Below are 72,089 nucleotides of genomic sequence, written 5' to 3'. Positions count from 1 at the left end.
ATAATGATAAATAATAATCGAATGAATATCTTAAACAAGCCTTAACAAAGGACATGCAACTTTGCATTATATATCACTTGGATTTATTATTTAACAATCATTATAATAACTAATAAGCAACACTTTTCTAATATTGGAATGATATATAGAGTAGAGTGATAAAGACCACTACTAAACCAAATAATATTCATAAACGTTAAATATTTACAAAGACAATTTAAATAATTGTGTACATTAATTACGTGACTAATATTGGCAATATTGTTCGACTTTCGTTGGAAATTGAAACGCTCATCTATAGACCACGTATACAACTATAGTGTAAGTACGAATCACAAACCGTATCAAATTTTAATGATGGAATTTTAAATTGTACCTTTTAATATAATTGATAGATTTAATATTTAGGTAAAGATATACGTGAATAACATTGAAAGTTTTTCATTTCCTATTAATGAACGTTTCGTATAATATGTGACTTGGTACTAATATTTTTGTTTACTGTTGTCTGTTCATATAAATAACAATAATTAATCGTTACCTATTTTAGATACAGAGGTCAAATACACTGCTGATCGTATAAACCAGCTTTGAATGCGTAATGAAGTCATAAAACATATTTTATATATTTTTTTTCGACAGAATCAATCGAACACGTTTGTAAGCAGCACGCAAAACGATTATTATATATAATAAGTTCAGAAAGAGTTTTGAGATAAGACTTTTAAGATGCGCATTGCTCATCGGGACAGTATAAATTATCAATGTTCAATTAAATATAGATTACGCAACTACTGTTGAACGACTTGAACGTACTACGTGACGCCGCAATCACGTGAAAATCAGCAAATGTATGCCAAAATATTCACGTTCATTAACTTCTGCAACTCAACAGTGGGAGACGACAGTGTCTGTTTAATTATAAACAGTGCACTTATTTTATTATTTGAAAATAATAACAAATAAAAAGGTAGGCAAGTGAGTACCGCTCTGCTGTAAATAATGTGTTGAAAGTAAATCGCTACAATGGATTTTGTTACATTTATTTTGAATTAAATGATAACTTATTGCAAATGATGACAAACGATTCTAATAGTGAAGACTGTCTCAATTATAATAATAATAATATTGGGTTTGTATAAAAATTCCCGTTATTCCCTAATTTTTTGTTTGTTTTTTGTTTCGATTATAAAAACAAGTACTGAGAGTTTTTAATTTTGACCTCTTTGAAGTACAAACTAGATCTGATTTTCTATCCAAAACCACTCACAAAGTGAAAATTAAAGAATTTTATCGACTACTTGTCATGTACACAGATAAAAAAAAACACATTGTTAAATCAATATACAGTCGTCGTTCCACTTAGAATTTAAAATTTGAGTAGATAAAGACGTATATATTCATATCGTGAAAAATTAACCGACTTATAATACGGTAACGATGCTATTACATGACTTTTGGCTACATTACAGTGTTATATAGTGTATACGTACTCTGATTGAAATAAAATATGAATATCAATTTATTTTAAAGACTCGCTAATCCAGTGCTCCATAATCGGTATTACCTGTGTGAGTTTTACTCATTCTAATTTTCAGTATAATCCATAATGTCCATTTAAATTTATAAACACTATATACAGGCTAACCCTTTAATAAATACTGTAAATACTTACAATGAACAAATGACAAACTCTGTAGTGAATTTTCTACAACCTATAAAAATTATTATCTACGTTTAAATTTTAAATAGTTCTAACTACTATTGTAATTTCAGTATGTCACTATATCATATTGTCAATTAGCTTCTTTTCATAATTAAGTATTAATTAGTATTTATAGGCATTGTCTAAATAAATCTAAAAAAAATAGCGTCCCGACAATTGGTACCTATTATGACTGAAAAGAATAAGTCCACAGGCATGATGAGCTCTAAGTAAATTTATTTTTTATCTAACGTCAAAATTGGAATGACGCCCAAACATTTTACTGTCGGTTCTGAGACCCCCTAGTAGAAAAGTTTGATCGACCTAAAAATTTGGAAACCCTATTTTAAAACTGAAATGGCATCAACTCTGCTACTATGATGCTATTTAATTATAGTTTGTACTTCATATTATTACATACTATATTATTATCTACTACGTTATTATTATACTTTATACCAAGTCTATAATATCCATAACAATTATTGTTTAATATCTGTTGATGGTGTATGATGTATTACAATATTTATAACAATAATGTGTAGTATTAATTAATCCAACTTCTGATCACATTATTTATTGTCATTTCATATGCGACATAAACGATATTGAACAACAAAATAATACATAAAACAATATTTATTTTCTTCCCTAATGATAAATTGTGTACGGCTCAGTTGTATGTTAAAACTTAAACTATGTACCTATCTAATCACCTGCAGTTCTTTTTAGTTCTAAACGCTATGTTGAGTTACAGCTATAGTATGCGTGTACGTGATGATTTAAATAATAATGAAAAAAGACGATCCTACGAGGTAGATACGGCTCGTCAATAGTGCGCAATGCATACTGTGACTTATGACTTAATCCTGATGGTTTTCCGTCGTCACAATAAAAAATTAACTCGTTGAATATTAAAAAATGCCTGTGTGATGTACGTTTTACACGGTCATACCTCTCTCGCCCGTTGCTGCTGCCTGCGTGTACGATATAGTTCGTATACGCGTAATACAACGATAATAATTATGTATGATAAATAATAATTATAATAATATGATGATGACGGTGATTTGTACATATTCTACTACGAAATGAATTATATTTAAAACAACACGCGTATATTTCTTAAAATACGCGCACATGTTCATTTGTTCGTGTACATCATTGTGTTCATATCGTGCCAATTATTTTTACGTCATTTCGAAAAGAGATTATATGAGGATACTGTGATTTAAATAACAAGTACACAACTTGTATATACGGTAAATAAGGTCGAGTGCGCTCGTAAAACTCGCGTTAAGGTTCAATAAAAATAATATGTAATATTATATCATAAATTATAATGTATTGAACCGGCGATTAACGTTATTCTCTCGTATAAGAGCGTGCAATAGTTGTAATTTGTAAGCAATTAAATTTTATCGTCTGGCAAATAAAATAACATCGACGACGACATGCTCTCTCGTGAAAAATTATCCGGAATTCGACAATTACAGCTGCAGTGTTGAAAACAAAAAGGCAATTCAACGGCCGGAAACTGCAGCAGTGTTGAGGGCGCAGGCACGTCGTAGACTTAGATTTTTTAGGTCGGGGGAGGCACCTTCGTTGAAAACGATATTTCAATTTACTCGGTGATAGTTGTATTTTATTCGTTGTTTGGATTCTTTCCACTGAAAACATATTTTTCTATTCTCATCATGGTAGGTACATTTTAAGGGCATCGGCGTTAACAATACGTTTTGTATATTTTGTACAATTTTGTGCCAAAAATTTGTTGAGCTTGAAATTGACTTTTTTTTTTTTTTTGTCGTCGAATCGAATAGCATAATAATATATCTACAGTCTATAGGTACATAATATACGCAATTGATATCACACACCCACACACCTATTTCAACGCGACGTTGCTCATTACCGCGAGAGTACCTATTCCGTCAGCTCGCAGTGGTCCATGTTATACTATACACTTGGATTACGAACAAAACCAAGAGTAACGGGCGTTTTCGAAACGTTTCGCATCGTACTTGTGCGTGGATAATATCGTTTTTACTGATTTTAATATATTATATTGTATAATTTATGATATACTGCTACAAGTGAAACCCGAGTTATAAACTCATATTATCATAATCACTTCAATATAATTGAGTCAGCGACGGCAGTAGCGCGTATAGCTTTTCGCGTTAGGTGTGAAATATGATTGCCCCACCGACCCACCGAACGGACAGCTCCGCTGTGTACAATCGCTCGTATAGAACCGGCCGAATATCGCAATCGGGGCCCGACCGATTGGCTGGCAATTGACACAATTCTTATTATTTTTTTTTTTTCGTTTTGCATAATATATTATTTGTCAAACCGATCGGTTTTCGGATTATTCTATGGGTAGATTATTAAGGCAGTATACGTTCAACGACCGAAAAACCTTGTCGCGCGCACGCTTCGAACACAAGTTTTTGTGTGCGAGCGTGTGTAGGGGGGAGTGGACGTTCTCGTTTCTATAGTATTGAAACACGAGAATTCGGCTGTAAATAAAAAGCGGCGACGATCGTCCGCACTTAAATCTACCGAGCTCGCCGCGTGTCGCTTGTGTGGTTACGACGAATAATATATTTTAACGCCACAAATCGCAGCATCATCGCATAATATAATATAATATGATCATCGTTGAACGCGCGCGCGTGTATTATGACGACGACGACTAGACGCGGAAAAGCCTCGGGCGCACGATGCGATTAAAAAGTAATAGGGATAAAAAAAACCACTTTCCCCGGCGCAAGCGATCCGGTCCGTAACACGTATTGCGCAAGACGGCCGTTCACTGCTACTACTAAATTATATTAGGTATATAGGTACTACTTACTAGTATTACTATTTAGTATTTTACTGTATATCACTATATTGTATACTAATACCGTATCACTCCATACACGCACACTCACGCAATGATACCGGTCCGTACGCTATTATAAATATATATATATACATTACCGTGTACCTTTTATGCGTCTTGTATAATAACAATAACACGCGAATACTCACTTAGACGTTATAGCCGGCGTTTCCCCCCCCCGCTTCACGGAATCGAGTCTGCGTACTGTTTTTGCCTCGAAATCACTTCCTATTTGCCATAATAGATATATAAATACATCATCGTCATCATCGTCGTCGTCGTCGTCGTGAATTATTGGCGTACTATACACGGCACCGATCGTATAATAATTATAACAATAAAATTATACGTCGGTATACATACGATATAGGCTGCACACTGCAGGCGGAAAGGAACGGCGGCCAACTAGATAGTAATAAATCGTAATTGTGATGTTATACGCTATCCAATAATAAAGAAAAAAAAAAAAAAAAAAACGTATACAGAGGCGAGGTATACTCGCGCGGTTGTCACCGGTATATTCTTAAACCGCGATTTCGTTGCGTGGGTAGCCAGCGGAGACGAGCCAATATTTATATTTTTTTTTTGTTACGCCACAACAGCACCGCGTGACAACCGGACAGCAATACGACTTCGGTGCCTTATTTTTGGAAGGCGCTTGGTGGCCAGGACGAGATAGTATAATAGGAGGCAAACGGAATAAAACAATACAAACGAGGTTTTCATTTTTTTATCGATATATTTTTATTATTACTTTTTCGTTTTCACTATCAACCAAACACACGTTATGATATATTAATAATAATATAATAATAATTAAAATAAGAGTAATACAAAACGAGTTTGTCGAAATGACACTGAGATAATAATTAAGTACAATTTCGATAGAACACACATGATACATAAATTATGTGTACATAAATAGTTATTATTTTAAAAACATTACCAAAAGACATAGATGATTAATTTTTGTTTATGTTATACATCAAACAGAACAGTGTGAGAGTAACTGACGAGGGTTGGCTAAATACATAAATATAGAAAAAATAAATAAAAACTCAATATAATATAATCGATTTTTTAAAAAATATTAAAAGTACAAAAAGAACGACTGGGGAGGTACGTTCTGCCAAAATAATAAATTAATAAATTACGATTCTACAGTATAGTAAATACGAGCTTAACACACGAATACAAATAAAAAGATAAATAAGTCACACACGACGAGCACATGATACACAAATGAGTTTTAAGTCGAGTCGAGTTAATTCTGCGCAGTACACCGATATAGATTGGAAAATATTGCATAATTTTTATTTATTATTTTTTTTTTTCACTAACTTACGCGTGATCGGACATAAAAAAATTAATAATTTATAAATTAAATCGATTTGAGTTACAGCAAAACGGATTGATAATAATTATTTTTTATCGTAAAAAACATTACAAAAAAAAATAAAATAAAAACAAACGGCATGTACACACACACACACATCTGCTACTTAAGATTTACACGCGTTATTACTACATTGGATATAGAATGGATGACGCGCGTACGGTTGGTACATTGAAGCATGTATATATGTACATAATAAATAATATAATAATATTAAAGTTGTTATGAGTCGGTCAACGTGCGCGTGTAATAATATTAATGATAATAAATAAAAATAAATATACAGTTTTTTCTTATTTTTTTTTTTCATTTTTTTCATATTTTTTTTTAGTTAAGTTATTCGAATAATAGTTATAAAAGGGGATTAATAGTAAAAATAATAAAAATCATAACATTGAAGTCAGTTTTATGTACGAGTAGGTATAATAATAATAATAATAATAATAATAATAATAATGGTTCGCCGGACGCGTTCGAACGCAAATACGCTGCACGTCGCACGGACGACACGATCGTCGGCGTGGGCACAGTATACCGCCCTAAAGGACAAATTCTGTGGAAAACGCGAGCGGCGTCGAGCGCGGCGGTCTGACGTCGCGTACACCCCGGTACAGATCCGGAAAAACGCGACTTCCGGCCAGTTTCCGGGCGCGCGATCAGGTGCTGCGGCGCTCGGCGTCCGCCCGGTTTTTTTTTTTTTTTTATCCCATTCAGAAATTTTCCTCGTACGACGCTAAAGGAGCCCCGCCGACGACGACGGTCGTCACGCTGACGACATCGTACCACGCGTTCGCATACGCGAGCGGTCAAAATAATATTAATAATAATAATAAAAAAAATAACGGCACCCCGCGTGGTAATCCGACGACGGGGTGCACCGGTTAACGCGGACCAAAACTAAACGCTAAATAACATAATAATAATAATAATAATTAATAAGTAATGATAATAAAGTTAATAAAAAATAAATCCAAGTAAAATAATAATAATAATCGTTACAGGCGTATAATAATAATAATAATAATCATTTAAATCATCGTAAATGTTGTGTGTGTTATCGGTTTCTTTTCGTTTCTTTTTCTCTCGATCGGCGGACGACGCGTGCGCGCCCAAAGTCGGATCGCGATCGACAGAGAGTGAGGAGAGCGGAGTGATATCGGAACAGAAAGAAAGTATGATTTTTATTATACATATACGAATATGTGTATGTGTGTGTGTGTGTGTGTGTGCGAATACGATAGGAATGATTACATGTGTACATATATATATATATATATATAAATATATAGTATAACCCAACACGGCGTACCTATATATATATTTATACACACACACATATACATATATATATATACACGAGCGTGTGTGTGTGTATATATATACGTATAAATATAGTACACGTACGACATAATAATAATTATTACATAAGAGTTAAGCGTAAGTATAAAAAATTCGGAACATCAGAAATGATAATATCATAATATAATAATTATAATAATTGTCTGTAAAAACGAACGCCGTTAGAGTTGTGGTAAAAAAAAAAAAAAAAAAGAGAGAAAAAAAAAATACTAAATTAATTAACGAGTAATATAATTTAAACTATGTACACAAGACAGTTATCACGTTTTGGTATATTATATATATATAAAAAAAAAAAAAAAAAAATATTAGAACAATGTGGCAACGGCCGACGAGCGGGGAGTGGCGGGGATGGGGAGCGGGCGGTGATGGATGGGATGTGCGCGGCGGGCGGGCGGGGGCGGGCGCTCAGAACCCGTAAAAACCGAAATCGGGTTCGGGCTCGCTGAGGCGGCGCGACGACGGCGCGACGAGCGTGCTGCAGGCCGGCACGTGGAACGAGAACACGTCGCCGGTGGCCGGCGGCGAGCCGGACAGCCTGTTGAACACCGGTAACCGGCCCTCGGGCGACTGGGGCGGCGTGAACATGCCGTCCAGCATGCCCAGGCCGAGGTCGGCCAGCGAGCCGCCGTCGCTGCCGATGCCGGACGACGACGACGTGGACAGCGGCGGCGAGGCGGGCGACGCCGGTTGGATGTAACCGTCTCCCTTGTGCACGAAGTGGCACCGCTGTCCGTACGGGCAGTATCCGGCCGAGTTGAACGAGCGGCACGGCTCGGTCTTGTACTTGGGGTGCCGGAACACGGGGCGCAGGTCCTGTTCGCCGTGCGCGAACTGACACTTGTCGCCGTACGCGCACTTGATTTTCTCGATGTACTGCCGGCACATTTCCGTCTTGTACCGCGAGCCCAGTGGCGCCTGGGGCGGAAGTGGCTGTTGGTCCTGTTGCAGCTGTTGCTGTTGCTGTTGTTGGGGCTGCTGCTGTTGCTGTTGCTTTCCGGATCCGTTTCCGCCGCGACGACCTTGTCCCTGGCGGCGTCTGGGCTCCGACGACACGGATCCCTGGTTGCTACCGCCACCGTTGCTGCTGCTGCTGCTGCTGCTGCCCGTCGACGACACCATCTCTTGCCACCAGTGTTCCACTTCCGTGGCCACTGCGCGTGGTCGATTTTGTGTCTGCACAACAGAAAGAAAAGAAAAAAAATTATAACAAACAATTATTTTACCCATCAGTATGATATTATAGTATGTGCGGCGGCGGTTCTGGTACGAACTATGCGCGATTGGTGCGCTATTCGACGGAACGGGCAGGGAGAAACGGGCGAGAGGTGACTGTCGGACGGAGTGTTCAAAATAATAATATAATAATATAATAAATGTTATATAAGCGTGCGTTATTATAGGTACTCGAGCGATGCGGCGCGTAAAGAGAAACCGAGTTTTAAATTTTAATTTTATAATAACGCTATCGTCGTATTATGTACGAGTTACGACACGCGAGGACCGGTGTATCGAGTGTTGGTTGGTTGGGAAATATTACAAAAGAGTTTTTTTTTCGAATTTTCCTATGTGCGAACGCCCGCAGTTTTTAATTCAAGCTCAAATTTTTGATTTACCAATAATAATGCACCAGCAGTTATTCCAGCGCCCCGTACGGCGGCGGGGTAACAGCGACCACCGCGACTCGGTTAGGCCTAAACGAGGCTATATATACACCGCTTAATAATTTCCCGGGTATAAGACAGCAAATATATCGTGACCGTCGAGTTAACGACAGCGAAAATAATACCACCCTCCCCCAGTTTGGTATAATCGCATTGACAGCTACAGCTGATTGCGAAGCCACCTCGTATACGTGTTATATGGATCGACCAATTTTATTATATATAAAGTATACTTTTATGCATAAATCGCAGGTAGTGTTTGTTTTTCAAAACGTATTCGACGTGTGGTAATACCTTGACATTTATTTCGTCAGAGAGAAATTATTCCCACAATGGAATACCGCCATGAGATTTTGTGAAGAATAATATATTGTTATGATTATTTTTTTTTTATCGTTTTTATCGTTTTTCAGCTTAAGCAAAATTATTACGAGTGTAATTCAGTGATAACTTTTTTCCCGCACATGGCACATCAGCATAATATATTTATGATAGCTGATAATGATTTATCTGTAGATTGCACGTGCTATGATAAACGAATATTTTGAAACATGCGGCAAAAATTATTAATTCACGTTTACTTAACGTAAAATCACAATATTCGAGTACATGCACACATTTGTAACGAAATACACGAATTGATATGTCACATTAATTGCCAGGTTCACACGGTAAGATACATAATAATTTAATGAGGCAATAAAAAATTCTATTCTTTTAGTCAACGTGTCGCATACGAGATTCATTTGTATTCAATTCTTTGCTGTAAACATCATTCAAACACGCTGTGTTTTGAAAAAAATATCATCATTATTTTCAAATTTCTTCCAATAATATTATTGCAATAATTGATGTAATCATTTTCGGTATACTAGACCGAGGGTTCTCTCTCCACACGCACACACATCCGGTCATTATCTATAAGGTACAAACTACGCATACGGAGACCGTCTAGACGGACAAAAACATTGCACACGTGACAATGGTAATTTATAAGCATTTGTATTATGTTTTTTGCATTTTAACAGATGATAGTCTTAAACCGAGAAGTGAAAAACATTAAGTGTAACTCACAAACGCATATAAACATTATACTCATAACAGTCATAACTAACATTCCTCAAAGTTATAATTTATTATTTATTAAAGAAATTCTTTGATTCATATTATTTCAACAATCACACACTTAACATAAAGAAACCAAAACATACAATTCAACTATATGATTAAAGCTAAAAAGAGGCCAATACTTATAACGTTTGAGATTCGTATAGTGCGTGATTTTTGAAGGAGAATAAAAAAGAATGACAAGGTAATATTTACATATTATTAAACGATACCTTTTGTTGTGGCTTGATTTTACTAATTCATTCGACATTAACATATTTCTTGTGACCTACTAATTTTCTGAGTAATTGCGTATACAACGAACTAATCAACCAGTAAATTATCATTATTATATTTAAAAATTAAGGATAGATCATATACTAGACCTTTAAATTAACAAATATTATACACATTAATATAACTATTATGGTGTAATTATCAAGGATTCAAGAGATAGGTTATCACTATTATCAGCGATCAAAATAATATTTTCTAATCTGGAGATATAATTTTTGTAAAGACAATAATATATTATTTTCATTAAAAACTAATAATAATTATACGTTTTTTGTATGAAGACTATGTGTTTTGTTTCATGCAAATAAAAATGTACGAAATCAAAACAAAGACAATTTTTCTTCATGATACTATTTTGTCATCTGCGTGAGTTTCGCCTGGTTTTATACCGTGACTACATTCTTTACTATTATATTGGTTTTTTTGTCTAATAACGAAAATATGCGTAGACACAGATATTACAACAAACGGACACGGTCAGTGTTTAGAAAGTGAAAATAAAACCGGTGCGGTCTTGAACGGTGTTGCATAAGGCTGTTGCGATACTACACACGCACACACAATATTTTCACGTGTAGTAACAAAAAAGAAAAAAATTATCATCGTTTATTGTGTCCCACACCGATAAGTCCGAAAAAAAAATTACGATGACGTTTAAACATTACATCAGTATATTCTCTCTTTTTAATCTATTTTTATTCCCTTCGAGATGTTGCCGACCATGTCGATGTCGTGGGAAACACGTCACACATATACAAACGTTCGATGCAAACACACACACGAACGTATGCGATTACGCGACAACTTCGGGAAGGACGAAGAAAGTGAACAAATAAATTATTCAAGTAAAAAACACGTGACTGACTTGAAAAAAAAAGATATAGCTGAGCGTAAAATTTATATCATCCACGAAATACACTCGCCAAAATAACGCAATACTACAATGTCAACAAACGAAGATGTAGTCAAATTAAACGCTAACCCAAAATGTTATTGAATTGATAATGATTACCCATTGTCACCGTCTACAAGCCATACCCATATATAATATTATTATTATTAAACATACACACACACACACATTATATGTATGTAGGACGGACGGGTGCTTCTCGTGTATACGATATTTTAGTGACAAGGTCGCGTAGTGTTTGTGTATGCAATTTTATACGCAGCTGTAACTACTACCGGGACAACGTTCATACATAATTTAATAATACCTAATCATAGTAGGTAATAATAATTCAACCATACGGGATATGCGAATTTTAAATTCTTTAGGGAGGGAGTAACAATTATTAAGTACCTATTTGAGTATCAAATTTTTTTTAACCACATAGCCATTTTTGCAATAGGTAAATCATGACAAAAGTCGAAAAAATTGAGAGACGGTGATAATTTTTATTTATTTGAAATTCCTTTGAGCTTGCAGCTGCCCACGTGTTATTCATGCACGAGTTGCGTTGTATTAATGATTGGCGGGTCTCAATGCGGTTTGTTAGCGCGGGGTGTGGTGGTAGTGGTGGCGGCGACGACAACTTCCTGGTCGTATACGGCAAATTTCCTTTCTCTTGTTTCTCTCACATGTATGACCCCCCCGGGGGCAAGGACGTGTTCGATAACCTATACGTCCTAAACTATCAATCGTTCGTCCTTATTTTTATTACTGCTTTTTCTAAAATTCACGATAACAATACGTATAAATTATAATAGATAGTAGGTATTAGGTACTAAGTATTATTAAACATTGGATACTACAAACAATATGGAGCCATATACTAACAAAGGCACCTAATGTCTGTGTTTGAACATTATTCAGTTGCTTTTTAACATGCGATTGTCCCCCACAGACGAAACACACATATTTATAAAACACACTCTGGTAATTCTTCGAATCAATAAAAACGTTAATTTATCACTTCGTTTACCTAAATACTAGGAGTACGACAACATTGTGTATTATACGTATTTTCTAAACTGGCTGATGCGGGTCGGTGACATAATGATGGCTCATATAAAAAGTACCTTAATTTTGTTTAATTCAATATTACAATTCAAAACAATAGTTTTTTTTTCATATTTATTGCTTGAAATTCATTTAAAGTGTATAAAAAACTGTATTTGATTATTAATTATGGGGTTTGAAACGTGACAATAGGATTTATGAGAAAATTGTAATCGTCTGTTTGTTTTTGATGAAACATTATCTTAACGGTTTTCCCGAGAACAGAGAAAACCGGAAGACTAACGTATAACGGAGGAGTCTCGAACCGTGACCACTTTCGATTTTTATGAAATCATACAACCGGCGGTTAATTTACTTATTCAACAATTCGAAATCATTATTATTATATATCTTATCACGTTGGAGATTTTGATTGGAGCACTTAAACGTCTTAAACGGTGTAAATAGCCAAAATGTAAACACGCAATGAAGATGAGCTATCTAAATCGATAAAAATAAATGACGATATCACATAAAACGTTCAATATTACCGTGACCTTATAGTTTATCGCTCTAATGAAATACAAAAATTATAATACCTGCTCTTGTTATTCAGTAATATATATAACCGTAAACGTAACGAACGAAAAATTCGAATTTAAGTATTTTTATATGAAAGTTTGCTTTCCTCTAAAGTAAAACAACTTTTCAATTTTTTGGAATCGTCGTCTAAGCCTCAACGTAATAGAAACTTGCGTATAATATATTGCAAGTGTAGACCATGCTATATTACTACACTCACAGTGGCGTAGTAAATACAACGGCCAATTGGTCGAGCATTTTCACAGTACGAGTAGGGACAAACACCACGTTACAATCGAACAAACGCAGTGGCCTTCACAATGTATAACGCGTATCTAAAATATCAAACGGAGACCAATCAACAAATGTTCATGGCCTTTAAAATCGGACGACACATTATCAGTTAAATAATCACATGTGAGCTCGTGATGTACTGATTTGTGGGGATCGAAAAAAAACCTGTCGGAATAGAAGACGTATGTACGCACATACGGTGGTCGTTGTAGTGCTTTGTGCGTGCGAGCAAGACGAAACACAACGAGAGCGGGCGGGACATGGACCCTTGCCGAGCGCACAAAAGGGGATCGAACAGGTGGTTGCTGTGAAGACTAATACCACCCGAAGATTCGGTCGACCCTTTGGGCAGATAAGGGGACGAGTATAGTAAAACGAGAGAATAAAACGACAGACGAGAGGTTTACACACACGTGTGTGCAGCATATATATAATAATAATAATAATAATAATAATAATATGTGTACAGATGATTTTTCGTTATTGTGTTTGCGAAGCACAAAAACGGACAAAGATGCACTGAAAATACGTATTATCAATAGGTCACAAAAAACAAATTAAACCCGAAAAAAAAAATGGGTTGCCCCCGTCGATAACGACCAATAACAATTCGGAATTCACGAATCTGATCTGAAATTACACACTCCTTCGCCCGCGTGTGTGTGTTTTTTTTTTTTTTTACTTAAAAAATTATTATTATTCGTAAGATTTTTGTAAGTCGGCGTACCTAACCTGTTGGCCAATTAAAACGACGACGTTATCGGCAGTGGAGCACGTGATTGGCGGTGCCAGTAGGGCCGCCGCGTCGGAGAAAACGATAGTACAACAATAATAATATTTAATAATACGTGCAAGTGTATTTATTATTAATATTGATATATTATTATACTATTTATTATAATTTGTATTTTGTGTTGATATCATTGTGAGGCACGTCGTCGCGGTGCTTCGACGCCAACGCTCGCGACGAAAAAGTCCGTCTCGACATCGACGACAGGGTGTTTTGGGGGGGAGGGGGGTCGGTAGTTCGGCTGACGATACGCTGTGCGTGTTCGTTATACCGATTATTACAACACGTCGAAAACAAAGCCCACCGACAAGCACGTGGCTCGCATGGTCGTCGGACAACGTGCTTTACGCGCGCGCTCCGCGACTCTACTTTCGTCGTTAACGATGTGTCGGGAAGGGAGGGTGAAATGACTTAGATATTTTATCGTATCCAATATTATTATTATTAACATTGTATAATTAAAACGTCATCGTCATCTCGTCGATTAGCGAGTACGATAATATTATACTGTGTTGTTTTTACCTTGGCGACTGTTTCTCCACTGTTGAACAACGAGTTGGTCATTTTTTCGCGTTGACTGTCAAACTTTTCTGTCTGCTCGAATGTTTCGACGACGCACTCGTCTTGTTTATTTCGTTTCGAATAAATAACAATAAATCGATTTACCGTTGTTGGCTATTTTCGGCGCGTTGCGTGCAAGAAAAACCGAACAACACACGCTTTGATTATTAATTATTATTGTTTTGTTATACAACGATATAATAATAATATTATATTATTATTATTACACGAGACAATACTATGCGTACGGCGTACAATATTATTGTCGTTAATAACAAAATTATTTACGTGATGCGTAACACACTGGGCGATATTTTTCGCGTGATTAACAACGACTTTGCCAATCGACGAACGTGGTCAATAGAGGTAAAAAAAAAACGATCGTGTATCGGATCGAAAAGCTCGGGCATTCGCTGTCGCTAGGCACAAGTCGCTAAAAATATACTGAAAAACGCCGTGTGATTGTTTTTTTTTTTTGCGTGCAAGAAGCGCGTTTCGTCTGGTTGGGACGCGTGTGGTGCGTACGTGCCGATCGCGTTATTCGGACTGACGATCGTACGCCGAAGGAACAGTCGAGATCGGCCGCGGCGTGTGTCGGTCGCCGCCCGACAGCCGGACTAAGTTTGCCCCCCACCCCGGCCACCGCTACGCGCTCGCGACAACGTCTTCCGTCGAACTTCTCTCGCGATCGTGCCTCGCACCGCCGCCCGCCCTGCCTCCGAGGGCTGCCATGCCGTGCGTTTTCTGCGCGCACTATCGCGCACCACCTCGATGGGTTCCCCACTACCGCTCGCCCCTCACACCTGTTCAAGGTCGCTGCCGCCGCCGCCGCCTCACAGATTATAATAATATTATCATCACCGTCGTCGCTGTCGTGTGCGCATTGTACGACGTACTCCTCTCACGTCACGTGTTTTCGAGGAGCTCGCCTGCCGCCTTCGACTTTCGGCTCGCCGCTCCCCAACCCCGAGCGACGCGAAAGTGTAGGTATTGCACGATTAATTATTATTGCCGTTTATTGACATAAATAATTATCAGTTGATGTCGTTGATGACGGTAATGGCTGTCGTTAGGTTTTTTTATTATAATCATAATTTTCGTTTACCGTGCAGTTTCCCCCCCGCACGAGGCAATAAGAAGAATAATATCGTCGGAGCGCCCAGCCCCCCCCCCTCTCATCCCGCCGACACACGGCCATGCCCACCGCTCACGTGTGTAACACCGAGTTCGTCTTGGCGACAAAATGTAAAGGTTGACGACGATTGTCATTTGGTATTTCAAATTTTGTTTCCATGTTCGTCTCTGTTGAACCATTGGATTTCATGGTTAGGCATACATTTTCTCCGACAAATCAGGAAAGTGACTGCGTTGTACGTACCAACCACCTGGTATCTGCCCGTGACTTATCAGTGAAATAATGTTTTTATATTTGTATATAAAAAAAAAAAAAAAACGGAAACAAAAATATATTAATATAAATCCTAAAAATATTTAAATACATATAATATGATGTACCTATAATATTATAAAACTACACAACACGCGCGATAAATATTGAATACTGTTTACTAAATAATAAATATCAACGTACTAATGAATATTTACTACATTTTATAGATTATAAAACATATTAGCACCTGCATGAATGAAAACAGTAGTATAATATACTTATCATATCATATATTATTATGTACCTATTATGATACCAGTAGTACACCCAAATATTATATTATTGATTCAATGTATTGTGTCAACTAAATAAAAAACAATATTGTATTTAAAAACATGCTCAATGGTACAAAATGTATGACATTACCTTGGAGTAGGGCTCTTCGATTTTTTTTTCATGGTAGTCGGAATCTATTGAGGATGGTTAGTGATGTCTGATTGGATTGAAAACAAGAAAAGAATCTTTTTTATTATTTTATTTATACCATCGATTTCCTCACAATAACATCTAATATATATATATAGTTAGAAACTGGTAGTCCCAACTCTTAAGATCAAAACATTAATCGGTATGTTGGGGCTGTCGGGCTGGTTTAAAATCTTGACGGGCCGGAATCAGCTGGTGGGTAATAGTTTGGAGACCCCTACTTTAAACCATTTAGCCACGAGGTTTACGATGGAAAGACGAACAAAGACGGGGCATAATACAACGTCAAATTAAAAAAAGGAAAATGTTTTCTCAACGTAAGTAAAATTTTAACCACTTTCCAATAAATTGTTTTGAACAGTTTTATATTTTGTTTTGATTAGAACAAATAACAATAATACATAAATATATAGTCTGTAGAGAATCGAAGTTAATATACTTAATTAGTATTCAAAGAAGATATGATTTGTTGGTAAAATTAAAATATAAAAAAAATTATGAATAATAAATACTTTAAATGTTATCTGCTAAGTTAGCAAACATGTTTTAAATTACTACACATTTATGATATTGAATGGGATATAAATAATATTAATTATATCAAAAGGTTGTGCACTTGTGTTGTAGTTCAAGATATTGAAATTTACTATTAGTTTAGTTTTTATTGTTTTTAATATTCCGAAGATAATAGTAACCCTAATGTACATATTTATTTCGAACTCGATTATTCAAGACGATACAATATATAATAATAATAATTGATGATTTATTATTTTGTTCGACAATTTTTTTGTAGATATTTATTAGTAATTAATGATTGATTATTAAACAGATGACAATAATATGACCATGCGGTGGTGTCGTTGCGCTTGAGAGCAGTGCACTACATCATAATTATTTGCTACAATATTGATTATATTAACATGAAAATACAAGACATGAAGAGTATTAACGTAAATATTAATTAAGAATCAGCTGTACAGTGTAACCATTGTAACCAATATTTATTGTTGACGTTTTCTGCAGTTGTTTTACTAAAGGTTTATCGTCTCGTTTTTAAGTATAAAAGTTACTCAATTTTCAATAAACACTAATATATAATATTTATGTGTAGGTATTACCTCAGTTACTGTTTTTTTTAGCGTATCAGTGTGTAACGAAAGCGAAGAAGTTTTTACATAGAATCTGTTATGCAGCCATACAGGTGTCATTTCATGTCACTATTCATAAAAAATGTATAACCAAATTACAATAGTTGGTTTTTAAATGTCTAAGGTTAAATAATAGCTATATATTCTAATAGGGCGCCTTTCAACAAAATTGTTCTATAATTACATATTTGTTTTGTGTTGTGTATTTTATACCACAATACATTTTATAAAATGATAAAAGAACCAAACAAAAATAAAAACAGAAATTAATAATTAATATTTCTATGGTGACAAACGTTACGAACATTTAATTTTTAAAAATGTTTTGGAATTTTATCTTTATTAATTATTGCATTATTGTATAACCATCCGAAACAAATTGTATAGTATAGGTAAGTTGTGGTTCATAATATTCAAAATCATGTACAAATATAAGAATAATAGTATATAATTTCTAAGGCTCTAAATCGTATTTTGGTTGTTTTTCTCAAATAAATCGACTAACTTATAGGTATAACCTCTATATAAACGTTTAGGTTAGGTTGGGTTGATAAATAATTAAGTAGTTTAAAATATTATGCAAAAAAAAAAAATAAGGGTTTTATTCCAATAATTTAACGATTTAATAACATCTGGTTATATAGGAAATAAACTGGTTTTTAAGTTAATCGTTTAGATTTCAAGGACGTAATACACAATAGGGTTCGATAGAGGGTCACTTGTTTTTCATCTACATTTTTTTTTACCCATCTTCGTACATGTAGTAAATTACGTTATAAAAATCTTTTTTTTTAAACTATTCTACATTGATTAATAGTTTGAATAAAATAGTTACAAAAAATGTATATATCATTTAAATTAAAGTCTGCAATTAACAATAATATACATATTTTTGATTAGGTATAAAAAATAAATAAGAAACTAAGAACATTCAACTAATGTAGTTACGTTGTTTTATATAACTTATCGCATTTTCCCCGGCAAAAAATAATCTCAAAAGATTATTCATTTGACCTCATAACTAAAATAAATAACAACGTAAAATGTATATTACATTCAAACACAATATTTGAAGCTTATAACGAGAAAAAATTATCTTAATAGAAAATAAATCAGATTAACACTTAAAAAAACTATAAAAGCAATGAAACCGTATAGTCAATGCAATGATAATAAAACATATTATAAGAAGAGTTAAATAATATTGTTGGCACAACTCAATTCAATGAACAACGCCTGTAATTGTATATTTTATTGCTGTCGGTGCAATAGTGTTATTGCTACTTAAATGAAATAAATCAAAAATCGAGTTTTTTTAAATAAACATTTTACGTGATAAAACTTCTAACAAAAACTGTACGACTCTAAACATCCAATGTATAATATACACCTGCGCAGTGCGCTTAAAGTCTGTTCATACATTTTTTCTTTATACACTGTCAATAAAAATGTGCATATAAATTTGTAAAGGGGTATCGAAAGAATTAAAATGTAGAAAGTAATTGCATTAATTGCAACATAATTTTTGGTTAGTTTTACATTAAGTAAACGTTTCTTTTTTTATTTACAATCACAGAACAATTGCGCACGGAATATTACAGTATGTACGCTTAATATTTATAGAAGGTATTTAAATTTTAATGATCGAGAATAACGGATAAAGTGAAAGCAAAATAATTTGTCATTATGTTATAAACGCGAGCACTTAATTTTACGGTTTTATTTACCCAATGGTAATATAAAAAGCGCATTCGTATAATTGTACATTTGTGCAGAATATTGTTCAATGAAATATTTAAGAAAATCAATTTATTACAAAAATATTTAATAGCACATTTTTTTTTTCTTTAGTGATTTATTAATTGTTTCGTTAAAATAATCCGTCTTCCGAAAAAATAAACAGAATTCATATTGGTGGATTTATTCTAAGACTATGAAATTGTTATAATATCGTGTAAATTGCTATGTTAATTAATTGTTTAATCCCTATAGATAATACTATTCTATTGTGGTTTTAAAAAAATAGAGTCAAATTTTGAATAAAATGATGTTTGTTTCGTGATATAGTTTAACGTTACAGTTGTATTAAATTAACTATAGGTATTAGGTTATAAGTAAAAATAACATAATATGTGTACATTTCTATAAGGAAAAGTTCAGAATATTAAACAATATTAATCAATAATTTTTAAATACAATTATAATAGGCTAAATCTAATTTGAACAGACACATTATTATGATATGATAATTTGTATGAAATAATAATATGCATTTAAATTAAGTTATCATATAACAACTAATGGGAAAAACACTAGTTGAAAATAAGTATGAACATTTTATAGGCAATTATTAAATAAACAATATTAAATAATAAGCAAACGGCAATCATTATTGATAGTAGAAGTTTAGTATAGGTAATCATTGTTGTTCAATTTTAGGTTTGACAATTACTAACAATATAATACATACTTGTTATTATAAAATCTAATTTTCAATTACTTTTTTTTTAAAAAAATATGATTACGATGAACTCAGTATAAAGAAATCATTATTTATCTTAGAAATAATCAAATACACTATAATTGTATATTTGTATGAGCTCTTTTATCCATAAGAATAAAGTTATAAAATGAAATTAAAGCATAAACAATTCTTTATAGTCAAAGATTAGAAGTTATGGCATTCGTTCTTTAGTTAAAAACAATAAGAAATAATTTAAGATATGCCTATTATTATAAATAAATACATTTTATTAAAATGTTTATCGCATTTATATCGTCATAATATGCAAATAATAATTGTTTCGTACTACAATCTTGAATATCGAAACGATATTAAGTGAATGATTACACCAATTCAAAATATACGGCGTAGTGTATAGAATATTTTTTAATAAACAGTGTAATTTATTTATATCGATTGACAATTGTAACGATTAAAATATAAAACCTATGAGTGGCATTTTGTCTTGAGTAACCATCACGTGCTTATTCAATCAAATTAATTGAGATTAATAATATCGATATTGCATACGAGAGAAAATGGCATAAAAATATTTTGTAATAAAACATTATGTAGTATGTACCTATTAAATGTAATTCAAGTTTGATTCATTTTCGCGATTAGACTATGCGTTAGTTTATTATGTATACATATATTGTATGTACATGACATAAAAATATAATATAGACAATCAAACAAATCTCATAATAGTCATATTATATGTATAACTAGTAACTACACACAATATACATCATACATTTATGCATATGATGTTTATGTACATACATAAACCTAATATGAAAATGTATTGCTATGTATTTTGCTGTATGTAGCTATTAAAATGCGTTCGTCTAGGTTTCTTAAGCATAAAATAAAAAAAAGGGTAGGTAAGTGGGTACTATTTTGTTATACATTAGGTGTCGGGTGGGTCAGTATTATAGGAAATTAAAACTTGAATTCAATGATAAATAATTTTATATAAAAAAAAACGATTCTGGGCGGAAACAGTTTATCAACCTATATCACCAATTGATATGTTTTTTTTTTTTTAATAGAGGTGTTAGAGTAATTTACTTTATTTTTAGTAATATAGTAGGCCGATATAATTTTTTCGAAATATATTGCATTTTATATTATTACTATTTATATAATTGTTGTAATAATATATATTTATATCATATTATACTATTAAAATTAATTAATTTATATGAAAAAAAAAAATTAATAAAATTTTTTAGTAAATACCGTAAAATGCAGTAAAAATATATTTATAATACCTATATAATATAAATAATATTTTTAAATAAATAAAAAATATTATTGCATAAAATGTTATTTATAAATAATATTATTTATTTAATATTTATTATTTTATTATATTATATTTTTAATATATTTCATATAAAATACATAAATTTAAAGTTTCCACAAATAATTATTTTGAATTATAACAAAATAATTAATACATCGTTATTTATCGTTTAAATAAATAATTTCGTTCAAATTTGAATTTAAAATGTCTTTAAAAAGTAATTGTCTCTATAATTTTTTTTAGATTTTATAGTTACTATTATGAAGAATCTTGTATTTAATTTTCAAAATTTAGATATGAAAAGAAAAACTTATATAAATGTCTAATTACAAAAAAAAAATTGTGATTTTTTGCGATTTTGACTAAATTCATACAAACTTCAACTTTGAATGCACATAAAAGAAATTGTGCAGATGTATTTTTAATATTTTTATATAGATATATGAATAATTTTTGTGGGATCGTGTATTAAATTTTCAAGAATTTTTACTCACGAATATTTTTTAATCAATATCTATAAAAAAAAACTAAAAATTTAAAATATCTTATGTTTAAAAATAGCTAATAAATAGCCAAAATATTTTGATAATTTTATCGTAATTAAAAAACAATTATATAATCATTTGGTAAAAATTTCAAGTATTTCCGGTTACCTATTCGTTTTTAAGTTACATGAAAAAAACAAAATTGGTTTTGTCATAAATTAGATTTGCATAAGAGTTATCGTTTTTCCTTATTTTTTATTTGTTTTTTCCCCGTTTGTGTGTTAATAGTGCAGCGGATTTTTAAACTTTATCTGTTTTAAGTATAAACTAGATCAAATTTTATACCCAAAATCATCCTAGGATTTTTGAAAATCGTAACATTTATCTATAGTTTATTGTGTACTTATTTATTTAAAAAAGAACCTCATAATAAAATCAATACATTAATCGCTTCGACGCTTCGTTCAGAATCTAAAAATATAGATAGTAGTATATAAGTATAGGTATAGTTGTATTAGCATGTAAACAATACTAAGTTAATATGATCATAGATTAAAGATATACTAAGTATATTTAATCTATGATATGATGCATTTAATTGTAAATGTTGTTAGGAGATCAAACAGTTATTAGACGTTTTATAAAACGATTAATTACCAATTAACATTAACTATTTGAAAAAAACTTTCTCTTTTTTGAAAAATAGACAAATCTGATTAATTTCATCGAACAATCAACAACATATTTAAATGCTTAAGTGAGACTTATGGTAGCACTATTATATGAGCGATAACATAGTTTTCAAATGTTTACATTGCAATCCAACAACAATCAAAGATGAATATTATAAATATTATAATATTATTGTTTTTGTCACGAATTTTAAACTCATTAAAAAAAAATGTATTTATTATTTATTATGATTTATTTTTCAGCCAATGCAAGCTATATATAATCTGGGATCCAGTCTAAACAATATTTTCTCAAATCATTTTTTATTAAATCAAATTTTATTTACAGGATGTATTATATACTCTTTATTATATTAATTGTATGAACTATATGGAATAGATTAAATTATTATTAAGGTGTTTTCCTTGATGTACTGATTTATAGTAAAGTGTTTGGTGGACTGGCGGTGGTATTGTGAGGCCAACTCGTTTATAGGAACAACAAATCGCGTAATCGTCAATGTAAATTACGGAAGTTTACACTGTTGAATGATTTACCAAAACGATTTGTGCCGTAAATGGCTACATTAAATTAATGTGTAGGTATATTATGGACAATGGACATAGAAAACACTTATCAGCGTAGGTATACTTCTAAAAAACATATATACCAATTATCTTTTATCGGCGTTTTAGTCAAATGCAGGCCACAGTGACTTATCGCCAGCTAATTGTCAAAATACAATATATATTTTTCAGTTATTTAATTAATATTTGAATTATCTGATGATTTATATGTAAAAGAAAGCTAAGCAGTGAATTTTATTCAAAAACGCATCTCCTTGATATCATACTTTTCTTTCTAGAAAATATCAATAAAAAATGTACCTACCTATTTAAAGTAAGCGTAGATTTTGATTTTTTTGTTATATTTATGTATAACTCATGACTAATCTCTTACGATAAATATATATAAAACAAACCGCAATATAGTAAAATATATATCGAAATCAACTAACAAAGCGTGTGACGATACTCGCTGTAATATAAGCGTTGGTAAATTTTTTGTGTGTGTGTCGATGAAAGTCGAGATCTCATCTAAGAATATGTGATTTATCTTAAATTTTCAACCTTGGTTTTGATATTTCATTAGAACTGTCGCATTCAGCGTATAAATATGTGTTTTTAAAAATTATCAATTTAAAGTACGACAATATATGTCTATACATTATTATATATAGGAAGTTTCGTTGTGTTTGTCATCGTCAATAACTTTTTTTATAATTAATATTTATGGGAGCTGTACAATCTACGAGTATATTAACGCTGCATAGCCAAATTTATTGAAATCATAATATTTTTGCTGATACAATAAAATCAAATGAATTACCATTCTTGATCGAATTTCATTCATCGCTCATCAGTCATCACAATGCAAATAAAATACATTTTTAAATTATTCATTACTAATGGGGAGGGATGAGGATTACATTATTATTTTAATATAATGTTTGATACATCCCACGTTAAATAATTTTTCGAATTTTTTACTTTACGTTTATTTTTTATTATATTTAATTCTTATTTGACAATTTTACTATTATAAATACAATTATTAATAAACAAGAAAAAAAACTCAACTCAGCAATTCCCAAGGGGATTCATCGCCCGTTGTGTTTATAAATTCATATTATATTATAAATGTATTGTGCATTCATTTTTGGTCTCTGTAACTATATTTAGGATATTTTACGTCTGTGTAGTATGCGTATAGTATATATTATTATAGTTTATATAAGTATTTAAAATACCTACATTAATTGACGTGTATATACCTTGTTTTATAATGTTTTGCCTTGTGCAAAATAATATTGCATACAACATACAACAGTATAATCTACTATATCAGATAAATTTGCTTGTTTTAATATTTATATAAGTGTCAAGTCTCAAGTACCTACTCGTATCTTAATTTGGTGACCAGTAAATAGTTACCACATTTAACACTGTTAGTAGTCAAAAAATTAAAAATATATTTATTGAAAGTATAAGTTTATGTGGCAGTGCATTTATACTTAGGTACTAGTAATAGTTTAATATGAAAATAAAAATTTATTTGTAGGTTAAAACATCAAAAACGTCTTGAAAATAAACTCATTTGTAATATTGAAAAATTAAACACAGCCTTCCAACAAACCGAACGATAGAAGATAAGTTTTAAATTCTTCTAACCCCTAGGATAATTATTATAACATTGTGAAATTCAAAAACCATATTTATACGAAATTTTTTACAAATCGTTGAACACAGAAACTGGTTTGATAGCCAATCTAATAAAAGAAAATTAATATTCAACAACAAGACACCAAAAAGATCATGTGAGCGAAAATAATCACTCCAGTGCCTAATAAAAACAATGATAACTGTGCCCACTATGCTGAAGCCAACAAAAAGTAATGATATACTTATCACATATCAAAAACCTAACCAATAATAAAATGTCAGGTTAAAAGCCACTTAACAAAAAAAATCAACCTATCGAAGAATAGTGTATCTAACATCTATATTTTGACCAATCAACACTTTCCTTAATCCAACACCTCACTTCATTTCTACTATTATTTCAATGAGTGCAACAATATTCTTTAATTTTTATTACTTAAAACTGTTAAGTGTTAAAACCCTAATCAGGATAATTCTTCATTTTGATACGTATTTTAACTTATCTACTTATAGTATAATATAGTATATACATAACGTACGATTAAAACGTGCTATTCGTGCTAATAAAGATTAATTAATTTAGCCATATCAGTTGTTTTGATGATTTGATTATTATTTTTTTTTTTTTCAAAACACACTACTCTTTATAATAAATACCCATGTCATATTACATTCACCTATAATATGCTAAAACCTATATCTATATGCCTGTACAAGTATACCCATTGTAATTTAGTTTGCGGTCATCCATTATCGTATGTTCTCTCACTTAAGTATAGGAAATCGAGATGTTTTAATGCGACTCCTTTATAATAACAAATTTTTTTTTTTTAATTGGTCTAAACAGCCTTGCCAGTTGAACCTTACTTTATAATATTGTAAACAGTAACGAAGCATTTGACCTAAATGTTCGGTAGGATTGTAACTCGCAAAACATTTTTGAAAGTTTTAATATATATATATGTATATATATTTTTAATTAAAAAAGACAAAATATACAATCTGTAATTATTATTTACAATAGGTAATTTTGATGATTTTATTTATTTTTCCAATGCGTGGTGGCATGATAGAAGAAGGTGCTCAGTGACACTACTTCAAACTTGATGTATCTGTTAGATTTTTAGTTTGGTTAATTAATGTATTTTAATTGACATTAGGTATTTAGTAGGTGTAGGTCTCGTGGCCATTTTCGTTTGAGGCGGCGAATTGGATTATCAGGGAGTGAGATAGATTTTATATTATAATATTTTAATATTTACTGGGAAAAATACATTTTTCTAATGAAAACTTTTATTGTAGCGATTCGCCATTTAATAGATTACATCACCACTGCATGATGTGCTATATAGGTACTGTATAAAAATACCTAATGTTGACTGACTAATCATATGATATAGATTATCAGACACGTAGGGATTTAAGATTCAAAATAATTAATTTATTGCTAATTTGTTTAATTGCTTTTTCTTTTTATTACGAATTGATTTTTTTCCTGTATGATATAATATGCATGTAGATTATACATTTATTATACAGTTTTGACAACAAGAAATATGAACTCACTAGATATAATATATGCGTTCATTTTTACTAACTTCTAACGCGTTCGTTCAAAACGAACACTTTACTCGATGTGGTGGATTATAATAATTTTGTATGTATATTAAACCTAATTATATCATCGCGTTGTCACTCGGATGACGTCGTTATCTCGACAAACGTATATAGAATATCGATATTATTATGTTAGGTATATGCTTACATAATAACTCGTGAACGCATGTGGTTAATAGCATATTTATTATTTATAATATTATGTATATATATAACACTTATAGAGCAATGGAGAATTAACTATATGTTCACTAGGTGGTACAATATATACCTATATAGATTCTTATATAATTTATTTATATATTATTATTATTATTATTATTTCGTAGAGATTTTATAAAAAATAACGTCGATCATAATATATAATTATTATGTCCTTCTTTAGTAAAAAAAAAATAATAACAACTAAAAATAGTAATTTACGCCCTTGGGAGGAGTAACCATGGTTGGGGCAGCAAATAAACTCGTGCAATTCACGTCGACAAAAACAAAATATTGTTATTGCTTCGTTTATAACATGTAAAATCTTTAAATACTATTCATAATAATTTAAGCAACGACTATATAATAATATTCAAAGTTTTATGTTTACGTTCGCGGAAATAGGTTCGCGTATATAATACTGGTTTTGTATCATTATTACTTTTTGTTGTTGGGGCGCGAGTGGGAGAAGGAATAAAATATTGCCCAAAGGCATGGAAATCTCGTACCTGTATATACGTAGTGTGTACACACTACACACACGACATTGTGTACACTTTACAGCAACCCTCGTGCCATGGAGGTGCGGTACCTGTAGATACGGGCCGATCACCTGCGCTACGAAATCGTTTAAAACGGTTTACACTGTTAAGCGAACACAATTATTATCGCATGAGGTGAGCAACCGATATTCGACGACTATGAAAACGAAAATCGATTACTAATATATTCCATAATAATAATACGTTCAACACTGCAGTACGTCTACCTGTGCGCGTGCAGTACCTAGTGAATGTATTTGTAATAATATGTCATACGGACATATTCACCGGCGTTGAGTGCAAGCAATTTACTGATTAGATTTACTTACTGTATACATTTCCAATGCATTAGGTCGTCTATTGTTTCCCTTTAGTCGGGCCACATCAAATCGATTATATACTTGCATAATATTATTGAACACTTAGTTATAAAATTAAATATAATATCTATTATAATATAATATACGCTGTGGGCTGTGGCGGTACCTAAGTACCTATGCGAATATCCCACGGTTTGACGTGCTTCGGTGTTAAACGATTTATACATATATTTTATACTGTTGTATTACTTATTGTAATTGATAATAATACGGTCGTTCGACCTTTATATCGCAATCGACGAATACGCCAGTAAATTTACACGCGTGAGCATTTTAAAAATGTATTTTTACACGCACGACAGATAGTAAGACATAATAATATTTTCAAACAATATTTAGGAATGAAGGACGCGTAGGTGCTCACGCACATAAACATAATAATATCAATTTAATATGTATACCGTAGGTACGCAATACGCACATATTGTTCTGTCTGATTTCGTTAGTTAAGTGATAAACACGACGAGACCGTACTGCTATATTGCGATAATAATGTACGTACGTATTTTCGATGAGCAGTAATAGTCGGTGGGATAATGGACGAGTGTAATTTATTTTACGCCACTGCACCAGACACATTACAATATGGTCGATGGGGTATTGCAAAAGTCGCAACAATAACGACCATGTTGCTATTGCGGTGCCATTGCTGTACCTCACACTTTGTGCGCATTAGCATGTTTAATACCACGATAATGGTCATCGAATTGACAGACGTTTAACATCCACAAATACGAACTACAAATTGTAGATAGATACGTGGTAATAGATACGTGTAGGTACTTATACTACCTACACTGATATAGTGGTATTGTGGTATACGTTATAAATGAATATGAAATATGATATTTAATCATTTTGAATCTATGCAACAGGCATAAAAATATTGTGGGATTATAAATTATCGTTACGAATGCAATGAGTAGTTAAATCGTCGTCGCACTTGTCAATTATAACGTTGGTACAATTTACTCGTAGTTATTCGGTGTAAAAAAATCGGAACCGAAAAGACTATGTATTTTCATATTATATATATATTAATTAAAATTTTGAAATCGGTCGTCTAGCAGACGGTGATAAAGATCACACTTGTACAGTTATACTTACAAACTTGTATAACAAAAAATAAGGGTGTATCGAATCTTCGAGTCGTTTATAAGGTACCTTTCTGGCATATATAGTCATTTCTTTATTTGAGTTATTTTACTTGAACTACCTAAAGGGACATGGTTTGGACACCCTCATAAATTATATTAACAGACCATATGGAACATAAAAGACTCATACTGGATATATATGTGTATGTGACCCATGAAAGGCGCAGGTGCAGAGCTGAAACATATCTGTGTTTGTCCCACATGTACAGCAGACCTATAATGCATAGGGCTCTGTCATGTACCGACTTGTTCTGAAATCTTTTGTGATTTTTAATACACTATACAATCGCTATCGTTTTATGTTTATACTTTATTACCATGGGACTAGTTTCGAAAGTGTCCCCAACAATTACTGTATGTTAGACAGTAAAGACACGTCTATGATAGATTACAATATGGTAAAAATAACAACTATTTAGATAATATAAATTAATGCGTATTAGTAATAATATATAAAATACATAGATAAGTGGGTATAATACTCAATGCTGATAATATTTATAATCATTAATCGACTAAATACCTAAATGTCAATGAAGGTGAAAAACTATGAGTTAAAGTCCATTTTGAATGAACATCCGATTGTTAAGAAATATGTACTATTTATTATGATAGTAAAATTTTTGTTTTACGAATTTATCACCATTTATAATAATTGTATGCATATTATACACTGTATATATTTTTTTTTAATCTAACAATACACAACTGGTTTTAAAATCTTTTGTTGAGGTCAATATCCTTGTTTTGTTATTGGCAATTGTTCAAAAAGTTTTTAAAATATTTTTCATAATTATAAAAAATAAAATTGTGTCATGTTGCACCACTTTATAGCTAAAGCAACTTACTCATTGAATTATAAACTAATATTTTATTTTTTTTTCAATCAATTTTTTATACCTAATTTATTTGTGTAGCCATTTAAATTCTGCTTGATTTATAGTAACAATTTATTTATTAATTTTGAACACTATAATAACTAAATTATAGTTAATTGATTAGGTACTTCATTATTTATATTTTTCAATTATTTCGTTTTAATAAAGTTACAAATTACAGTGAATTGATCATTATTAATAGATAATCAATAATCATCTCTTTACTGCTTTCTTATATTTCAATGATAACTTAATATTATATTTTATAATAAATCGTTCAGTGTATCGCTTAATTGCGTCATTAAAACCGGAGCACCTTAATTGCATCCTGTAGGCCATAAAAAAGATTAATACGAACCGTGTTCATTGACATGTTTGGCGAGTAGTACATTTTTTTTTCGTTTTTAGGAGCTCTCCTTCGTATAATAGGGATTCTAGGCTCAGATATTACGCTATGAAATATATAAAACAATATATATTATAAATTACGATGAAAATAGATGAATTTTATCTTCCGAATAATCTAAATTCAGTTGGAGTGAAAAAAACCATCAAAATATTGACAACGAAAGGTTAAGATTAGGTCAGTTTAAAAAACATTGGAAATTTCAAATTTAATATCACTTTGTTATACGATAGGTGGCGAGTAAGTCACTGTGATGGATGTGTTAAATTTGAATTCAATGATTATATCAATATGATTACAAAAAACGATTCTATCCGGATACGATCTATCAGTCTATATCACTATAAGTGAATTTCATGATTTGTTCTTTGATATTCAGACTGTAAGCCGTCAGGTAAAGCAATTTTTTACTATTAGTAATACAGTATAAATTAAATTTATTTTTGCCAAAAATATTGCGTTTGAAAATATTATTGTGTGTAAAAAATATTTAATAATATACGTAAAAACTTTATATCCCCGATAATAATGTTTTTGAATTGTAACAAAATAATGAATATCGTTAACCATAGTTTAAATATGTAATTCCGTTCAGATTTAAACTTAAAATGTCTAAAAAAATAATTATCTATGTTTATAATTTTTTTAGATTTTCTATTTTTATTGGTTTCAATATGAACTATTTATGAGGAATTGTATATTAAGTTTTCAAGCTTTAGCAATAAAAATAAAATTATACATTTCATAAAATTTCAACTGCAAAATGTTTAAAAAAATTTGTAATTATAACGAGTTTAATCGAATTTTGAACTATAATTTATTCTAATAAAAATAAATTGTGCCTATGTATTATAAATATTTTTATTTATCTTTAAAGATAACTCTTACGATATGTTGTATTAAATTTTCAAGCTTTTTTACATACTGAATAATTTTTCAAAATTTTTATAAAAAAAATTTAAAAAGTGAAAATTTCAAGTATCTACGATTATTTGTTTTTAAATTAAACTAAAAAATAAATAAATAAAATAAAATCTATTTCGTCAAAAACTGGTTTTGCGAAAAGATTCCTATTTTTATTTTTAAATTTTTTATTCTTGCCAATTATTATAAAAAACTTCTAGGAATTTTCAACCTTGATCTCTTGAAGTACAATGATATTGATCTATTTTTTTTTATTTTTTTTTTTTATCAGAAACTACCCTCAAAGTAGAAAATCGAAGCATTTCATCGATTATGTATCGTGAAAACAAACACACAAAAAACAAATACATCATTGTTAAATCATTACAGTCATCCCTACATGTTCAGAATCCAAAATAAAATACAAGGTAAGAATTTTTAAAAAGTTTAGGTACCTATGCAAAAAAGCAGAATCTTAATTTTTGACTGACATGTTTGATAGATTTATAATTCTATTTGTATTATTTGTTTATTTATTCTATTGTATTATTGACAATATTGATTTTTGAATAAATTGAATTTTATTTATTTACTTATTAGTTATTATCATATAATAATATTGATCATATTGACTTTTGATTAGATTCAACATATATTTACTTGTTTAATGTATCATAATTTATTATACATTCAACAAACAAATTTTTACTTATTATTATTTACTTATAAGTTGTTTTAGAATCGCCGAATAAAATATTTAAACATGTATGGAATATATTATTTTGAGCAATGTATACTTATAATTAAGTATTATTTTATTCAGTTTTAAATTATACATTCATTTCTTTTTCTAAGTAATTATATATGCGTATATAGTATATCATAATATTATACATATTAAACATAATAATAATAATAATAAACTAATAAGTGATAACTAATAACAATATAGACAGTATAATATAAAATTTAATGACAAACTTAATACAATTATCATACGCTACTGTAGAATACATTTTAGTTTATAATTTTTATAACCAGAAAATTGAAAATAGTCAAAAGACGTTTGTTTATAAAACATAATATACGCAGTATTATTACACTATGATTATTAATTTACATTATCTTTATATTTATTGTATAAATAGTACATTTATGAAAGTATTTTTGAACAACAAACTTGTTTTTAAATATTTTTAAATAAACAATAATAGTAAGTATATCCTATATTCTAGTATTCTACATAATACATTCACTGGTTTTTGTAACTTATTAAAACTATAACAAAGTGTGTTAGACTAAAATCATTAGTGTAAATACGATATAATAAGTAGATATAGGGTTATTATAGTGTATAATAAATAATAATAATTGATCAATAATTTAAGTATTCAAAGAAAAATGTTCAAGGTATCAAGGTGATGAGAAATCTACAAGTATCAACAAATAAGTCAATTTTAAGAAGACTTACAACCGATAATGTTTTCTTTGAAGTCTTATAAATGTAAAATGGACAACATAGCAAATTTGTGTTCAGCAGTTCAAATTTCGTGTTGATATTTTAAATATTAGAATGAATTATCGTATAATCAAACTTAAATGTAAAAATATTATTTCTGTTCTATTGTATGGGTTTTCACCATATTTTAATTCTTGATCAATTTATGAATATATAAAATATTAATATTTAAAAATAGTCATCAGTCATATAAAAATTTAAATATTGTGAAAAACCAATGAGAGAACACAGATAATATTCTTACCTTTAGATCTAATAATAAGACAATTCACTTTAATATTTAAAATAATAACTACTGAACATAAATGTCAATTTTATGCAATGCGTTAGTAGGATGAAAAAATCAATCATTATACATATTATGCGGGTAAGACGCCTAAAAAAAAATAAATTTATTCTAAAATGAAATAATAATCAATACTAATTTGAATTATTTTGAATACCCAAAGTAGCCTATACTTCTTTAATTCTCAAATATTTTAATATTAAATTAATATTGTTATATCATTTTAGAATATATTTTTCTATCATTTAAAATTTAAAGTAATTTAGTTTTGATTAAACGTCACACGTCATATAGTTCTGGGATTTTACATAGTTTGTCAACCGTCGAAACCGATATACACACATCTGAATACAAGAACAATGTTAAATAAGACAAGAATTAGACGATCAGTATTATTGTTCTATGTTCTCAAATCTTCCTTCTAGTAGTTCGTCTAACCACTCTAAAAGATTCGTAGCCACTGAAGCGAAATCTTCCCACTGCTTATATTCTGCAACTTTCTCCTCGTTCAACGACAATAGCTCACCAAATAACTGTTCTTCGTCTAATACATAATTTAATAATTTCATAGTAAAATATTAACAAATTATATTCTCCAATTCCACTTGTACATTATTATCTAATTTTTATTACACCACGGTTCCTACCTGTAAGTTTGACCAGCGTATCAAGCACTGTCATAGGTTCGCCAGGAAAACTGTCACTATCTGAGCACACGTTCCACAGAGTTTGGCAAATCAGTGACGACAAGATCCAATTGCGTTCACCTGATGACCTGAGAATGTTTATCATTTTTGAAATACCATTGTAATTTTTGAACGCTTCTCGGTTTTTCTCATCAGAGGTCATATTAACCAATACGCCGCAACATGCGACCAATAATTCTACGTCGCCACTATCCAAGCAATTAGTGACCGCCAATAATCCTGAAATACGTATGCAGAAGGTCAGTGGTTTATGAATAGTTACGAAAATATTTTTAGATAATACCTATCTATGATTGTTATGGAATAGAAAGACACGGGGTTCAAAATAAATATAAGCAAAGTAGGAGGTAAGTTGATTCGACTTGTTCTGGTTTTTATAAAATATGTCATGTTCATTGAGTATAATATTAGTATCAATTACAAATTTGACTTTCTAGCCAATAAAACAAATATTTTTTTATCAACCGTAGTATGTAGATTATATTCTAAACAATCAGTAGTTATTTTCAATTTTTACTTTAAAAAGTCTGGAGATGTAAATGCTTTTAAATATTATGTCATTAAGTCAATATTGTAGCAAAAAAAAAAAAACAAAACAAAAAAACCATTTATTGTAAAAATTGTCTACTCGGTCTGTTTATACATGTAGCCACATATAGGTATGTTTAAATTATAATACATTGTTATGTATCCAAAAATGTAACAGCCTAGAAACATAAGTTCATAAATATTACTTTTACACAATTTACTTTGGTATTGTTTTTGTCTGTCAATATCAAATAATAACGTGTTATATTATTTATAACTCAATTATTTTGTATTTGTACAGTTTTATTCATCCCGATATCCATACATGGACATTTGATCATGCAAATATATAGAAATATTAATAAAAACATTATTGAAACCTTATGCTCTTTTTGGGGTTGATAATAAATAAATTTTAAATTTGTGTTTTTGTTTATTAAACATAATACTAAATTAATTTCCATTTTTTTCTTAAAATTAATTTATAATTTAACTAAAAATAATAATAAAATATAATTTGCACCAAACATATTAAAAAAGCTAACGAATTTAAATATATTTTTAAAATCGAAATAAGACTTCTGAGAGTATGCATTTTTCCCCACTTATTTGGTTCAGATGCATGAAGAAAATAACTAGCTTTCAACAGCTTTAATAGTTTAATGATGATAAAAACTCAAACAAAACCATTATAGTGCACTAGTACTTATTATAATTCAAGAAACTATTAACATACGCAACATGTTTGTAATTATATTAATCATGAGGGCTATAAATTTAATACACTAAAAAATCTTAAAAAAATGCATTAAAATGTAAAAAAATGACCTAAAAAATTAAAAAAATGCAAAATGCAAAATGCAAAATAAAAGTTTTATAAATGAATTTGTTGTTACTTGATTCAAATTATGTACTTACCAAGCTACGTTTCACAATCGTCAAAAAAATACACATTCCTATAAATTCACAGTCCTAATCAAAATTTTATTTATAGAATAAATTATATTTTAATAGCAACATTTTCAATATAATAAAACATTAATTATACTGTCCATAGAACACCATTGTATGTGTAAACTAAATTTGAGTTGGTGGCTGGGGTGGTCGACGGTTGTACCTATACTTGTATTTATAATATTATAATTTATAGATCAATTATGAATCAATGCACTTGCAGAAAAAAAGAATCTGAGCAAAGCTAGGTATACCCTAAACTGATAGAGACTTGTTTAAAAACGTATACTTAGTTTTATTTCTCCGATATAAAATGGTTTATTTTCTATTCCTTAATTAACAGCACTTTAAGAAATCCATACAATTTCAATTGTTGTGTTTAATTTCCAATCTAGATAAGTATGGTCTTTTTTACTACCCAAATGTTCCATACGCATAGTTGTGAAACCAATACATTCCTCGCTCTATTTAGAATATAAAATTAATCACTAGTAAAAACTGTATTTACCACTAGTCTCCAATAAGTATTCTCGAACTGTAGCTGATCTAGTTAAGTTCCCAAAGACTCTAGCTACTTCCACTTTGCAAAAATGATTTCTGGTTGTAAGTAACAAGCTCAACGCTAAAAAAAATAGTTTTAAAACAATTATAATACCGTAACTAATATCTGACCTAGGACTATAATTACCTTGTGTTATGTCTAGCTGACGAGCCCCAAAAGGGCCACAATTCGGGTTTGACATGTCTGCATAATAAGATAAATTGTTTAAAGCTGCTAATGCAGCGAGTACAAGCTCTTCATTTTCATCAATAGATTTCCGCCTAAGTATAGTCAATAAAGAATCTAAAAACTGTTCGCATTCTTTAACTTTGTGAACTGGATGATAATCATCTGCCACTTTTACCAAATTAGCACCGATTTCTGGTTGTATACTCATATTTACTATGACGCGTATTATCTATTTAACCAAGCGTACATTAATTTGTTGTATATTTTAAAAGAAAAGAAATTATTTTACTTTAATAAGCACATCCTCAACAATGTTGAATTTTATGTCACATGATATATTGTTTAAATCTTTTTCTAGGTATAGCTGCATTAAATTCAAAAATGTTCCCATAGAGCAGTGCGTATCGTATAACTATAAAATGGAAGTAAATAAAGTACAAGATTTATAATTTTTTGTTGGTAAAAATTGTTCATATAATATTACTTGGTGTCTAGCGTTTTCATTATTGGTCAGTATATTCCCTAATGCATAGGTAATACGAACTACAATTTCTTCTTGTCCCGGGTATTTGTCTATTATTGACATTAACACGGATACATTTGACCAACACTCCACAAGTGCTTCACAGCATTTTCCATCAGTGGACATAATGCTGATAATATTTATTAATATGTTATTATTTTTTACTTAATTAGTTTATAACACTTAAATATTATAGGTTTATTTGTTTTACCTAAATATAATATATAGATTATATTTATTATGGATGCTATAATAAATATTTTTGGTACCTTAAAATTCTAGAAATGTTTGTAACTACATCAATATCTCCAGAAAACAATTCCAAAGCTCGGTATATGGTAACCAAACCACCCGAAGATAAAAGTTCAACGTAGAATTTTCTGTCATTAACTACATTTCTAAGAGTGCCAGTTAATTGATATAATACATGATTGATGGTCTCCGGCAAGATTTGACGTTCTGTTCTTTCTAAATTTATCATTTTTAAATGCAATAACATTAACGATAGACAACCGTTATTCATAGCACGTTCCATTAAATCTGGATTCATAGTAAGAAATTTTAAAGCTCCGTAGCCATAAATTAAAGAATCGGAATCTTCGTGTGGAGTAGCTAAACCAAGTATATCCACAAAAAGGGATAATACATTGGTTTTGAGGAATAAATTATCGTTTTTATCCAAACGAGATATTTTGAACATAAGTTTGCAAACAGTTGCTAAATATTTTCCAGTTACTTGCATCTAAAAATTAACAATTAATTAAATTGTATTTCGTATACTTTGTATTTATACAATGAAAAATCATTTAACTTACTTGAAGCAATACTAATAATATATGAACAGTAAGTTCGTCGTCAGATGAAGTGTTTACAAGTTTAAATACTGTTTTCAGTATAGTCTCTTTCTTATTTTCGTCACGTATTACTGATAGGTTTTCGCGTTTTATGGCCATTGCTAGCTTATTTAAAAGTGAACACATCTCACTAGTTTCAAAGTCTACAAATAAAATTATATTTAAAAAATACATTAAATTTATTTAAATTTTACCAAATTTAATTATACATGTTAAAATTATATAATGTGAAAATAATATTATTACATTTTATGAAATTCATATGGTCATAACTCATAAGGAACTACGGAATTTTAACTTAAACTTTTACATATTTGTTAATTTAACTTAACTATTATATTTTATACATTTGTGTTCAAGCAATAATACTTAAATCAACATCTATAAACCAAGTAACCAGTCTGTTTTTGTTCATAATAGATACTTCAATAAATTATTAGTTACTAATTCTTATCATATAATAGTATAATATCAAGTAGAAATTGAATTATATTATATCATAATATATTATATAATTAAGCAAAATACAAATTATTTAGTGATTCACTAAACATGCTCACTATAGTTTATAGTGATTGTTGATGCAATACAAAACGCTGCATTCACCGAAACCCATACTTTATTATTACTTCACATCAAACAATAAAATTAATGAGTAGGTAATGACTAATGAGTATATTATAATTAGAACGTTACTCTTTATAATAAATAACTAAAATAAATTTTAATATTAGTTCACGATTATATTCTGAATTTGGTAAAAATGTTATCAATTACTTAAATATTATTAAATACATTTTTTTTATCAATACTATACTTTTTTTCATTTTGGTTTCAATTAGTGACACAATCCATAAACAGTCAGTGTGGACATCAAAACACAGTGCTCTTGCTTCATTTATTTCATTTTCATGGCTCATGTATTCATGATCGTACTCGTTTTGTTCATAATGATTCTAAAAAAATTTATTCATAACTTTAAATTTAGAAATATCTCAAGATATTTTACTTTCATATTTTAATAAATATAAAATATATCTTTATTTCAACTAAGAATTGCATAGATTTAATTTTGTTTCAGTTAGTTTTGATTTTTTAATATTAAGTATAACAATAATAAAAAACCGTCACTTATTTAAAATTATAAAGTACACAAGCCTATACTTTAAGTTAAAATTATTCTATCCATCTATGTATATTGTTTTTTTTTTCATAATTAAATATTAATAGATATAATTTTTTTTTATTTTAACAACTATAGAATCGAAAAATTAAATAAAGGTTCACATAAGTTGTTTTTACATAAAATTATTAATATTAAAAACACTCAAGCAAATAACTCTAAATAACTTTAAATAATTCAAAGTCTTACAAAATTAATTTTAATAACTAAGAATTGATAATTAAACGTCAGGTTCTTCATAAATTGTTCATAGAGATAACTAAAATTTTCAAAAATATAACCGCACACATTTTATAAACATTTCAAGTCCAATTTTCAACAAAATATTAACAAATTATGAATAAACGATTTAATTTATTTTAGTTGAAATAAAAAAAAAAAAAATACAAAAAGTAGGTAACTACCCTGCTGTGCAGTAAGTGTTGAATAAACTTCAATATTTAATAAGTCACTGTAAGGTATGTGTAAGTTTAATTGTATAAACTTAACTAAAATTCTTTTAACCTAACCGTCTGTCAGCTTATATTGTTAAGGATATTATATGATATATTTATATTGATCTTATGCTCTTATTGTAATTATTTATTTTCTTATTATAGTTATACGGTACTGGGTACGTTGAATTAAATTTTGCTAAAAACATTACAACCTTATTGCTTTATTAGGTAATATTTAATGATTATTATATAATATTTATATCGCAATTATCGCATATATTATTTTTATTCACTTGTGAGTCACTTACCTAATTCGTTTTGAAAATATTATTGGGTATATAAATATTAAAATATAATAAGAAACACAAAAAGTTTCAAGTTCTCCACGAATAATATTTTTGAATTACAACAAAATAATTAAAATGTCTATAAAAATAAATCTAGGTCTTTTGGTTTTAGTATGAATTCCTAATGAGAAATCTTGTATTATGTTTTCAAACCTTAGCTATAAAAAGTGAAAATGTTAACATCATAGTTATTTGGAAATTTTTGTGGTTTTGATGAATTTTGTTAAAATTTGAACTTCACATGGTTATATAAAAAAAAAAATTGTGCAAATACTAATGTATCTTTAATATTTTAAAAAAGCTATAATAACATCTTAAGAAGAACCTTCTATTAAATTTTTAGCTTTTTGACTGAACAAAAACGTTTTTATCGATAGAAAAAAAATCAAAAATGTCCATAAATTACTCAAAAAGAGTCAAAATATTTTGAAAATCATACTTAAGCCCATTAAGCATTTACTAGTTACTCATTGGAGAAAATTTGTAGAACCAACTACAAAAATAACAAATAATAATATATTATTATTTCTCTTTAATTTCTTAATACTATACACATACACACATGCATCATACATGATTATATGTATATATATATATATATATACATTATACACTATACACACATCATAATATCATTGTCCGTTGATAAATTATAATACGTTATACAAAAACAAACTAAGTTTAGTTTACTTATAAACAGTATAAACTAAAAAAATGTTATGTTTTAAACATAGATTTATATTTTTATATTCATGATAACGTATCTATGACTACCATTTATCAATAATTATATCCACATTATTATTTATTATAAACTATTGACATTATATTATATAGGTACTACAAAATAATAAACAGTTTTAAGCTATATAGTGTAAGTAGATACTATATACAATGGATTCTTCCTTGAAAATCGAATTAAATAGAGTAATGCAAATTGTATTAGAAGAAATTAGAATCAATCGATCGACGACGGTGGACATATTATTAGATACTTTAAAATTAAATTATCCAAACGTTAACACCATTCATTTGCGATACAAGCTCAGTAAAGTAATTCGTGAGCTGAAAAATGAAAACGTAATTCAAGAAATCAAAAAGTATAAAGTAGACTTTGGTCAAAATGTTCATTGTTGGACTCAAAATATCTTTTTGATTGATTTGAGTATAGTTCACTGCCTTAAAGTGCTTGATCAACTCTTAAGTAAAATGTAGGTTTATTAATAAATATTTTTTTCTAAACTAAAACCTATTTTTAGTATAATTTATGTATAGAAAATAGAAATTAAAATTAATATTTTTATTCGATTGAAGATGCTTTTTTGATTGTTAACATTTTAAAATACACATAAAAAATAATTTTGAGTGATGTAATTTAATACTTATTCATATTAATAATTAAATACGAGTATTAGGTTATATATTATAGGTAACAGATAATGTGGTGTAACAATGGGAAGACAGAGAACTGTAGATGATCGGAAACTTAGTAATAGTTGTTTAATGTTTTCATAGGTCATAATCTCATATCAAGCTTAAAACTAATCAAAAATCTAACTCTTAATTAATTCAAATTTTTAACTAAAATCTGTTTTTTAATCTATAGGTACCTAAAAAAACATGGTGAATTCTATAAATAAATATTTTTTATTTCCAAAACAAACATTTTTTTCATTTTTAATATTACTTTTTTTTTTGTAAATTATTATACCTAATCAAAAGATAATAATAATAATACATTTATAAATGATAAATAGTTATAAAGTAACTACAATAGTAAATAATTCCTAGATCCTACTTAATATTATAACTTAAAATATAAATATTTTAGAAACTGAAATACCATTGAAGTACACAGTTGGTTAAAATTTCGGATTTTCGCCAACACTGATTGTTAATCCAAAGGCTTACCAAATCTGGTTTGTAAAAGTCAGAACTACAAAAATCATTTGTGATTTGATCAAACTATTTCATGTATCTTAGGTTTCACCGATTTTCGTACTTTTGCCATAATACATAGGGTAAAAATAAAAAGAATAAAGGTACTTATATATAAGTATATAACAATAGTATCAATATTATAAATGAAATCAGAAAATGGTACCTTAAGTAGTGTGTCGATTGACAGAGGAAAAGATAACGATGAAATTTTTTTTCTTGATATGTTTGCATTGTTGGCCACGTCTGAATTAGAACGTCGACGTGTTGTGCTTGGAGAACTGCTTTGTGTTTGTCTTTTAATTTCTTTTTTATAATCTACTACATTAGAAAAAACATATTACGTTAACTATGAGATATTTAAAATAATTGTAATGTTTCTTACAATTACTGGCTGTGGAATATTTTGTATTATTAAGAGCTGGTAGTTTTGTACAACTAGTTGTTTTCTTTTCCTGCAATTGCACTTGTTGCAACCTATTATACATATAAGCCTCATGAATATTACCATTGTGTTTATAAGTTCAAAACAGTTTTCACATACTTAAAAGCGCTTGGTGGACGATTTGTTCGTCGATGACAGAAGAAAACCCTTTCCCGAGGGGTGAATGGTCTATTTGTTGTCAGTGGCTTTACAAAAAGGGATGGATTCAAAGCTGCTTTCGCTTCACTAATAATTTCTGAACTGGTTTTTGGTAGCTTAGCTACATACACTTTGTTGGACATTCTTGTATTCTATTAATACATATATAACTAATAAATTTCACAATATCACTTTTATAGTTTATATTTTGTTTTAATAACTTATAACATCTAGCCTATCAACTTATCAAAACTTACTAGAGTACGAGTATATTATGTTTTGTTTGTTTTCATAAACTGTTACCAAGGAGCTTATAGCAATTTAGGGTATAGTAAACAAGAGCTATTGATTTTTTTTTTTATATAGAACGATGTATTTAATTTAAAAATATATATATATATAAATACACAAAAATCAATAAATGTATTAAACTAAAAGTTTATTTAATTACATTGTAAATATAACACTTGATTAAATTAATTAAATTCGTTTAAAAAAAAAAAAAAATATACAAATAAATGAGACATAGTAATATTGTTTTTAAGTAGTAATACAACTATATTCCATTAATTGAGTCTTCATCACAATCACCTGGTGGCCTAAGCTCGTCTTCTTTCAAATTAGATATATTTTCAGGGGATTGTTTTTCTTGGTTCTATAAGAATATAAAAAAAAAACAAATCTTAAAAATGTAACAATATAAATTAATTTCAACTACATGTAAATGATCATAGGAAATAATACATGTCAATGTGTATTATTTACATTATCAAAAAAAATATTAAAGTAAATACTGTAAATACTTAAAAACAATTTACCTACAGATTACATGGTATTCCAATTTTCTAACCTATATTATTAAACTTTGACGATAACTAGATGAGTACCTATCTAAATAAATTATTTTAATTTACTTACAGACATTATAACATGTTGATTATTTGTATTGCTTACAGGTTCACATTTCACTTTTAAATTTTGATACATTGGTACTTCCATTTTTTTTCCAAATATAACATCCATAATTGCTTGACGAATGTGTAAACGCTTAAAAAATGAAAAATAATTTTAACCTTAAAAATCAATTTTTAATTAATTGATTAACTCTTACTTGTACTTCGGTAAAACTAAGTACATGATCTAATAATGATTTTCTCATTTCTGGACATTGAAATAAAACATCTTCTAGCTGCTCTGGTGGCAATTGTAGTAACACCTGAAAACTATTAGGTTTTGTCTTCTGACAACACTTTATGAAACCCTCCCATTGTGTCTTTTGGTGCCACACTTTTTTTAGTATAAGTCTCTGGAGTATATTCATTATAAAAGCAATCAAACGTGGATAAGTTGTAAGAGACTGTATAACTGTACGCATCAATAAAGTTGGTAATGGATTTACATCCATTAAATTCTGCATGACAATAGCCAATATCTCTTGCGTGAATATTGATTTTTCAGCAAAACACAATGATGTAGCTATCAAAATAGAATGGTAATATATATTAGAAAATATAATAATACTTTTAATAATCATAAAAAGTTTTTAATTGTTATTAATTATAATTTTACCTTTAATAATGTACTTTAGGTCATTAGGATCTGAATCCATTGTATGTAATGCAATCAAAAGCTCAGCTGGACTGACTGGAGGATTTGAGTTTGAATAGTTAATGCCCAAAATTCTGTTAAAAACCTATAGTTAAAAAAACATAATTGTATTAATCAATTAATACATTTCTGTAACTAAATATATTTGTAAACCATACCTCTTTTACAACATTTGGATTTAATTTTATTAGTTGAGGTAAAGCATTCAAAATATATTTCTTATCCAAACCAGATATTATTGGTACCAAGAAACGTACTTCAACTATCTGATTTTCATATAATTTTTTAACTCTTGATACTAACTCTGGTGATGGAATTTCTAAAATAAAAAAAAATAAAATATTAAGTAGTAATTTAATACATATTTGTAATATGTTATAATTAGATTTAATAACAATATTTGATATCTAAAAGTTTAATTATTATTATTTAATATTAAATTAGTCTTTTAGATTTATATATTATAATAGTGTGGCGTTCAACTGTATTTTAAAGTAAGCAGTATTTAAGTATTACAGATAAGTGATAACCAATATATAAATACATGATATAATAATAATAATAATAATAATAATAATAATAGTTTATTGCAATAACAAAAAACTTGTATAAAATACAAAAATTGCAACTCATCCTATAAGCAAAAGCTTAAATGCAGATGAGTTGAGTTCAAATTAAATTATAATAAAATACTTAAACAAAAATTATGATAAACTTAGTGTATTAAAAATAACTAAATATATTAAAATATATTTTATATTATGTTTATGTATATTTTTTATAAATAAAATTCGTTTATTCATAAATTATTAAAAAAACATTATACATAGCAAAAGAAAAGTTTGAATAGAGCGTCCTCAAAATATTTAGGCAGCTTCAGGAAGAGTAATGCTTTATGATGTCAACCAGTTAGCCAAATTAAGAAAATACACTTAATTACACTGATTAATAAAAAATTACCAAGATCAAAGAAAGGCTTTTTAATCATATCATATAATATATTTATTTAATGTTGTATTATTCAACAAGTTTCAAATTAGAATACATTAGAATATTATACATAAACTAATATTATATAAGTATTATTATACTTTATTGCTACTTTATATAGTATTTATAAGTACCTACATATTATAGTATTTTTTACAATACCTATTGATAAAAATAATGAAAACATTATATTTTTTAAACACAGTAAATATATTTATTATAATAATAATATGAAAATTAAATTTATACGTAAGACTGAAATATTATTAATAATCAAAAATGTAAATTTATTAAATTTCCAAACAAACAACAAAGGTATAAACTGTTGTGTCCCGACTTGGTCGATTCATGCATCAATGCAGAAACAAACATGTAACATATTAAACGTAGAAAAATCTTTATTTAATGTCAATTTAGATACAAAAGTATAATGTTTTTAAGATTAGTGAGCGGTGTTACAATCCGAGTCTAAAATGGTGATCAAGGTGGTGGCGACTCTGTTCATACTAGGGGTTTTGCAATAAGATTTGTATTCTTGTCATCTCGTCTTTCTATCCCAGCTCTAGCCTTTCTAAGAAGTGAGTGACGTGTGAAAATATTTAAATGATTAAATTAAATAATAAAATGTTCAGCGATATTTGTACTGGCCTCACATTGCTTGCATTATTGATTATATTATTTATTTTACATGTCGCCACACCGTACAATATATGTTATAAGACTAATTTATAAATATACAAAATAATAATACACAATTACAAAATACATATTATAGGTACTATATACTAAAAATTTGTTTTTAATTAATATATTTCAATCAAATTTTAAAATATATAGTTATAGAAATGTATACAATAATAGAGTTGAATTACTAATGAAAAAAAAAAAGGTTCGTTAATAATATGAAATTAAGTACCTTTAGTATCGATAATATTAGTAGCATAAAACATTTTATTCTGTCAACTTAGATTAAAATTATTAGGTACATTGTTTAAAAATATTAAAAATAAATACATTTAAATAGGAATACATTTAACAATGATAATTTTGGTTTACAATATATCATACATTTAATTCACTTGTTAAGTAGTCGCCTGACTTTACTTTTGGATTTTGGTTCATCGTCTTCATCAGATTCTGCATATCTTTCTGCATGTGATAAAATATTTGTATTGACCAAGTAATTGGTACCAATATGTTCTTTATACTCAAATAAGTTTGGAACATTCATAACAAAGTTTAGGACATGTATGGGTACTAATCTGCTATCGATAGAAATGTGTACAAATTCACTAGGTTTGAAAGTGTCATAATGCACCTTTTTTGATTCATCTGTGACCTTAGTGTTAGCTTTAGGTACCAACCACATGATTTTTGCTCGTTTTTCACATAATTCATTTCCATATAGCTTAATAATTTGTGCGTAAATGGTTTTGTTTGATCTTGGATCATTTACAGACACAATATCACCTACAGTCCAAAGTTGATTCATAAATCGAAATTGATCAGTCTCGTGTAAAGTGTACGGACAGTTAAAATGATACAATTCGGATGGACAAGGACGACGGTTTTCTTCTGTTAACCAGCCATCAATTTTTGTTGACACTAATTCTTCTTCACTTGATGAATACATAGTATCAGTCAACTATGTCAATGTAGTTTATATTTAAATTTAAACAAGAATTGTTAAAGAATAAATTTAGTATTCGATAATTAATTTACTTTACTTTTCAAAAATCAAAATAAATAATAGTACAATACTGATAGTAGGTACATGGAAAAACCAAAAAGTAACAACAAAAATTAAATAACGTTAACCAAGAAATGTTAACAGAATAGTTTTATAAGCGCTATCTAGTATAAAATTATACAACCACAATAATTTAATAATAATAAATTGTTCTAAAAAAACTATGAGTATCATTTTAATCTAAAAAATATGACTAAATTTAAACTAAAAATAGGACGTAATATTATTATCAATTGGCATTTACCTATGATATTATTTACGTTTTAAGTTGCATATTTGTATCAAAATTATAATGTTTAGTGTTCACTATTTTTGAGACTATAGTACGTTTTTAGTTTTTTACAACTAATGTCCCTCGATACTAACGCGCCGGGTGGCGATTTTTCATTACAGATACACAAAATGTGGAACCGCTTGATATATTATCATATTAAAAAAAACATAACTATTTATTTTCCAGACCTAACTGTGAACCTCTGGTTTGAGTTAAAATCAACAATTGGCGCGTTAGTACCAATAGACATTTGTTGTGAAATGCACTATAAGATTACTAAGATCAAAGCATTTAAAGGCAGGTTACATTACCATTCCATGTTCCATGTTTCTGTGCTTCTTAAATTTAATACATAAATAGGTAAGATGTTTCTTACAACTTATAAGTTAAACTATGTTCAATTCAACATGACATAGCATGATGGAAACAAGAAACACAGCTTTAAAATAACAAAAAACCAAGTCTCCTACCTAATAATTAAACTCAATTTCTGTCAGTGATCATTATTTCTCCTTAGAGCTGATAAAAACATTGAACTAAATTAAGACGAATTAAGTGTATTATTGTACATACAATTTATTATAACATATTACTAGATGATGTTGCTATCAATATCCTTATGAAAATTTACAAGTAATATTAAGTAATGATTAATAATTATAAATTGGATATGATATAATTAGTTAAATGTTTTAAAGAGTACCTATTACCAAGTAGTCAATAGATCAAATAATCCAGCAATTTAGTTTTTATAATTTTTATAAATCACAATATTAAAAACCAAAAACCCATTTATGTAAATTGTTTTATAACACATTATTTTGTAGTGTGTGCTTAAAAATAAAAATTAAACCACTCACCTTTTTCAGTAATAGTATGCAACACTCGGGTTATCATTGCTTCAGACCCTTTTGGTATTTCTTCAAGAAGTCTAAACATTTCAGCTGAATTCATTGGCATATTTTGAATAGGGTGTGGTAAAAGTTTTATTATTGAACGTTTTACTTCTCCTTGAGAGTTGGAAAATACAGCTGCTAATCTAATGTATTATAAAATATATTATCATGTATACTAGCATAAATTAAATATTAAGTATAAAAATCGTACTCGTGGATTAGTTCATAGTTATCAGCCATTAACATGAAATACAGATATAAGCAAGCTGTAGTTGAATCTTCATCCCACACTTCAGATTTGACCAATCGGCCTGTTTCTTGGCCAAAAAGTACATCAGGGGGCAATTGTAATCTTAAGAATCCCAAGTAAAAAGTAGCATATTCTTCAATAATATTTTTCAAATCTTTATTTTTGTATAATTTACTGATAAAATTCAATGCGATCTCTCGAAGCTAAAAATATTCAACACAATTCAATTCATTAATTAAGATTCTAAAAAATATTAAGTTTTTTCTCTTATAACTTATAAGTATTTATATTAAAATATAAATAGCTGGAAGTAAAATAAATGCTAAATAATATATAGTTGTTTATAACTTAAAATTTATATTAAACAAATTAAACATATATATTACATAGTTAATTTGAGTACACGTTATCTTCCATAAAGTTAAAAGAATTATGTATATTCATACTAAAATAATCAGTAGTGAATTAGTTTTCCAAAAGTTAAAGTACATCTCAAATCTCATAATTTACCCCTGAAAGCAGTTTTCTTGATTGATAATGTACTGTCATAGTCAGAGGATTTAAAATCAAAAGTTGAAAATATTTTTGTCAAGTTATTGATTTCTAATATAAAAATGTTGTTATGCAAAAAATTTGTTTATCTGTGGTAATTACACTACCCTGTAATATAAATAATACCTACCTATTTTCTATAATAGTATTTAATGATCAATACAGACAAAAATCACTATATTTTTAAAGTCTTAAGTTAATTGTATTAAAAAAAAATTAAAGTGATTTAAAACAATCAGAAAAAAATATTTTATCGATTTTTTGTTATAATATTTTATATCAGCATTTAATTAAATATTTTATGTATTCTAATACATTACTTTATCATTCTTATGTGAAGTGAAGAAAAGAAGTGCATTTAAATACACTAATTGTCTTGGCGGGCGTTTAGTAACCAATTCATTAAGAATGAATAGACCAAATGCATGATCACCACAAATTTCTTTCAAAATATCAACAGCATCATCAGTAATTAATGGACTTTCAAAATAAAAAGTAGTTATAGCGCTATAAATATATCACAAAATTATAATCAAAAGTTTATCTCAAAATGTTATATTAATTAAAAATCCAATTTACTCTTCTTTTTCTTTAAGATCTACAATATTTAATGCACCTCTGATTAATGCACATAATACAGTATTGTAATTTTGTTCTGATGTTAATGTATTTCTGAATGCTGTTGGCAGTTTAATAAATCCTTGATTTACACTATACTCTTCATATAGCCATGATAAGCATAAATTCATATTTTTAGGCATATCCAAATTTATATAGTCGAGTATAGCTAAACAATAAATAAATAAATATGTAGACTGGCTGTGTAATTATTTGTTTAATGGAATACATTGATAAGTATTACTTACTGTTGCGAAAATCATCACTACACATAACTGCTACTTTAGTTATAGCTTTAATGTGTACTTCTTTAAACTGTTTTGACAAAATAATTTTACTAGTATCTAAAACTCTAAGTAAAGCATCAATAGCTAGTTCTTCAGCTTCAATAGGATCAATTTGACAGTTATTCATATTTAATTCTGCAGGTTGAGCTAAAAGTATATCTTCTTCCTCCATTTTTATTATATCTTCTTTTACTCCTTCTAAAGATTCGTCATCATTTTGAGTTATATACTTCAGATCAGGAATAACAATATCTGATCCACATATTAAAGTAGCTAATAATTTTGCTACATGTTTAATGTGGCTATCGGTACCAGCTGCAGCTATTGGAGTATAATTTGTAACAAAAGCTGAAGGCATTTTTGATGGTAATTTAGGCTGTAAATTAAAAGATAAAAACTCTTAGAAAAATATAAAACAGAAGAAATATTTTAATTAGGACTACCCATTCTCTGTTTATGATTAAATCATGCATTCAAATTCTTATTTAATTAAATTTTAGATGTACAAAAATACCATATTCTCAAATCCTTATATTTTCATTATCTTAAAATATTGTTTTATGGCAATATAAAGGTGGTTTTTTTAATAAGAATATTATCTTTATTACTTATCTATAAAATATTTGAATACACAATAAATCATTAATCTTTTTTTTTATTTTATCATCCTTAAGGGGATGTTACACCCACATATATTATCTCTATTTTACAAACATATAAAACATAATCGGTTCTACTGAAAGAAAATTTCTTGTGTTATATGTTTGTAAGACAAAAATAATACATGTAGATGTAACATCTTTTTAAGAATGTCAAAGTTGGCTATGTAAAAAGGGACAACAATTCGAGCAATTTTTAGTTATCTAATTATGACGACATCAATACAAATCAAAGAATTAAAACTAATATGAAATAAATTATTTTAAAAGACAAAAAATTGCGCTTCATAAAATGGCAGGGTTTTTAAAACATTTTTTTTATTTTTTATTTTAAAGAAGAAACTTTATCAAGATAATATTGGGTTTAGATTTTTGAATTAACATTTAACACCATAAAAAAACAAAAATACAGTTCAAATACTTAACATTAATTAAAAAGATAATGAAAATTTGACTACTTCAACAAGTATAAATTTTTCAGTGAATCATTTTTTTTTTTTGTACTAAAATGTCATTGTCTCTGTCACTTTTAAATTTGAATACATTAATAGTTTAATAAACTAAATACTATTCTTTTGAATTCTTTTCTTTGAAAAATGTACTTAATAATAAAAATAAAAACAAGATAACCTAACATAGACATTTTAAAAATCAAAAATTTAATTAAATATATAAAAACTAGAAAGTCCTCTATGGTTTTTAAGTATATCTTGTCATTGATTAGGACACCGTAATAGTTGTCTTAAATTAGAATTAAATAATAAATCATTGTATAAAAAATCATTCCGAGAGGATATGGTGTGTCAGCCTTTAGTTCTAGGGATATTTTATAATTTATTTATATTACAAAAAGTAATACGGTAGGTTGAATTTAGAACCTTAAATGTGGTGAGCATGGTTCAGAACTTAAGAAATCATCATGTATTTCTTAATATAATTATATGTATTTACCATAAATGTCATAATAAGATTTGTGATGGTTTCTGGAGATAGTTTTTCAAGTACCCATGCTTTAACTGAACTAACATGTTGATCTGGTGGTGTACCTTCAGTACACCTCTTTTTTTCTGGAATTTCATCTTTATCTGGTTTTTTATCATCTTTATCGTCATTCTTACGTTTTAAGGATCGTAATAACTTTTTACTATCTTCATTCTTTGACAAAACTTGAAGTGCTTTCATAATCTAAAAATAAGAGAATATTTTATATATTTTTAAATAATATATTTTACTAATAATTATATAATTACTTCTTGATTGGAAGCTCCAATATCTAATAATAGTCTTCCAATAATTTGCTGATGTTCAATTGAAGCTGGGAGACGCAATAAACTTAATAATTGTAATTTTAGATTTTTCTGAACAGAGATTGATTGACTTGGTGTTAAAGAACTTGGAATATTTTCTAAAACAAAATAATTTAAAAATATAAATAAATTCTAATTTGTTTTAAAAATGATTTCTACATGATATTTCTTACTAGATAACGTTTCTAATGTAATTAAAACTTTTTCGATAAATGACACTCGGAATTTGGCAATTAACGTTAATGATCCCATACAAGTCATTAAATTTGCACAGCCTACATTACCAGATTGACAAAATCTTGAAAGAAGATCAAACACTACTCTACAATTCAAAATCATTATTAGTATAATCTTGTATTCTTTATTTTATACTATAGTAATATAATATAATTGCATATTAAATACTTTGCTTCATCTTCAAGTCTTCTACGACGAGTAACTTTAAGAGTTAAAGGTATATCTTCAAGTGATACATCATTCTCACGATCTACACCACCTTCACCTTTATATGTTTGTACCAGTATTACTGTTTCCATGAATTTAATTACTTGAGTACGAATACTAAAAAAGAAAAAATGTAAATTACATTTAATAGTTAATAAATAAAAATAATGATTCTTATATACCCTTCATTATCATTGTCAATCATGTTAATTACATGTGATTTCAAATTTGTTAAATCTTGCCATACAGTAGATAGATCAGAACTAGGTAAATCTGTCATTGATATCCATTGTAACCCAGCTCTGTATATATTACTAGCTGCTTGCACCACTCGTTTTTGAACAACAAGCGATCGATCTTTCAGTAACATTAATAAATTTGGTAATGTGACACATACATTTGACTTTTCTTTATTGCTGAAAATATAATCATTATTATAATTAAATACCTTTAAGAATATTAGTTCTCAACCAAATTACCAGCATTCTTCTATAAACGCTACAACAAATTTTCTTATTGTTGAACTATGATCATTTTGATATGCAATTACATCATTAATAAATTGTGGTAAAAATTTTGGTTCTTGATATAATAGTACTTCTTTAGACTTAAGTAGTAAATCAAGTTTAATGTTTTCATCGGGAGCCACGGCAGCTTCATTTAAAATGCTGGTTACCTGAAGAAAATAAAATATGGATGATGATGAATATTATTTTCTTTGTAATAAAAATTATTTTCCTTAATTAACCTGCTCAGTAGGGCTTTGACTACGTTCTACACGCATTTTTTTTAAATTTAATTTTCAGTATCTACATTCAGGAACTTCAAGCTGTGAATATTGATAAAAGACATGAATGGTTTTTGATGAAAATAAATGAGTATTAAATGCTAAATATAATAATAGTGAATCGTTGATATTAATTGATACAAAATTACAAAACACGAATTATGATTATCATAATTCTTAATTCGTAAATTCTTGATAGATAATAAAGATTGAAAAATAAATAATAATCCCGATTTATGTGATGGTACGTTGATCGTTGATCGTTGATGATCTATTGGTTTGATACTTCAGCCAATGGTTTCCGTTATCTGTTATCAGTGTTATCATTTATATCTACAATAAAGTATAATCACGTGACTTGAGCCATATTTTTTTTAATAATAAACGTCATTTTTTTGTAGCAAGTTATTTATCACTACATTTTATTTTTATCAATTAATCATAAGCGATGAAAGGATAACAATTAAAAAAAAAAACTTATACTTAAAGAAAATAAATAATACGTAGAGGTACTGAAATTGTATTCATCCATTCTTCACAACATTTATTATTACATACGGTTTATTTGGGCGATGTACGGTGCCGAACATATTCTATGCCATCCGAGGCACATGCACAAATCAAATGGCTATTAAAGAAACACACGGACACAGACAAAAGTTTGTGGAAGAAATTGATTACGATGAAATTGAAAAGCTTGAAGTACATTTATATTTATATTATATGTATAATGTTACAGTTTGTTATGTCCAAAGTATATTGATAGTTTTATTTTATGCTGCGTAGATTGTTGGCAAAGGGTCATTTGGTGTTGTTTACCGTGGACGGTGGCGTAATAACTATGTGGCTGTCAAACACATTGACACCGAAGCTGAGCGTAAAGCATTTACAGTCGAAGTTCGACAGTTGTCTCGAGTCAACCACCCCAATATTGTTAAATTATATGGTGCATGTACATCAAATCCTGTTTGTTTAGTAATGGAATTTGCGGAAGGCGGATCATTATACAACGGTTAGATTGTTGTATTTATAGATTAAATTTTATGAAGTTATACAAATATATAGTTATTATTCTGATTATTACCTAAAGAACTAATTTATACTGATTCTAAGTTTTTAATCTTAGCCATAGGCGTGCGCGATCTTCTGAGTCGGGTATGGTCGGTATGGATAAATTCAATCTGACCACCCATTCTCCTCCCACGTCACGGTCACAAAAGAAAAAAATTATGCCTATGAGCAACTAGTATATCTTTAATCATGCAAATATCTATGATTTTGATTTATTTTGTTATCAATTTTCTACAACTTGAACACCTTCTTACTTTTTTAGATACCAAGTACCCACCCACATTTAAATAAAAAGCTCAAGTAGAACTTAAGCTCAATCAATCCTACCCGTATGCACGCCTATGATCTTAGCACCTATTGTAATGTGTATTGTAAAAATAAAAATACATTTTATGTACTAATATATTACTCTCTAATATCATTGAAATATTTTTAAATTGTATTTTATGTTAATAGTATTACATTGTAAACCTGAGCCTCAATACAACTTGGGACATGCTGTTAGCTGGACATTACAATGTGCAGAAGGTGTAGCATATCTTCATAATATGAAACCTAAACCATTAATTCATCGGTATCAAATTATACTTGTGATTTATAATTTTATCTTGAAACATTTAAAAAACTAAAAAATAAAATTATGATTTATTATTTTAGTGATTTGAAACCACCAAATTTACTATTAGTGAATGAAGGAAAAACATTAAAAATATGTGATTTTGGGACTGCTTGTGACAAAAAAACATATATGACTAATAATAAAGGTAGTGCAGCTTGGATGGCACCTGAAGTATTTGAAGGTTTGAAATTAAAAATATATGTATTATTAATTTTTAACTAATAATCTTAAATTATTTCAAGGTTCAAATTATACAGAAAAATGTGATATATATAGTTGGGGTATTATTTTATGGCAAGTTTTAACAAGACTGAAACCATTTAATGAAATTGGAGGATCTGCTTATGGAATTATGTGGGCTGTACATAAAGGAACTAGACCACCATTATTTGAACAATGCCCTCGACCGTTTCAGGAATTAATTACTGAGTATGAAAACAACTATTAAGATAATATCTTTATATTATTAAATGTGATCTAATATGCTACTTACCTAAATTTGGTACAATATATTATATTTTATTCATCATAAGATGTGACCTGGTAGCCTCCAATTTTGTCAGTGATATAGGTCACACAAAACTGTTTACCTTAATTGATCAACCACCAGCAACCAAAACACAAAATGATTTTACACCTATGTGCACACATTGGCTACCTGAGTTTCTTATTTTGGTAGAATATATTTTCATGACAAACAATTTTATTGAATAAACATAATTTAAATATTTTATATATCATTTAAAAATTGTTAGAATGAATGTTAAATGTTAATTATACAATAAATACCATTCTTTGATTAATTGTTTTTTCATTAAATTATATTTTCTTTTTATATTTAATTTATACTTGTGTTTTAATACATAATATCAATTTTTTTAATATCTATTTGTTCACTTTGGTTTTAAGGTCAATTTTCATGATTATTATTTCGTTAATATTCATATTTTTTATTTTTGCATCTACTATACAAACATTGCTTAAAAATACAATAATATAATATTCATATAAGTACATTTAACTAAGCTCATGAGTATTTTTGATAGCGTCCAATAAAAATTGTAAATCTGTAATATGATAGCAGATATAATCGAATGGTAGATATCATATTGGATCATATTTTTTCTTAATACATTTCAATAGTTTACTATGTTGTATATTGTTTTTAAAGGTGTTGGGATCAAAATCCAAATGTTAGGCCATCAATAGATCATGTCGTTCAGGTGATGAGGATTTTAATACAATTTTGTTCAGGACATGACCAACCATTAATATATCCCAATTATTGTTATACTATAAGTATGTATAAAATTATTATATATTTTTTTTAATGCTTTAATGTTGTATATTTTATTTGTAGGTAGTGAATTTGAAGAAGACTGTACTTCTGAAGATTCTTGCCCAGACATTTCTGACTCTTATATTGAAAGCTTAAGTATGTTCATTTACATCACATATCATTTAATTTGAATGTCTGATTAAAAAAAAAGCCAGATAAATAATTTGGGCTCATTTTTTTAGTATCAAATAAAAAAAATCCTAGTACATTTTTTATTTAGATATAAAAAATACAAACATTTTAATTTAATTTACAATATTAAAATATGTGTTTAATTTTTTTATACATTTTTATATTTTATAATTATGTTAATTATCAAAAATTATAAATAATATTATCTATTCTATTTTATAGAAAAATATAAAGTCAAAACAAAAATACTTATTAAATTACTCAATTTAAAAAATTAAAACATTACTTTTATGTAATTGATAAATTATGATATTGGTATTAATAGTAATAAATTATAAAATTAAATATATTTATTTTAATTGTTTTTAAAATTTTATTTTTTTCTAACTTCTTACATATCAGTTTTATTTTCAGTTTTTTTTTATACTTTTGTCTAATTACTAATTTATTGTTTTTTGATTTATTATCCATGTTATATTATAGAGAATATTGGTTTTATTTTTTTTTATTATCCTGAAGATGTTTTTGCTTAAATTTCTTGATTTTGTTACTATTGAACCTTTTCAGAAATGTATAATTTTTAATAGGATGTTTTTAATTGAGTTTAATCCAATCAAGTATGAAAATATTAATCTTAAAAAGTAAATTTTTTGTATGCTGTCAATCCTAGTACTTCTTATGCTTATTTTAAAACAATTTTTTTGGTTTGTTTGTAGTTTCTCTATTTTTGTCTATTGGCTTTCTTTTTTAAATATCTTATACCTGGGTGCCAAGTGAGAATTTGACCCTATTATTACTATTATTTTATGTTTATATTTGTTTTATTTTTAAATATTTCTTTTTATAATTATATGTAAATGTTATCACCATTGTCTGAAACATTATGTATTTGCATGTTTCTTATGAAGATTTTCAAAAAGTGATTTGATACATTTGTTTCATATTATATACAACTCAAATTCATAAAATTTATGTAACATATTTTTACTATATTTTATCAAATTGAAGTAATTTAGCTGTTTAAAAATCCTATAAGTATTACATATTTTTTTCATAAATCAAAATATAAATTATAAAATAAATCCAATTTAAATATAAATCTAGTCATCTATGTTTTGAATTGTGGTATAGATATAATTATTTTTATTGTGTAAATTTACTATTAATATTAAAAATGCAATAAAAAAAAAAAAAAAAAAAAAAAAATCCCCATTACTACATTTTTAATACTTTATTAGTACATATGTTTGTTTACATTTATCACATTGTTTTATAGCTCATAAAATTCCCAAGTTCTGTTTATAACAATATAATCATTTAATATAAAAATACAATATTTGTGGCTTTATGTAGTGCGGTGGCTGGCCTCAGTCAGTAATGTGTTCTGAGGTCAAGCATTGGCTGGCATCACTAGTTCTCAAATGGGTGACCACCAGGTTTCTTATCGAAGAATTCATTGCTTACATATACATACCAGTGTTCCATAACACTACAAATCCTAAAATAAAACCAATTGTACCTTTTTAGAGCTAATGACCTTATTTATCAGGCTTAAAAGATCAAAACAAAAAAAAATAAAATTTATAATCATTAGGTGTTGTGTACTAAAATGTCTTGAATAAAAACCTATTATAGGTACTTAACTTATACATCAGTAAGTAGATTATAATTAATATATTATCATTGTTGTAACAAATTTGTAAAATATGGTTAATAATTAGATTAGCGTATTTTTAAAATGAAATGTAATAATGTATTGTGAACTATAAGTTAACAATTTAGTCTAAAATTTAATTATAACATTTAATATTTTCCATATTTATTTTATATTTTGGTATTTTAATTGCCGTTAATAGTCTTTAATTTATCAATTTATCATAAATGATGTTTTTTTTGTACATTATCTATATAATTTATAAATATAATAATAATTAAAGCTTATAAATAACATTTTTATAAATTAGTTCTCTTAATTATTATTTAAATATCACAATTATTAAATTATAAATGTATGTTTAATGAAGATAATTAATTTGTATTTATTTATATGGTAGGAAGTCATAAAGGAATTAATGGAATGTTGACAAATGATAGTTTAAAATCTAATCCAAATTTATCAATACCATTAAATGTTAATGTAGATAACAAGGTGAGAGTATTTTATATATCTCAAAGTTATATTATATATTATTATTATTTGATGATTTTATTATTATTAGTTTGATCAATATGAAGACTTAAAAATATTGACCATGCCCGGTTTTGACAAAGTGGGTGCTTATCAAACTGTTGACTCAACTGACAAAGATGAATCAAATTCGCAGTGTCAAAGTCCACTTGATGACACTAATGATGTAAAAGGTATGTTTTCTGAGAGTTATTATTTTTAAGTTTTTATATTAACTTGAGCTTTAATTGCTTAACTTAAAGATTTTAATTTAATTCTAGTTTTTATTAAAAATATTTGCTTACTCATAGTTAAAAATATTATCTATTAATTAAAGTTTTATTTCTTTAATTATTGAATTAATTCATTGGTATATTATAACTTGTCCTATTCTTGAGTAATATAACTTTACTGGATAATTATATATATAATTATTGCTTTTAAACCTCTTTAGTCCTATATTTTTCTCCAAAGCTTATATAAATTATTAACTATACACAAATCATATTTTATTTTATGACATTTAAAAAATATTATAATATAAGCTTAAAAATGTAATGTTTATTTAATATTATTTTTATTGAGTCATGAAACTTATTAAATTTTATGTATAAATAAAAAAATCTAAGTAATTTAATTTTAATAAAATATCTTAAAACAAAATTAATTCCTACAAAAAGAATATATGAATGATGTATTTCTTTAAAATAAATATATATATCATTATATGTGTAAATACTATATCTATATATTAATGTATATATTAAAATATAAATATTTAGCAAAATAATTGTTTCTTAACTTAAAAAAATATATGAATTGCTTAGATATTTATATTTATGAAATATAAATAACTCTAGTTTAAATAATTAAGAATATTCAACTAACTCAAATGAATCATAGCAATTTTTTTTGTTTGGCTAGCACATGTGTCAATATATTGACTGTGTATATGTGTATGTGATATTTATTTGTATGCCGATTGTCAATTCGATTGCCAACCCATGTGTCATAAAGTTTAAAATAAAGTATCATCAAAACAAGATACAATTTTAACTATACTTAACTAAGATATAACCTACATATTATAATTGAAAAAACGTCGTGCTGGGTATTGCTCCTCCTTAATACTGTTAATAAATATTTGTAAAAAATTCAATAATAAAAATTAAAAATAATTGTATTATTTAATTTGAGTTTAAAGTAAATAAATTAATATGATATCAAGATGCAATCCAAAATTCTTAAATATTCTATAACATTCGTTTATATGGATCCTTTACACTAAGCTTTGATTACTCCATAAACTCCATATTAAAGTTTGGGACCATGAAATCTTTTGGTTTGTTCTCCCATTTTAAAATATCATACTTTATCTCCATGTTTTAAGAGTGATTTCTAAAGATATGATTCATAAAGTTGTACTTATGGTTGGTTAACTTGAACATAATAATAATTTATCTCTTGAATATTATTTTATAATTTCCAGCAGTCTGTAAATATTTTATATTTGGTGCCATAAAACAATCATGATTTTACCAGTCATTAGTAAAAAAAATTGATAAAAAAATAACTTATGAATAATAAATTTTATATGCTAATATTATAAACTCTGGACCAGGATTTTGATGCATTTTGAATTTATAATTTAAAACATTACTCTATGCATGAAAAAATGTTTTTTAGGTAATAGATACTGATTACTTTATCATAATTTTTGTCATAACATTTTTTACAAATAAAATTAGACATTTTTTGTTATGTTTACATAATTTTTTACAAAATGTAAACTTTTTTCTACAAATGTTCAAAATATTTGTAGAAGTACATAGTGGTCAATAGCTGTATATCGACAAATTCAAAATTATATAATAAGTTATTAATTATAAAGTATAACATGTTTTCCTAAAAAAACTCATACAAGGATAATGTAGCCGAGGAATTAAAATAAATCCACTGGACCTAACTGATATAATATTATTTATTAAAATATAATTTTTTTTTTCATAGCGAAATAGGATTTTAATAAAATTTTTACAGTGTCTTTAGGTAGTGAAATTTCAGCCTTAATTATTGTATACTCAAAAAATAAAAATAGTAAAAAGTTAATTTTTTAAATTTCTAAAAAATTATGTAAAAAATTGAAAATAGCTACAATTATGTTATCAAGATCTTTTTTTATCCTGATGTGTTTTTTTCCAAGTATTATTAGTTTTCAAAAATTCATTATTTAAGTAGATGATATGTTTACTAAAATTTTCTCACACGTCTTATTTTATTCTTTTATGTTTAAAAGTTGTAAATTTAATATAAATTTTAAATTAATGATTTATTTAATTCCCATATTGAGTAATTTGAATTATTGTTTTGTCTTTACATTTCTCAAATTAATGTTACTAGAAACAATAGAAATTAATTGGATCATATCCAACAGAATAAATAGCAAAAATAGATTCAATATAAAACTGTTTGTCAGAAATCTCATTTTAAATTTCATTCAAATATCTTGTGGCTAATAAATTTCATTTTTGTTTGAAATAAATCTATTATTACAATTATATATTTTGTAGTAAATTATTTGTTTGCTTATGTTTAAACATAAAAGAGCTTAATTTGTTTACATTGTATTTTTTTTTTTATGGATGAGAAGAATATTAACCACTCAGATAGGATTATTAAAAATATATTATTTATGTTCAAAATTATTTATTAATTTCAATGGTTATTAGTTTATATAAATTTGTTTTGTTTTATTTAATCCACATGATTTAAAACATTGCTATATCTTTTTGTAAACTGAATCAATTAATGAATAAAATAATTATTAATTTAGTAATATATCAATTTTCTTTATGTTCAGTTATAAATTTATAATTTACTATAAATGATTGATATACATTTATAATAGACATTAGACTATGATTATTTCTAAATCATTGAGAAAGGTTAATAATACTACTTTTATTCAATAAGCAAATCAACATTTATCTAGTAATCATTTACTGAACAATAAGTATTTATATATATCATGTAAGAAATGTATTTTTTTTTTAATAGATTTTAAATATTTTATAATATAAAGTCATCGTCACATTATCAATAGAAGTAGTAAAAAGTAAAATAGGTAATCAGAACTTATCAGGGATATTATTATTTTTAATGGGTGCTTAAAATACAATTCTTGTTTTTTGATATTAAATTTTGTTGTGGTAAAACTATATCTAAAGTATACCCTTCAAAATTACCCCTCTTTTTCTCTTTCTATCCCTTTCGAATACTCTTATTTTATTTTTAAAAATTCTTAAAGGCGAATGACCGCCAAGTTAAATGATCCATCAAAGAGATCATTTTTTCTGATGACATGTGAATGCCAGTTACTATTTTAATAATAAATCACATCAGCATGAGTCATATGGTGAATGACCCATAGCTTGGCCAAAAAAAAATCTTGGATTATCTGTTGTATAATGTACTTATGTGTATATTATAATTTTTTTAGCAATTAACTATTTTTTGATGTTTATTGTTAAGTATTTATGCACAACAGCACAACAATACATCATTTTTATCTCTGAGGTAGTAAAACTATTATTAGTAAATGTTTTTTCTGTTTTGAATTTTTAATTGAATTCCCCAAAATATTGTATATAAGTTTACATTCTAAGTAATGTTTGCATCAAATATGTTATGTTTACTAATTATAAATATATAGTTTTATAATGGCATGGTTATTCAATTTTATTTAATTACTTTTTATAGTTTTTGTTTTTGTAACCAAGATTTTTTTAATCAGATTTTAAATAAACATATCTTCTAGTACACTTTTTAAAGCAAAATTAAAAACCTTTCTAAAGGATATTTGTATTTGATTATTTTATCTTAATAATATACAGAATTATTTAACATCTTTATTGCATAATAGACAGTAATATAAAGTAATTGAAATAAAATAAAATCAACAATTAAAACAAAATAATTTCAGTTATTTTTATGCTATTCCTAGTATTTTCATTGATTATTATTGTTTATTAGATTTTATAAAAAAAATAATAAATAGTTTTTACTTAAACATTTATTTCTACATTTGTGATACAGAGTAAAATCTAACTTTTACTTAGTATTAGATTCTAATCTAAAATAATAATGATTTTAAAATATTTTTACTGATAATAATTATTTAAATAGAATATATTTCTTTAAAAATATATAAATAATTTTAATTTCAATATAAAAATGGGATTAGACTGATTTGTTAAAATTGTATATTTTCATTAATTTGAATAATAGATGGGTACATTTTATTATTTAGATAATGAATTATAATATATTAATCATCTCTCCTAAATTTATTTACGCTTTGCTTTATAAATTGGTCTGAAAAATGTATTATTTTAATTTTGATTTAAATCATTATGTTGATATTCCAACATATAGGCAGACATTAAGGAATAATTTAGGGATTGGGGCCATTGGGAAACTTAGCTTCTTCACTCAAAAAACAATCAACCCAATGTCTGCTTATGTATTCCAGTTTTGCCTAATGTTATGAGTATGGTGGCTATTTGCCAGTATCAGTATGTCAATGCAAACATTTTGTTTCCGGTGTTTATAGCCTCAGAAGGACGTGACCTTATAGCTGTATGCAATGTTTAACGAATATTCCTGTCATTCGAATCCCGATGTCAAGTGTTCTGTTTAAGTATTTTATACCCTAATAATTTGGCTATAATTTGTGAATTTTATTGTTCGAAAAATTCGTCTATATTTTATAAAATGTTTATTTATTTATTATAAGTAAAATTATTAATTACACATAGTACCTACATACTATGTATATCTATTATATATAATCAATGATATAATGACTATAATGTTTAAAGTATAAATTATACCCATTTTATTCATTTTAATGTATTCACTGACAGAATTTCAGCTTTTTAGTATTTGCTAATTATTTTCATGTAATATATGAAAAAATTATAAATCATAATATATTTATCCTACTGAAGTATTCCAAAAAGGACGGAAAATTTCAAACAATCATTTTTTTGAAAATCGATTAAAAACGTAGGTATGTAACATCTCAGTTTATTTAAATATGTAGGTATTCGTATTTAATGAAATATATTTTAAAATAATGGGTTTTTTTTAACGTATCGTTATTTTTAATATAGATTTATTGGTTTATGGCTCCTGCGATTGAATATTAAATTTATATTAAGTTTAACTTTTATAAAATATTTTGTTGTCCTTTGATAAATTTTAAATTATCCCTCGTAAGTATCTATCTATGTATAATAGAATTTTTACAATTGTTTAGAACAATAATATATTTATACATTTGTGTGAGGAAAACGAATGAGAAGGTACCTAGTTGATGAAAACGCCTCTTAATAAAGAACATGGCTAGATAAATTTAGAATTTACGTAAATAGCTAAGCGGAATACAAAGACGCAGTGTACGGTGTTTAAAAGCCCGGTATACTAAATGGCTGCTTAACACCATAATGTAATTGGCGCAGTTACAATTAATAATAAATTACTAAGCGGCGAAAAATTTGAGTGTTTATTATTTACCAACTTACATTTTCATTTTAATTTGGTTTTCTATTATGGTTTTGTAGTAATAATTGATAATTTATATTTGCATCCCTACTCACCTAATTCTAGATAAATTCATAATGTTTAGGATGTCAGCGTGCTATTTGTTTTCTTCCTTTGACCAACGCGGCACTATATGGAAAATTTATGTTCAGCATAACTGCATAACCAACTTCGTATTACTAGGTTTAGTATTAGAGTAAATTAATCTACTATCAAACTTAAAGTCAAAAACATTATCTGTTGTTATACGTTGGGTTTTTTACGATATTTAAATTTTAAAGCGATAACTAAACATTTTTAAATTGTTTTATTTTATATACTCATAATTTGCATAAAAACTATGATATTATAAAAAGTCAATATACAAATACAAATAATTTTCCTAACTTTTAGTTTAATAATAGATTACTACACTCTAATAATAAAGCTAACAACAAAAAGTTGGTTTTGTTGATCTCAACTTTGCTATACTGCGCTTGGGTCAAAGAAAAATAACAAATACATCGATAATCTCTTAAATAACAGTCATCATTTGTAAAACTATCATATTAATATTTATTGTATTAGGACTTTTATACAGGCATTAAGTAGAGTTGTAAGCACAGCTTAACGTATGAAAAAATTATCTTTAGTTTTACTAAATTCTAAACATTATGAGTTATGAGTTATGACATCATAATCTCGTGTCTGAACCACAACCAATTTAATAATGTCTGTAGATTAACCTCTAGACTGTTGTCACCTACCAATTAATAGGCCAATAGGCGTATTATAATTTGACCATTTTAAATAAATTATTATTTATTAAAACAACAAACAGTTTTTAATATTTTAATCGTTTATTTGAAAAAATCTTGATTTATTCATATTTATTTTTAATTATTTCATGTATAAGAATTATTTTGAAAACGATAGTCTTGCGCGTAGAGTATGATATTGAAACCATTACAATTCCGAGAAAGGGCTCATTTATTTGTTCTTGAAAGACATTTTTTCTTAAACTTAAAATATTTTAAAACATTTTATATGCTAGTATAAGGCCAACCTAAACCTAATTCCCAGTAAATATTTTTTTTTTTTTTAGTAATTGGGTGTTTACATAATTGATAGCGGTGTATTATTGACGACAAAATATTAATTATCATTTTATAACTGCACTTATCTTTTTTAGAATAAAATGTTCATAAAACTTAATATACATTCATACATCACATTCGTAAAAATTGTAATATAATGATGTATTAATTTGAATAAAAAAAACCCCAAAACAATAATGGCTGTAACTGTTGCAATTTTTTAAATCCGCTGAGATTATAGAAAACAGTTACAAATGACTGATCATTGAATTTATTAGCTCAACAAAACATACTTAATTTCCTTTGATGGATACTAATACAAAATTAATACTTCCTAATTTAAAATTGAATAAAATAACACAATATTGCGTAACTGGCCTTGGATGATGCATTTCATAATAGATATAATATGTACATTTTAGTTGAAAATAAATATAAATTTACGTTTTTAGTATTGTTACGCATTTTTATTATGGCTCCTTTTTTATTAAACAAAATACTTTCATGATTTGTGGTTAACGGGATGTCAGAACTGTGGTCCAGATGTCTGGAGTGATCTGGCTCACGTTGTAAAGGGTGTGAGTCATTCGGCTAGATTTAGACACGACACGACTGTAGAGAGTAGTGTTTTCCTAGTGTTGTGTATTTGTATGTTTATTTCCTTGCTCGATTCCTTACGGACAACAACTATGTGTGAGCTTAGCGAGTGCGTCACAAATGAACACTATAGTAAGTAGGTAGTCAATCTATTTAGCTTCGGTTGCTTAATGATCTGCCTCATCAATAGATAAATAGTATTGTATATAGATATATGATAGAAAATTTCTTAAATTACGATTTATTAAACATACTCAAATAAATATTGATTTGAAAATTGAATGACTATTATAAATATTAAATTAAAATTATTGATTTATTTTTTTAAATTTTTTAACAATTCTATGTAATATTATAATCTAGATGTTTCTGGAACACATCCTGAACTGGATAATTTGTACCTGATGCTAGACCAACAATTGCATCCAATACCTCCAGATAACACTTGTCCTCAATCAGTTCAAATATTCGAAGAACATAAGCAGGTACTTAAATTACAATTTAATTCATTAAAATTATTTATACATAAGCTATAATTTTAGTTCTGGTAATTATATAATAAATCATATTTCTATATAAATGTATTCATATTATCATAGAAACTAATAACTTTTATAATAAAGAAGTTAATCATAATTAATATAAAACGTATATATTTTGAGTAAAATTAACATTAAATATCAAAAACCAAAGTGAAAATTGCTAAAATTAACATAATTTGTTAAAAAAGGATTGCAATTTAAATTAAATATTTATAAGTCATAATAGTTGAAAAAATGAACTAAAACATATTTTTAGTTGGCTCAAGAGTATTTAAAAGTACAAACAGAAAGAGCATATTTATCAAGACATATGGAGCAGTTGGCAGAGCGATTAAGTCGAGAAGAAATCTTGTGTGACGAAGAAGTAGATGAAGATGACGAAGAAATTAAAAAGCTCAGAAATGAAAAAGTAAGTATTTATAAATTATTTTCTCTTTACTTATTATCTATAAACATGGTTAATGTAAAAACTAAAAATTGACAATGCTATTTAGTTTTATATTGCAAATGCTTATTAATTAAGATTTCATAGTGATGAATTAATTTTAATGAAAAAATAAAATAAAATATTAAATCGATGGTAATCAGAAAAAATTACCATAAAAAAAAACCCATAAATATAAAATTCTTGTGATTGCTGTATAATTGTGCTTTAATAATTAATTTAAATTAATTTTATGATTAAATATTTTATTAGAGTAATACAGTTATATAGAAAAATAGTAATGTTTGTAAGTACTGTACTACTCTAACTATTAAATGTACTCTAGTGTAGCAGTGCATACAAATTGATTTATTTTTTGTTTATATATTTGTTTGTTTTAAATTTTTGAATTCTAAAATACCGAATAATACTTTCAATAAACTGCATTGATTAGCTATTGATGACATTTTTAACTGGTATAAGGAAAGTACAGTTTACTTAATTTATATTGTTGGATACATATTTAAATAGTTACACATTTATTTATAAATTACCAGATAAAAACCATTGCAGTTTAGCAAATATCTAGTGTCATTATTGAATTAATAGACTATTTATTAAATTGAATAATAACAATAAATATATATACTATTATATTAGGTTGAAATAAATCAATTTTTTCATAAGGTTTTTTTCTGCGATTTCAAATTAATTTTAGGACAGCCTAAGGATAAACATTGTATGATTATAGATAATTTTGAATAATGTTTGATTTTTTTTTTTTTTTTATCCAGGAAAATTTAACACAATTAAGTCAAAACCTTAAAAAACAACTAGAAATGATACAAGAAAAAAATAGTAACCACTCAAATGAAAATAAGCCATCGTCATAGTGATTATGAATTGTTTCGTATTTGACTAAGCAATTTAAAGTAAATATACTTTGCATCATAGTACAGTACTTTAGGTAACAACAGTCAATAGACTTATTGATTGTTAAATTTTTAAATATGGGAGCTGGCAGTATGAGCAATTAATTCTCCAGTATTTTCATAATTTAGTTGTATCACTATATTTATGTTTTGTTTTGTTTCTTTCTTTTTTTTTTTTTTTTTTTGTTACCTTCAAGGCTATAGTAATTGTGAACCAATAATATTTACTTACTTATAAATGTCTTCTATACATATAAAGTCTAATTTTAATAGTCGTGTAATTTATTTATGATCTCTCAAACCTAAATAAAATATATACATGAATTAAAAATACTTTACTATTTCAAATTTAAAGTTTTAACTGCCTTTTAAATATTATTATCATTGTTTTTAAAACTAAACAATAAAAATTTTATACAATTAGCAACTCATAAAATTACTCGTGAATTAACAAAATATAAGCATTACTTTTTAGAAACTTAGACTTAGTAATTTAAACACTTCCTAATGTATAGCGGACAGCATAAATCTATTGAATTATCTTACTTACTATACTACTTACTTAAATACATAGATCAATTCACAAAAATCAAATTATGATGTTAAGTCATATTAATTTATTATCTATAAACAAATTATAAATAAGTTAAATTATTAACTTGTATATAAATTACAGTTAACTATATTGAATATTAATATATTATCACAAAATATCAGTATGATAAAATAACAGTGAGTCATCACTCATTAGTTTACCTTCAATACTGCCAGCTCTATTAAACATATTAAAGACAATAAGAATAAAATAATACTTTTTCTAATTTTATTTTGATTACTTATTCTATGTGTAATTTTTAATTATAATTTACTTTTATTTTTCAAATTATACCTGGTGAATTAAGGGGTTTTGGACTTTTATATCTCTTACAGAAAATGAATAAAGAATTATATTGTATAAATTTTATATTTTATAGATAAAATAATTGAGATGACTTTGTATTTATGTCAAGTTGACATAATATATTGAACGTTTTTCCATTAAATTTCAGTATACGTGTACTTAATTATATAAAATACAATTTTTGTTGTATAATTTATTAACTTTATTTTTATATCTGGTTTATTATTATACATTGTTGTATTAAATACGTACAATATTTTATTTCTAAATAATTTTCTGGTTATATTTTTTGTATAAATTGTTATAAAATGTGTATTCTAGTCCAGCAAAATTTTAGAGTATTAATTTAAATTTAGCAATATTTAAATTGTATTTTATACATTTAAATTTTAAACAGATTCATAACATTGATGAATAAAAAAATAAATATTTTATGTCATTAATTATTTTAATATAATATGTTTAAATAATAATTATAATAATTGTAGTAATTACATAAGCAACATTTGTTTAACATATTATTATAATATATATATACATCATAATGTATAATATAGGTATATATTTATTATTATTTGTTCAACATTAAGTTTAACAGCCTAATACATAAATACATTTTGATCAGTGGCGGCTATCCTTTTGTCCACATATTGCTTCAACAATATTTACAAAATAGTAGGTAGGTGGTTGGTGTTTAGTGATTATTAATTATTTATTTTAAAATGACTAATTAATGTAACATAATTTATATGTACTAGAGAAACCACTCTGCCCTAAAGGAATAGTAGCCTGTAGGTATCAAGTATATCTCATACTTGAGTTGCTCTCTGTAATATCTAATAGATATATTACATTTGAGTTAAAACTATTACATTTAGTGTCATTTTATTACACAAAATTTTGAATTAATTTTTACCTAAAATGTCACATTTATTATACCCTATTATTAATTTTTATCATATATTATTGTAATATTGTTATTTATTAACATTTCAGTCAATACGACAATACCTACAACTGATAATATAAATAATATATTAATTATTAAATATTATTTTATAATTTTTATCAAAATTTATTGAAATAAAACTAAAAAAAATTAACATACCTGTAAATAGCTTACGTAACAATCTTAAAAATATGTGGGATTATCTTATAATTTTTTTTTAATTCTGTTGAAAACAAAACAATTTATGAGAAATCTTATATGTATTAAATTCCAAGTATTTTTACTCACAAACAAAACTTTTATCAAATAAAGTTAAAAATTAAAATGCTTATGTAAAAAGATCCAAAATATCAGGTTTTACTATTTAGAACTGGTAAATATTTTTTTCTGTTTTTCCAACCATTTTGAATACTAATGAGAAATTTATTCTTTTGATCCAACAAGTATAATCCACAACTAATTTGCCACCAGAAACTACCTTGAAGTTAAAGAAAAGAACATTTTTTTTTATTTTGGAAGTCTTCAGAGTTCAGACAAAAAATAGTTCAGTGTAAAACCAATACGCTCTCACTTATACATTACATTTTTACTATATTTAAACTTTAAAAGTTTAAAGGTATAAAAAAAAGTTTTTTTATAGTTACATAATAATCTTATCACTTATCAATTTAGTTACTATAAATAGTTACTCATATAATATAACTTGAGACAGTTATACACACTTTGTGATATAGGTAATGTTAAAAATATTTAGATAAATATATTATATAAATTATAAAAACCTTGTACTTGATTAACTGTATTTTAACTATTGCCTAATATCTAATTTATATACATTTGCATTATTTACCATATTATTTTGATTGCGACAGAACGTATTTACATAATATAACATTATTTAGGTAGGTATACATTGTTTTCCCTGTAATACATGTTTACTAAACAAAGTGATTTGCCAAGCATCTTCGCCTTCATTTATCCTTAAAAGTTAAAAATAAATTCATCGCTTTGCTTAGAATCTATAATGGGGGTGAGCATATTTCTGTAAATTAATATATTTATTGTTATCTATCATATGGTCGCATTAATTTTTTATGCCATTAAGAAAGCATAACTTTAAAATCATTCAACGCTCAAGAGACGGCGTGTATATCGTATATGGAGTAATCACTATTAACTTAGGATCGTCTATCATTGTTTAGTTGTTGAATGATCAGGCGTACTGACTGTTGTTTATGTAAAGCTATCCAAGCTCGGGGATTATTTACTAGTTACTATTAGTCTACTGCAATATTTTTAATATATCAACTTAAAACCACAGAATAATTAATAATCTAAGTTATTGTTTACCAAGAACCTTGGTAAAAATACAATTAGAACGTAGATTAACTCTAATAATAATAATAAAAATAATAATAAAATTTAAGTTAAAAATATGTTAAATAGTTCAATTACTAAAATTTATATGTAACACTATATTTTTTTGATAAAATTAGCTGAAATATTAATTTATAAAATTGCAAATGTAGAAAAAATGTTTAAAAAAAAATTAAATATGTACATAGATTTTATGAATTGATTTTTTTCATACGTTAGTGTGTTCTGCCAGATAAAAATCTTTCCCTAATCAATTCGATTTGAATTGAGTTTTTAATTTTCGTTAAAAACCATAACAAAAAAATAAAATAAATAATTATATAAATATGCATAAATTATTATCAAAATTCACCTCATGAATCAACGCGCTATGTACACACTCGCACTTACGACGAAAATAAGTTGCAAACGTTGTAGCAATATAATAATAGTTTTATTTCCACCTTGAAAATTCACGAGACATCACGTCTCATAACTATTAAATATTATACATCTATAACATTGTCGACAAGTGTGAGTGACTAACAGTTAATTTGATTATTGTTTATTAGATTTTGTTACTATGTACCTACGCTGTGAGGCTAGGAAGTATATTATGCTGTAATATTATTACTAAAGTAATTTATTTTACTATTGGTACATCATAATATCTGGGTTATAACTTATAAGTAATCTTATGAGTTAATTATATTAGAAAATAAAGTGTTTACAAAATTGGATATTTTGACTGATTACCGTTTACCAGTAACTAGATCATGCAAATTGTTACACAACACTACAACAGCTTCATTTGTGTTTATTGCACTATTTTAGGTATTTGATGATTAAATTTAAAATGTATAATTAACTTTATTTTTAATTTTAATTATAAATGTGTTGAAAATATAATTTCGGTTGGAGTATTGTAAACGGATTTTTTTTAAATTTTTTTGGGTTTCAGGTTTCAACTATGGGTTTTTTAACCTTTTGATTTCGGCGTTGAAAAATTAAAATAAAACCCAAGGTCTTAACCAATTTCGATTTCTGAATCTCTATTTACATATTTTATTATTAATACATTTCAGAGCGTATAGCCGCAGTAACCTCTGAATTCTGATATTATCGTAATTGAAAGTCGCAACACTCTGATTGTATAAGTAATAGTATGAATGTATGATACATAATAATTTAATATTATGTTCCTACTTCCTGCGTAACTAAAGCGTAAAACGTAGATACGAACTGATTACGAACAGGGAAATACTGAAAAAATTAGTGACGTCATGATATGTTTACTACAGTGGTCAGTGTAAGTTTGTAACAGGCGGGTACCTACTTCTTTTATTACCATCGGTTTTAAAAATTTATAATATTGTAAACACTATATTTTGCAGGTTGCAGTAAGTGGTTACTATAACTGCTATGGTTTTATTTTTACTCGTGGGCAATCTTTAACTTTTACCTTGGAATTTTTAACGACGGCAACATTCCCAGTTTCTCGGCCGAATTCCAAGAAATAATGAGAAATTCTTATAGAGAATTATTAAGAATCACGTTCTCTTCACGCGAATAATAGGTGTGTGAATGTGATCAATTAATATCATTTTGTGAGTCATTTCGATTTTCGCAAGACGCGTAATTTGTGAATTTCAGTAGTTAAAAGCCGTAACATTTGCAGTACAATTAGTACAAATTGCCAGACACTATTATATAGCCATTAGTCAGAGAACTCGACGCCACGGTGGCGGCGGCAGCCGCGTTATCTGTTTAGAGTTTTAGACGTCCATTGAGTATCACCTCCCTGTGGCCTGTGGGTGGATAATATTATAATATAATATTATTAATTAATTTTATTTATTTTTTATGATAACCAGCCTACGCCGTGCTCATTGCTCGTCATGATGGCCCCCTTTCCCCTCTCTCACACTCTCACACACTGTCGTCCAGTTATAACAGAGATGAGTTTTATCTCGGTTTTTGTTGATCACCCATTTGTTATCAATGTTATCAGTTATCAATGATTTTACATTACAGTGCACTTCTACAACTCAGCTGTTCCTACCGACTATTGTCCCGCAGTCTTAAGTACTAATCGTGTATTCTAGTTTGTTCGTTGTGCACTTGTGCTATTGTAATGTTCGTATCATACTTATCTATGGTAGTGGTGTTGCGTTGTGCACTTACGCAGCGGTCATCGGCTGCCCGACGTCCGAACTAATTGTAATAACAGCGAACGCTGCTGTTCCATTATCTGATATCTATAATGATTTTGTGTGACTAACACTGCTGTAGTGCTGCTGTGCAGAGCAACGAGAAGCCGGATGCACTCACGTCGTTCAAAAGTTCTGCTAATACAGCCGTCGCGGAAACAATGAATATTATATTCATTTAGTTCGTGTATTGTTCCGAAAACTTTTTCGGTGTTAATTTTTTAACTGTTATGCTTTTTTTTTTTTTTTTTTTTAACGTAA

The 72,089-nt window shown here is 27.5% G+C and overlaps 5 protein-coding genes across 7 annotated transcripts; 1 reads left to right on the top strand and 4 right to left on the bottom strand.

The window, feature by feature from the left end:
• Positions 1-7,615: 7,615 nt before the first annotated feature.
• On the bottom strand, positions 7,616-15,158 carry LOC112590883 (mRNA decay activator protein ZFP36L2-A). The gene is made up of 2 exons (XM_025334473.1): positions 14,555-15,158; positions 7,616-8,529 (listed from the first exon to the last, which is right to left on the bottom strand). Exons 1-2 carry the CDS (start codon positions 14,594-14,596, stop codon positions 7,762-7,764), a joined length of 810 nt encoding a protein of 269 aa, XP_025190258.1. The 5' UTR covers positions 14,597-15,158; the 3' UTR covers positions 7,616-7,761.
• Positions 15,159-32,920: 17,762 nt separating this feature from the next.
• LOC112590881 (armadillo repeat-containing protein 2) lies at positions 32,921-41,696 on the bottom strand. Of its 3 annotated transcripts, none has more exons than XM_025334470.1 (12): positions 41,449-41,696; positions 41,290-41,381; positions 41,071-41,225; positions 37,817-37,955; positions 36,961-37,142; positions 36,415-36,887; positions 36,107-36,275; positions 35,912-36,034; positions 35,581-35,851; positions 35,401-35,514; positions 33,351-33,629; positions 32,921-33,247 (listed from the first exon to the last, which is right to left on the bottom strand). In XM_025334470.1, the coding sequence occupies exons 1-12, from the start codon at positions 41,628-41,630 to the stop codon at positions 33,096-33,098; spliced, it is 2,331 nt and encodes a 776-aa protein (XP_025190255.1). In that variant the 5' UTR covers positions 41,631-41,696; the 3' UTR covers positions 32,921-33,095. The 3 variants fall into 3 exon arrangements, with proteins under 3 accessions (XP_025190255.1, XP_025190256.1, XP_025190257.1); XM_025334471.1 differs by having other exon boundaries at positions 41,071-41,222; XM_025334472.1 differs by lacking the exons at positions 41,071-41,225; positions 41,290-41,381; positions 41,449-41,696 and adding an exon at positions 40,810-40,940.
• Positions 41,697-41,957: 261 nt separating this feature from the next.
• On the bottom strand, positions 41,958-52,180 carry LOC112590878 (symplekin). Its single transcript, XM_025334467.1, has 17 exons — positions 51,871-52,180; positions 51,602-51,798; positions 51,305-51,538; positions 51,084-51,239; positions 50,852-51,000; positions 50,622-50,776; positions 50,323-50,556; positions 48,674-49,088; positions 48,387-48,594; positions 48,128-48,314; positions 47,217-47,458; positions 46,970-47,148; positions 43,254-43,414; positions 43,057-43,180; positions 42,599-42,963; positions 42,406-42,534; positions 41,958-42,142 (listed from the first exon to the last, which is right to left on the bottom strand). The coding sequence occupies exons 1-17, from the start codon at positions 51,904-51,906 to the stop codon at positions 42,044-42,046; spliced, it is 3,270 nt and encodes a 1,089-aa protein (XP_025190252.1). The 5' UTR covers positions 51,907-52,180; the 3' UTR covers positions 41,958-42,043.
• LOC112590880 lies at positions 45,095-45,834 on the bottom strand. The gene has a single exon (XM_025334469.1). The coding sequence runs from the start codon at positions 45,716-45,718 to the stop codon at positions 45,161-45,163; it is 558 nt and encodes a 185-aa protein (XP_025190254.1). The 5' UTR covers positions 45,719-45,834; the 3' UTR covers positions 45,095-45,160.
• Positions 52,181-52,339: 159 nt separating the features above from the next.
• Positions 52,340-66,703, top strand: LOC112590879 (mitogen-activated protein kinase kinase kinase 7-like). Its single transcript, XM_025334468.1, has 12 exons — positions 52,340-52,611; positions 52,696-52,921; positions 53,437-53,554; positions 53,638-53,780; positions 53,842-54,028; positions 54,771-54,898; positions 54,960-55,034; positions 57,125-57,219; positions 57,290-57,431; positions 64,878-64,999; positions 65,313-65,465; positions 66,275-66,703. The coding sequence occupies exons 1-12, from the start codon at positions 52,534-52,536 to the stop codon at positions 66,371-66,373; spliced, it is 1,566 nt and encodes a 521-aa protein (XP_025190253.1). The 5' UTR covers positions 52,340-52,533; the 3' UTR covers positions 66,374-66,703.
• Positions 66,704-72,089: the final 5,386 nt, after the last annotated feature.

Source organism: Melanaphis sacchari, unplaced genomic scaffold (genome assembly GCF_002803265.2).
Source record: "Melanaphis sacchari strain LSU unplaced genomic scaffold, SCAv2.0 Contig121_pilon_pilon, whole genome shotgun sequence".
Taxonomy (NCBI): domain Eukaryota; kingdom Metazoa; phylum Arthropoda; class Insecta; order Hemiptera; family Aphididae; genus Melanaphis; species Melanaphis sacchari.
The sequence above is the reverse complement of the archived record's forward strand: the minus strand, read 5'-3'. Positions and strand labels throughout refer to the sequence as shown.

Coding starts and splice junctions, on each gene's coding strand:
- LOC112590880 (XM_025334469.1), bottom strand. CDS start 45,718: ATGTATTCATCAAGTGAAGAAGAATTAGTGTCAACAAAAATTGATGGC.
- LOC112590883 (XM_025334473.1), bottom strand. CDS start 14,596: ATGACCAACTCGTTGTTCAACAGTGGAGAAACAGTCGCCAAG. Junction 8,530..14,554: donor GTGGAGAAACAGTCGCCAAG/GTAAAAACAACA, acceptor TCTGTTGTGCAG/ACACAAAATCGACCACGCGC.
- LOC112590879 (XM_025334468.1), top strand. CDS start 52,534: ATGGCTATTAAAGAAACACACGGACACAGACAAAAGTTTGTGGAAGAA. Junction 57,220..57,289: donor ATGTTAATGTAGATAACAAG/GTGAGAGTATTT, acceptor TATTATTATTAG/TTTGATCAATATGAAGACTT. Junction 65,000..65,312: donor TATTCGAAGAACATAAGCAG/GTACTTAAATTA, acceptor ACATATTTTTAG/TTGGCTCAAGAGTATTTAAA.
- LOC112590878 (XM_025334467.1), bottom strand. CDS start 51,906: ATGCGTGTAGAACGTAGTCAAAGCCCTACTGAGCAG. Junction 51,799..51,870: donor GTCAAAGCCCTACTGAGCAG/GTTAATTAAGGA, acceptor TATTTTCTTCAG/GTAACCAGCATTTTAAATGA. Junction 48,315..48,386: donor GATCTTAAAGAAAAAGAAGA/GTAAATTGGATT, acceptor ATATATTTATAG/CGCTATAACTACTTTTTATT.
- LOC112590881 (XM_025334470.1), bottom strand. CDS start 41,630: ATGTCCAACAAAGTGTATGTAGCTAAGCTACCAAAAACCAGTTCAGAA. Junction 41,226..41,289: donor ATATTCCACAGCCAGTAATT/GTAAGAAACATT, acceptor TTTCTAATGTAG/TAGATTATAAAAAAGAAATT. Junction 35,852..35,911: donor TTGAGGATGTGCTTATTAAA/GTAAAATAATTT, acceptor TTGGTTAAATAG/ATAATACGCGTCATAGTAAA.